Source organism: Triticum aestivum, chromosome 7D (genome assembly GCF_018294505.1).
Source record: "Triticum aestivum cultivar Chinese Spring chromosome 7D, IWGSC CS RefSeq v2.1, whole genome shotgun sequence".
NCBI lineage: Eukaryota > Viridiplantae > Streptophyta > Magnoliopsida > Poales > Poaceae > Triticum > Triticum aestivum.
In genome coordinates this window covers 298,176,285-298,248,373 of record NC_057814.1, presented here as the reverse complement: position 1 = coordinate 298,248,373, position 72,089 = coordinate 298,176,285, and positions in this window count along the sequence as shown.

Here is a 72,089-nt window from a genome sequence, read left to right as displayed (position 1 = left end):
CATGAAACTGATATGGGAACAGGAGGACAAAGAAGCAGTAGCGGCGGGTGGGAATCCGGCCTTTAGTGAAATCAGGGGCGAACGCGCCAGAGACTACTTGCGGGCACGTGCAAAAAGGCGTGATGACGGAACTTATTACTTTGAAAACACACGTGACGCCAAACTGTATGAAGTGATGTTAGAGGCTTCCAAGATCCCTGGAAGGTTCTACAGGAACTCAGGGCCATGTGACATTCTGTCCATTGCTCTAGAAACAAAAGAGCCCCCTGGCCATGGAAGGGGTATAGGTGTTAATATCCCGCACAAGAGGGCTTTCACACTCAGCAAACAAGAGAGGCCCAGCATGAAAAAGGCGAAGAGTGAAATGAAGTAGAATGCATTGTATGAAAGGTTGAAGAAGGAGATTTATCCGGCTGTTCGAAAGGATGTTGAGGAGTCAATGATGATGCAGAACACTCTAACACTAACAGATAGCCAGCAGATGGGAGGGGAGGCGGGCATGGAGGATGCTGCTTATTGTGCGACGACACTAGACAAGAGTAGCTGTGCATCAGCTGACCCCAGCGACACTAAGATTGCAGCTGCTCGTGATGATGCTATATCTGATCTATCTGGAATGAAAGATATACTGAAGGGCGTGCTTACACATTATGAAGGTACATTAAAATGAGCAACAGCCTGGGTTTGCCCACCCTTCTTGGAAGATGACCTCTTCTTGGACAATGTGCCATTGAAGCCGGGCTCTGTGAAGTGCTACGTAACTGAAGTAAAGCCTGGATTCGATGAATTTGCCCTGAAGAATGTCCTAGGAGACTTCGATGAGCAAAGGACCTTGGGAGAAACACTGTTACATCACATCCAGTGGCTACGAAAGGAAATAGAGTTCATCGATGAGATCCCTGAAGCCCCGCCAAGAGCAACCACGGTGGCCCCTAAACCGGTGACGCTATCCTTGCCACAGCAGCTCTCACGGGCTGATGCATCAACCTGTGATCAGCCAGCCCAACTTTGTGGTGTATAGGCCATGTCATCCTCCGCCCCAAAGCAGCTAGTGGCAAGGCCTACAACTGCTGAAGACGCACCACCGGTTCAGATGCCGGCCGCTAAAGCAGCGGGGGGAGACCCAGCTGCAGCACATGCTCAGCAGACCAACCTGGTGGAACAGACTGCTAAGCAGTCTGATGCTTCAGAACCGCCTGCTAAGCAGTCTGTAGGTCCAGAATCGACTGCTCATCTGTCTATCGGTCCGCAGTCACGTGATCAGAATACCAATGCGTCAGCACTTCCTGCTCAGCAAAGCAACACGTTGGCACGACCTCCTCAGCAAACCGACAAGTTGGCACCACCTACGTAGAAACCCGACATAGCTTCAATGCATGGTCAGCAGTCCGATGCTTCTGCTCGTACAACCCAGCATTCCGTCACAGCAGCACCCCCAGCTCAGCGGTCCGGCATAGATAAACCATCTGCTAAGCAGACCGTCCAAGCTTCACCGTTTGCTCGGCAGTCTACCTTGCAGGCAACCAGACGTTCTGCCAGAAATGCTTCAAGTACCAAGAAGGAAGTGGCCAAAAGGCTACACCCACGACCACGAGGAAGCACAACGGGAGAGTGAAGAGGAAAGATGTAACATCCCAAAAGTCTAAATTTTGGAATGTTATAATAAATAAATAGATTTGATTGACTGTTTGATTGTGGTGTGGTTGCTTGTGTGAAATTGAGCGAAACTCAAAACTTTTTGAAAGTTAAATGAGAGGGAATAAAAGGACTTTCCCAAACTTTCATTTTGCATTTATGATCTCCGTGAATTCAAATTATTTTCATCACAAAACCCTGGAGAGAAGATGACATGACTTCTTCCATTTAATTAAATGAAAAGGGTTTTGAAAAGATTTGAATTCCATTTGGAAATATTTCAAATTAAGAAACTTTAAGCATCTCAATGATTTTCACGAGAGAAGATAAAATGACTTCTTCAAAACATATGAAATATGAGTTGGAAGTTTAAAAGAATCAAATTTAAAGTCCCTTTGAAAATTATTTTCAATTAGGAGTTATTTGGGTTTTATTCAAATTATTTTTTCTCCAAAAATAAAATACATGGAAAATAGGGTAAAATGATTCCCTACATCAGAAAATTGGAGAGAAATAAAATTGAAATCATTTTGATATTTTTAAAATGATTTTTATTGGATTTTTATTAGAGCTGTAGCACTCTTTGCTTTATTTAAATTTTTTGGATTTTATTTGATGTTAGAAAAATGTCCATGTTGTAGAAAATCTTTTTCTAAAATTTTTGATATATTATATGCCTATATAATATTTTTATTTATTTTTTATTTTATTATTTTTCATTTGCCTGTGTTTAAAAAAAAATGTTTTCCACCGACTAGGCCGGCCCAGCTCCCAGGCCAGGCCACGGCCCAGCCCACGTCGCCCGTCGCCACCGTCCCCGAGTAGGACTCCGCTCGGGAGTCCGCCGCCGCCATGGACGCCGTCCTCGCCGCGGACTCCTCGCGCCGCCTCTCCCTTGCCCCTCTCACACGCCGCCCGCGCCTGGATCCCCCGCTGCTGCCTTTTGCCACGCTGCCGCAAGCGCGCCGCCGCCGCCTAGCCGTCACGCCGGAGCCCGCGCCGCCGCCGGAGTCTGCCGCCGCACCACCCACTCCGCGAAACCGCAGCCGCCGGTTTTTCTCACTGAACCGGCCGAACCGGTAAAACCGTCAACCCGACCCGATGTTTGCTTCAGTTTTCTTTTTAAATCGGTTTATTTCTTTAGGTTGGTTTAAATAGCGAACGTCCACTGTTTAGATCGGATTAGCGAGCGTTCGCTCGATAGTTGTTTCTTTTTCTTTTTATTTCCGGCCAGGGACGTATCTGTGAATTCTTTTCTTACAGTTTAGTCCCTGATTTTCAAACGACTACTACCTTTTGCTCGTTTATCCAAATCCAACAAAACCAACACCCACTTCTTCGTCATGATCCCCTCTATCCAGTAAAACAACTTAAACATGCTTTTGAAAATTTTCAAATTTGAATTCGAACAGATTTGTAATTGAACTTCGTTTGATCGTAACTCGAGTTTTATAACTCCGTTTGAGTTGATTCTTTTTGCAAATCGAAGCTATTGACCTAAAATTTCTGATAAGTTAAAATTCACTTAATTTTGGTACTGTTAGAAATTGTTTTCTATTGCAAGAGTTATTTGCTTGTTTTTGAAGTTTTCCGAGATCTTTTCTTCAATTCTTTTGCATGATTGCTTATGTATGCTTACTATTGCTTGCTTACGATAGATTGATCGGAGTGTGACGAGTAGATCTGTCAGGAGTTATGAGTGCGAATCATCTTCATCAACAGTACAGGCAAGTTCACACTTTGATCATTCCCCTTTCATACCCAGTTTTTATGCATTAGTTTCAACCCTCAAACATTGCATGGTTAGGATTTGATAACATGTGGGTATTGCGAAGTAGTTGATGAGGTAGGAACCTATTGTTCTGCATTCAAACCTTGGGAGTTACTACTACGTTATGCTTATACTGCTATGCTATGCTCGTAGACATGGATTGGTTTGAGAGAATTCATGAAAGATGTGAGAGATTATTGTTAACTAAGGTTTAACTTAAGGTGGATACTTTAATACACATCTGGGTGGATTGGTAGGGGCACCCTGGGGATATACTAGTGTTGTCCTAGGAGATCCCGGGGAAACCGTCTGATCATCCTATGGTCTGCCACCCAGGCTCAAAGGGATCATAAGATTATTCATGCTAGAAACTTCCGTCTGCAGCCACAAGATATTATGGGCTCTAGCATAGTTGAGTATGTTGCGTGACCTCTTCCAGTGGTAGGCTAGCAGATGTAGGGGATGTAGGTTGGTACTGTCTACCCGGGGTTAGAGTTAATGCTTCCAAAAGACTGTGTTTCGGTCATCCGTTTCTCAAACACCATGAAGTGCGAGAAGTCCAACGGAGGAGATCGTGTCTTGTGGGGAAAACTGCGCAAACCTCTGCAGAGTGTACAAACTAAACATGATTAGCCGTGTCCCCAGTTATGGACATCTTGAGTATCTGGTTCTTGGATTATCATGTTGATCTCATCACTCTAAATTAATTTGTTGGGCTTGTTAATTACCTTTTTATTGAGATTGAGTTGGGGATATACCTTCTCAATATTTTGAACCAACATTGTAGTCAAACAAAAATATATTCCTTTGATGTAGGGAAAAAATGGCTTTTCGCATAAACATGTTAACCATAGAGCCTTCACCGGCCATAGATGCATGTAGTGATAGTTATTGTTCATCATTATCCTATGGTGTGAATTTGCCAGTACATTCAATGTACTGACCCTTTGTGGCTGCAACGTCTCATGTTGCAGGAATCTTACGACGAGTAAGTGATACGTTAGGGTTATGATTTCTGCACTCAACCTTGCCCTTGGTGTTGATGGGAATCCACAACCTTGTTGTTCCTTCCGCTATTTGGATTGAGGTAATAGTATTTACGTTACTTTATACATGTGATTTACCTCTGTTATAAATCCTCGAGTACTGTGTGTGTCAGCATACCGATCCAGGGATGACACTTAAGCATAGAGACTTGACCGTCTGAGGCCGGGTCGCTACAAGATGGTATCAGAGCACATGTTGACTGTAGGACGTGACCCCTAGAAACTGGCAAGCCCATAGGAAAGATTTTTCTCTACAACTTCATTTTCAAAAGGATCTTTTACCTCTCTTCTTTTCTGAGCTTCATCAAAATATTCCCTTTTAGTTAGACCATACCCCTTTCCCCTTTGACCACACGAAGATTCGGCTGATGAGACCACTCCGAGAAGGACGAGATATCGGATAACTAAGACCACTTTGGACTGAAGAGGATTTTACCGAGCATTATAAAAATGGAACGGTTGAAGACTCCGTAGACTAGGAGAATTTGAAGGCTCTGAAGAATTTCTACATTGGTATGACCTATGAAGGCTACCCTTATGGAATTTGTCAGACTATTGAAGTGGCCAATACCCGAGATCAAGGTGTGTCGGAGAAAGACCAGAACATGGAGCATTAGAACTCAAAGTTTTGTCAAGAAAACCCTAAGGTAGGAGATATCAATTATGGAATGGTAGCTCATGGCAATGACAAGGGCAGAAACACGGTTATCCGTGATGTCATCGCCATTGATGCTATGGTCACCGTGCTGAGTTAAACATGCATTTCTTCGAAATGATTGGATGGTAGAAGGATAATGGGGCATCTGTGAGGAAAGGATGCAGTTTTAACCTTAGCTGGTGTATTGCCAGGATTTGGAGTAGTACATCAAGAATTTTAAGATGGACTTGTAGGAAGCCGTATTTGACATGGAAGCATTTCGTGAAAAACTTAGGACCCAGAAGCTGAAAGTAGCCAAGCTGGAGGAGCAAAATCCTCGAGATACAGGAGATTCGTCAGGAACTGAAGGACAGTAGGACCATGGTTCATGCCAAGGATGTCGAAACCCAGAAGTTTGGAATACAACTCCAGAATTATTAAAGGACGTCACTAGAGACTTTGCGTCAACAAAGATGATCTGGTAAAAGAACTTGAGAAGGACAAGCACGATCGGAAGTAGCCATCGGAGACATGAACAAGACTTGAGGAGTTTGATGACTTTGAAGATTATTGACCTTTAGAAGACCAAACCCCTATGATATACCTACGTTAGATGCGACGTTTGTGAGCTGTCATTTGTTTGATGTTTTTCCGACAGCCACAAATAAAATATGTCTTTTCAAAACTTTTGTTTGCATTGTGTGCATCCCTCTCTATCTCTCTTATCCCACCCCAAAACCCCTAGACCCAATAGAGGATGAATGGAGATGAGCTTGTATTTTATGGACCGATGAGTCAATTGGAGACAGACCGATGGATTCAGAACATGGAGAATAACACTATAGCCGTAAAGGATATGGCCCAGCATGCTCTTCAGTGCTTTGAAAGAGGTGCTGCTACTTGGTGGAGGATGTACCAAACCATCAGTTGATGGCAAGGAGTAACCACTTGGAAAGAATTTAAGTTGACTCTGCTAAAGTCTCGTTTTGTGTCCCAGAAATTGAAGCCTTATGGAAAGGATATGAAGAAACCCTGTACATGCAAGCTTTGTGGAGAAATGGGACACAACCATAAAGAAAACAAGGATGAATGCCCTAATTGTGAAGAAAGTCACCCAGCTGAAGAATGCCCAACTAGGTAGATTACTTATTTCTTTTGTGAAGGGACTACCCACTACCCTACTCAGTGTCACATTTACCCTATGGTACAAAGAACCACCCAGCAGAAGAAAGAAGTAATGAAAGGAGCCCTCATGGAAATTTTAGAAGAACATGTGATGAAGGAAGAGGTGGAGGACACACCCGAAGAAGACCCAATTAAACCCTGCACCAAGTCATGCTATGCATGTGGAGAAGAAGGACACATCTCCCAGAATTGTATGAATGGGGATCTAGTAGAATTCCAGACAGAGGGAGTAGAGTATGACCCACGGGAAATAGAAGCCCTGATTGGAACAGAAAAGTCCAGGAAGAGAAATAGATTGGATTCCAGGAAGGACCTGAGTTATATCACCTATTTTAGGTGCAAAGATTCAGGGCACTACTTCAGCGGTTGCCCAAAAAGGAAGCCAAGGGCCCAAGGAGGCTATGTAATCACAAGGAAACCACGAGACTTGTCAGAAGTAGTATGTTTCAGCTGTAATGAAGCAGGGCACTTTGCCAGAGGTTGTCCCAAGGAGAAGGAGACTTGTGATAATTAGTTGTGCACTACAGGAAACAGCTACTTTGCCGTCTGCCATGGCGGACGGCAAAGGCTCGAAAGGCGGACGGCAAAGACCTTTGCCGTCAGCCGCGGACGGCAAAAGGCTCCGGCAAAGAAGGCTACGGTAAACAGCTTCTTTGCCGTCTGCTTCCTGGCGGCGGACGGCAAAGGATCTTTGCCGTCTGTGGCGGACGGCAAAGAGGGCGGACGGCAATATTTGCGCTGTCAGTCCGTTAAGTGGCTAACGGCAGACCTTTGCCGTCCGCCGCAGACGGCAAAGAGCCTTTGGTCTTTGCCGTCCGCCTTATGATGTCATCTACACGTCACTAGATGCCAGGTTCTTTGCCGTCTGCCACTGTAGGCAAACTGACCAAATGGGTCAGCTCCCAGGAAGCACAGTTGGCTGCCACGTGGCTTCTTTGCCGTCTGCGGCGGACGGCAAAGAGCTCTTTGCCGTCGGTGGCAGACGGCAAAGAGCCTGCATATTGTCTGTTTTTTCTGTTTTTTGTTAAATCCCACAATTTGCACAGAAAATATATATGACATATAGATATATTTCACAGGCATTCATCACATAAACAAGTTCATACATCATTTCATACACAAACAAGGTCCATCCATCATTTCATACATAAACAAGTTCCATCCATCATTTCATACATAAAGAAGTTCCATCCATACATAAAGTAGCACTCCATAGCTAAGGTGACTAGAATGAGAAGACAAGAATGAGAAGACAAGAAGAAGAAGAGTAGAACAAGCACTCCATCCAGCACATAATGAAATCTGCAAAATGGCAAAATAAGAAAGTTAGAAATGGATCGTTTTTGAGCTAACTTAGTTGAAATGGATCGTTTTTGAGCTAACTTAGTTGAAATGGATCGTTTTTGAGGTAACTAAGGTGAAATGGGTCGTTTTTTAGCTCACTTAGGTCAAAAGGATCGTTTTTGAGCTAACTTAGTTGAAATGGATCGTTTATGAGCTAACTTTGTTGAAATGGATCGTTTATGAGATAACCTAGGTAAGATGGGTCATTTTGGAGTTAACGTAGGTGAAATGGGCCATTTTAAAGCTAACGTAGGTAAAATGGATCATTTAGGAGCTAATCTAGGTGAAATGGGTCATTTTTGAGCTAACTTGGATGAACTGCATCATTTATAAGTTAACCTAGGTAAAATGGGTCATTTTGGAGGAAAATAAGCTAACTCTAGGTCATTATGGTAAGCATATTGGAGGAAATAAAGCTAAGTCTAGGTCTTTATGCATTTGTTAAGCAAAACACTAGAGAAACTTACCGTGATCAGGGAGGTGTAGGACCGGGGTGGCTAGTGCCGCTACCTGGAGAAGGATCGTGCGATGCGTTTCTGGAGTTAAGCTGCAACAAAGATCATTTTCAATGTCTCGTTAGCATTACGACACTCAAATGTTGAGACTACCAACTAATGTCCATTCAAACTAAACTCACCGTGCTCCCAGGAGCAATCACTGGCATCGGCGGAGCGGGCTGACCGGACTTCTCGCACACAGACTGCACATTTGGTTTTCAGAACAGAGTCATACTAGTTAGTAATGAGACTTAAATGTTAAGACTAGCAAGTAATCTGCAGAAGAAACTTACCACAAGGAGCTCGTACATGGCCCTTGCCTGCATGTCATTCCGTGCCCTCTCCTCCTCCATCATCTTTCTCGTCCTCTCCTCCATCTCCCGCTGCCTCTCCGCCGCCTCTGCCAGAAGTTTCTCCGTTCTATCTCTCTCAGTCTGTATAGCAGCCTGCAACACCACTCACATGACCATTTGTAATCATTGATGGAAGCGCACACAATGTAATGGAGACAGATAACTGAGTACGTATCACTAACCTTGATGGCGAGTTGCACTGGCCGTTCACGAGGCCTTATCTCAGGAGCGGAGCTCGACTGGCGCGCCTTGATCTCCGGGAGAGTGCTAGGACAACGGATAAGTCCATCTCCAATGGCTATGGAGCCATGGGACCTCCCGCCACCAGATATCATCACCAGCTCTGGATCAATGGGACCCTGGCTCGGGTTAAAGTCCTCCCCTTTCCTCGCCTTCCCCTCATCTCTATATCTCACGAGCTTGTTGTGGGAGGAGATGTTGGTGAAGTTGTTTGCATCATCGAGGTCAGACTGAGAGAAAGCCTTGACTTTCTTGTAAGAGCCAGTGTGGGCCATGGCATACAGGTCGTACACCTCTGGCACCTTATCCGCCTTATTGTGGCGTGCCTGAAAGAGAGAAGCAATGAAAGTTAGTAATTAAAGGGCTCAAGCTAGCATGATGAATGAATTGCATGAATCATGAAGCAAACCACATACCCAGTTGCGCCCGAACTGATATAAGTTGGAGCTGCCTTGATGGTGTGGCACACCTTCCATTTGGGCACGTTTGTCCTTGGCCTGGTTGTGGAGGGCTAGCCATTCTTGTGAGCACCACTCATCGACCAACACCTCCCAACAATCCATCCGATCCGCACACCATCTCGGAGGCGCCTAAGTTAGCAAATAGAAACTTGAGCGCTACGGCTAAGAATTACTAAATGAAGGAACTTAAGTAGAAGGCCTTAAGAATTACCTTCATGTACTGCTCCTTACTCAGGAACTTATCGCGGCACGCCGGCTTGGTCTTCTTGATACCACGCAAGGCGTAGTAGTCTCGAACAGCCTGCACCCGAGCCTCGTGCCGTAAGTTCTGGAGTAGGCGCTTGCAGACGTTCTCGATAACATTTGCGCACTCCTCCTCGTATCCCTCCTCACACCTGTAGAATGTCTGCAATCAAATGAGACAATATTGATTAGTACAATTAATAACTAGCTAGTTGAAGATTTTGAAATGTGTAAAGGAGAAATTACCCAGAACGTCCTGATCACCATGTCTGCCCTCGTGTCGCACACGACACCGTCGATAATGACATCCGGCGGGGCCGGGGCAGCCACGTAGTGCTCCCAGCTCAACCCAAGCTCTGGAAGCCGACCCTCACCAGGCAACGTGACAAACCCCGGGAAGTTTTGCCGGCAAAGAACTCCAAGGACGGAGTTGGGCCGGCGGACACTATGATGGTGGTCCCAACCCCTGCAGCATGACAAGGCCAACGCATTAGTTATTTGAAGAAACGTGAATGCAGAAGGTACAAAAATTTTAAATGCACTTACGTACCTCTCCCCATCAGGGAAGATCAACCACCTCTGCTCGCGGGTCGCCGGCACGGACGGGAGCCGTGTAGCACCACGCTGGTAGACGGTGCCACCCTCCTCCTCAAGATCAGTCGGCTCCCCGCCATCATCAGCATGGCCACTCGGCTCCTCGGGCTGATCCGGCCAGGTACCCCATCCGGACGTGTGCTCCTCCGGGGTCTCGTGGGCCGAACTCTCGTGGGCCGAAGGCCAGTCGACCCGAGGCTCGTGGGCCCAAGACCCGTGGACCGGAGGCTCGTGGACCGGAGTCCGTGTAGCCTCCTCCTCGGACGAGTCCACCCTAGCAGTCACGTGCTCGGGTGAAACAGCTGGGGGTGGCGGCGAGGAAGGCGCCCTAGCAGTCACCCTACCTCCTCTCCCGCGACCACGTGCCCCACCTCCTCTCTTCCTACCTCGTCCCCTGCTGGGCACCGCGGTGGACGAAGAAGGGCCCGGCGGTGTGGACATACTGTCCAGCAACGCTCGGCGAAGAGGTACGTCTGGAATCGAAGACCTCAGACCACGCGCCGAGGAAGAAGGAGCCTTGGCGCGCTCCCGACCAGCGCCCACCATCTTTCAACACCTGCCATGACAAACAGTAAACGAAATTAGTACAACATAAAAAAAAGACCGACATGAATAATAATATGTGTATCACTTGAGTGTATCATCATCAAGTACAACATTAAAAAATTTAATACCTGACACTACTAATAATCTCGATCAGTATCATCAATAAATGCATAATCATCATCATCACTATAATCAATGACGGGCTCATAGGGTTCAGTGGCATCAACATGTGCAAGGCCACCTTGACGTAATCGGTCAAGCAATGACAGGTCATCCGCAGCAGTAACCTCTTCTTGTTCCGGCTCTTCTTGTTCCTCCTCTGGGGTGATGTCGGATTCACTGTCACTGTCTACTTCAATGTTTTGGGGTGAAGTATAGCGGTTCTTGAAACGCTTTTTGGAAAGACGTGTCTCTTGGAAGAATTCTCCTTCATATGTGTCTGGGTTAATGTGAGGTTCATAATCCTCTTCCTTTGGGGGAGATAGTCTAGCACGTGGCGGCACTTCATAAACGACATCCCAACCTTTCAGATTTGGATTAGTTTGGCAGGCCCACGGTAGATAGAATACTTGGGTTGCCTGTTGAGCCGTAATATAGACATCAGGAACATCTAAATGGGTGCTTTGGTTGATTTCAACTAGCCCTATATGTTCATGAGTTCTTCTAGTCTCCTTCGGCTGAAACCAATAACATTTGAAGACTACGACATTCGGTGGGTTTTCACCATAGAATAGAAGTTCATAAATTGCTTCAACTCTCCCATAATACTCGGTACCTCCTTCGCCGATAGCAGATACACAACAATTTGTAGACTTTCGGTCGGCCATAGATACCTCTTTGCCATAGGTACGAAAGCGATACCCGTTGATGTCGTATTTGTCAAATGAACGGACCTTATAGTCAAAACCATTAGCGACTTGTCTCAATTCGGCATCCATAGACTCTGAATTAGCCTACAAGTTTAATATGAAAGGATTGTTGCATTACGCACAAATTAGCGAATGAAACCGGGATAGCCGCCTACAAATTAGCCTACAAGTCTAATAGAAATTACCGTTTGTTTGAACCAAGAGATGAAACCGGGATAGCCGCCACCTTGCTTTGCGAGAAGCTCATACTCTTCGACAGAATCCTTTTGGATCACCGCTCCATACGAGAATAAGGCGACGTATCGACTGTATGAAATATCCAGGAATAAGAGCAGTTCAAAGGAAATAGAAGTTGCGAAACTATGTACCGAGAACTTACTCGATGTACGGCCGCACTTCTATCAGGTTGTTGAAGATATACAACGAAATGGTCCGCCATTGTTCGTTATCCAAAGATACTGGATTTGAAACACTGGCTGGTGCGAGATTCCCTTTGAATAGGCTGAGGTTGGATCCACCCTTTTTAGGGTCGTCAGCATTGTACCGAGGCTTCGGATTATGCAAATGACGATTTTTGGCTTCGTAGTGTGCTGTCACGAAGTTTGCCGCCTCCTCAGTGATGAATGCCTCAGCCATCGATGCTTCAATTCTACGTTTATTTTTACATTTTTGTCGAAGCGTCTTCTGCATCCTCTCAGTTGGGTAGCACCAACGATTTTGCACGGGCCCCCCCAATCTTGCCTCGGTCGGGAGATGCAAAATCAAATGTTGCATTGGATTAAAGAAGCCCGGTGGAAAGATCTTCTCTAACTTGCAGATCAACTCCGGCGCCAACTCTTCCATTTCTTCTAGCACGCTAGGCGATAGTTCTTTCGCACAAAGAACACGGAAGAAATAGCTGAGTTCTGCCAGTACTAGCCATTCATCCTCAGGGATGAAGCCACGCAACATCACCGGCATTACCCGCTCAATCCATATGTGCCAATCATGACTCTTGAGACCAAATATCTTCAATTTGTCAAGACTGGCTCCCCTCTGTAGATTCGCTGCATACCCATCGGGGAACATCAACTGCATTTTCACCCACAAGATAATTTCCCTCATAGCCGGCCTTCCAAGATTGAACCATGCCTTTGGCTTCGTCCAGTTCTGCTTTCCTTTCGGTTCTTTCATGTTTTGTAACGGCCTATCACATAGCGCCTCCAGATCGACTCTAGCCTTAGTATTATCCTTTGACTTCCCATCTATGCCGAACAATGTACCAAAAAGTGCCTCGGCGATATTCTTCTCAGTGTGCATCACGTCGATGTTGTGTGGGCAAAGGAGGTCTTTGAAGTAAGGCAGATCCCATAAGCATGTTTTGTGAGTCCAGGCGTGCTTAGAATTATACCCCTTGAAGTACCCTGGACGCTCGGGATCTGGCTCGAGAGCGTTTAACTGATCCAGGGTCTGTTGGCCTGTCAATGCATGTGGTGCAGAGTTTTTGACAACTCTACCTCTGATGAAGTTCTTCTTGTCTTTCCTGAACTTATGGCGAGGATTCAGGAACTCTCTATGCATGTCGAAGCAAGAAAACTTGCGACCGGCCTGAAGCCAACGAAACTCAAGAGCTCCCTTGCATGTGGGGCACGGGAACCTTCCATGCACACACCAGCCAACGAATAGCGCATACGCCGGCAAGTCATGCGTCGAGTACATGTACCAGACACGCATTATGAAGTTCCGTTTGCTATAGGCATCGTATGTCTTGAACCCATTATCCCAGGCTTCTTGCAATTCGTCCTTAAGCGGTTGCATGTACACATTCATATTTTTCCCCGGATAGTTGGGCCCTGGAATTATCAACGTCAGGAAAATGTTCTTTCTTTTCATAATCTGTCCGGGGGGGAGATTGAGTGGAAAGACAAATACGGGCCAACAACTGTATTGGGCTGCCGTCATACCAAACACACTGAACCCATCCGTGCTGATGCCGACTCGAGGATGCCTCGGATCTGCCGCTTTGTCACCATGTAATTCATCAAACTTTTTCCACGCAACACCATCCGATGTGTGTACAATCATCAGATTCCCATCTGCATCTAGTTCGGTTCTTTTGCCCGTTTTGTGCCATGTCATCTGTCTGGCCGTCTCTTCGACCATGAAAAGACGTTGAAGTCTTGGTACGATTGGCATATACCGAAGAACACTAACGGGGATTTTGGTCTGTGTCTTCTCACCCATACCGTTGTCTACCACAACATACCTGGAAGACTTGCAAATGGGACAACAGTTCAAGTCCGCATAGTCAAGCCTAAACAAGACACATCCTTTCTCACAGGCATGTATCTTATCATAGGGCATCTTCAGTGCACGGAGGATTTTGTCCGACTGGTACAGGTTTGCAGGCATTACATGGACTTTGGGTAGAAAGCGTCCAAATACTGTCATCATTGCATCATAGCATTCTCTGCCCAAGTTGAACTGAGCCTTCAGAGCCATTACTTGTGAGATGGCATCCAACTGACAAAGCTCAGTGTGCTCATGGAGCGGACGTTTTGCAGACTCCAACATTTCATTGAAGGCCTTTGCAGATTCCTCCATCTCCTCGTCCGAATCCCGAGCATCATCAAAGTCTTGCACCATGTTTTCCATACCGGTACCATGCTCGTCGGTGCGACGACGATCCACCTCGGCTCGGTCACGTTGGGCAGACTCACCATGAAATGTCCACACCGTATAATCGGGCGTAAAACCACTCTTCTGCAGGTGTTTGCCCATTTCAGCCTCTGTCCTCTTTTCCCAATTGCCGCACCGTAAACAGGGGCACCAGGTTTTCCTCTGGCCATTTGCAAATGCGGCTCGCACAAACCCCTTGGTTTTTGTGAACCATTCAGTGCTCCATTTGTTCTGACCAGTGTGACCGGTGTACATCCACGCACGATCACTCATCTTGACTTTCAGAGCTACTAGACACACAACAAATATATATATATATAATTCACCATGTATGTATTCATCAGTTGATCTACTTTGTCAATTTTATTACGTCCATGCAACCTACACTCTAATAGGTAATGATAGGTCCTAATCCCACCCGAGTATGTTTAGATTGGGTTCATTTTCCCATGCTATGCCCCGGATCCTACGCAAAATTTCGGCAGCACCTCCCCGCTGTTCTCCTGATACACGTCTCTGCAATAAACAGAGAGGATGTGTACCCGGAGAACAACAGGGGAGGCACTGACGAAATTTATGCGTCGGATCCGGAGCAAAGCATATGGGAAAACGAACCCAATCTAAACATACTCGGGCTGTCCATGGATAGCGTTGGACAATTCGAAAGAATCAAGGTTATAAATATGCAAATGCATGCATATTTATAACTATGACGCTTTCGAACGGGAGACACATATTGGTTACGCATACTGATAATTCAAGACACATATATATCTAGCTATCAAGTTTCATCGGAATAGATCAAATAATTAATGGGGGAGGAGGACATGTCATTTGTGCTCACCCACGAACGAAGGGGCAGAGCTCGTCAAACGCACGGCCAGGTCGTCGAACACCAAACCTCGCAGCGATGAAACAACTGCACATTTAAAACTACCCGATCAACACAATTATATATGATGTTTTTCATAACAAAATCGAAAGATATATGACCTAACTAATAATTCACAAATATATGACCCCGTCGGCTTCTGGAAGGCCAAAGAACACCTTTTCGGGACGTGTCGGGGGTCGGGGTGTCGTGTCGGTCTCGGGGTGCCGTGTCGGGGTCGGGGTTGGGGTCTCGGGGTCGGGGTGTCGGGTCGGGTCGGGGTGTCGGGTCGGGGTGCCGGGTCGGGGTCGGTGTGCCTTGTCGGTGTCGGGGTCGGGGTGTCGGGTCAGGCTCGGGGTCGGGGTGTCGGGGTCGGGGTCCGGGTCGGGGTATCGTGCTCGGGGTCTCGGGGTCGGGGTGCCGGGTCGGGGTCGGGGTGCCGTGTCGGTGTCGGGGTCGGGGTGTCGGGTCAGGCTCGGGGTCGGGGTCTCGGGGTCGGGGTGTCGGGTCGGGGTGCCGGGTCGGGGTGTCGGGTCGGGGTGTCGGGTCGGGGTGCCGTCTCGGGGTCGGGGTGCCGGGTCGGGGTCGGGGTGTCGGGGTGTCGGGTCAGGCTCGGGGTCGGGGTGTCGGGGTCGGGGTCGGGATGTCGGGGTCGGGGTGCCGTGTCGGTGTCGGGGTCGGGGTGTCGGGTCAGGCTCGGGGTCGGGGTGTCGGGGTCGGGGTCTAGGGGTCGTGGTGTCGTGTCGGGGTGCCGCGTCGGGGTCGGGGTGCCGTGTCGGGTCGGGGTTTTTTCCTCTTTTTTCCTTTTCTTCTTCTTCCTATTCTTCCTTTTCTTCCTCTTCTTCTTTTTTCTTCTCCTCCTCCTCTTCTTCTTCTTCCTTTCCTTTTTCCTCTTCTTCTTCTCCTCCTCTCCTCTTTTTTCTTCTTCTTCTTCTTCCTCTTCTTCTTTTTTCTTCTCCTCCTCCTCTTCTTCTTCTTCCTCTTCTTCTTTTTTCTTCTCCTCCTCCTCTTCTTCTTCTTCCTTTCCTTTTTCCTCTTCTTCTTCTCCTCCTCTCCTCTTTTTTCTTCTTCTTCTTCCTCTTCTTCTTTTTTCTTCTCCTCCTCCTCTTCTTCTTCTTCCTTTCCTTTTTCCTCTTCTTCTTCTCCTCCTCTCCTCTTTTTCTCTTCTTCTTCTTCTTCCTCTTCTTCTTTTTTCTTCTACAACCTAAACCTAAAACTAAACCTAAACCTAAAACTACAACTAAAACTAAATCTAAACTAAAACTAAAACTAAAAAGGAAAAAAAAGAAAAAAACAGAAAAAAACTGAAAAATGGGGGCTCACCTGGGGGGTGGAGGAGGCCGGTGGAGGAGGGGGCGGGGCGGTGGAGGAGGCGGCCTGGGGGCGGCGGCGAGCCGGGGAGGCGGGGGCGACGGGGCGGCGGGGGGCGGGGGGCGCGGGGGCGGCGGGGGGCCGGGGGCGGCGGGGGGCCGGGCGGTGAGGGCGACGGTGCCCCGGGGCGGCGGCGAGCCGGGGTGGCGGGGGCGACGGGGCGGCGGGGGCGACGGGGCGGCGGGGGGCGCGGGGCGCGGGGCGCGGGGGGCGCGGGGCGGCGGGGGGCCGGGGCGGTGAGGGCGACGGGGCCCCGGGGCGGCGGCGAGCCGGGGCGGCGGGGGCGACGGGGCGGCGGCGGCGCGCGGCGGGCGGCGGCGTGGGAGGAGAGAAACGGCGGCGTGGGAGGGAGAGGGAAGAAGCGAGTAACGGGCGGGGGTACGGGCCGTTAGGTAGTAGGCTCTTTGCCGTCCGCCCCCCTTTGCCGTCCGCTTTTTTGCCTCTTTGCCGTCTGCTAGCGGACGGCAAAGAGGTGGCCCGTTAAGTTTTTCAAAAACGGGCGGGGGGTGGGGGCCACCTCACTCTTTGCCGTCCGCCAGCGGACGGCAAAGATTCTTTGCCGTCAGCTGGCCGACGGCAAAGAGCTGGCAGACGGCAAAGAGCTTCTTTGCCGTCTGCTTTTGGGTAGCTGATGGCAAAGAGCTGGCAGACGGCAAAGAGCTTCTTTGCTGTCAGCTAGCAGACGGCAAAGAGCTGGCAGATGGCAAATTAGCTGATTCCAGTAGTGGTGTCTATAAGAAGTATAGTAGTAGTGGGAACATTTCTTTTATATGGAGGTGTTGAGTTAAGACATGTAATGGAAATGCAAGAGATTGTAATCATTGGAGAATCAATAAAGTTAGCACCGTTGGTACTGATTTGGATTTTTATGAGTTGTTACTCTATGAAGAAAGATTTTGACCATTTTCGAGGATATGAGAAATATGGTCTATGGATGAATTTGTGCATTTCAAGGGTTGTAGTACCCTGTGAGGACACTTGACCCCTGGAAAGGATAAGGATGTTCCACGGAGTGGACTCCATAAGCATAAGTTTTATCTCGATATGCGGGACACCCGAAGAATATGAAGGGATGAAGTACTATTGGATATAAAGGAGGTATAATGTTGGTAATATGGAGCAATATTAACACCATGATCAGTCTGAGTAATCACGTCTTAGTTTGGTACCAATAGAAGGAAGGAAGACAGTACATTGGATGGATTTAAGAATGCTAGGAAGCTGGATGTTGGAATAATGATCAGTTGCCCCCGAAGAAGAGTTCAAGGTTTACAAGTGATGAGGTGGGCCATAACCCACAGGCCCCAGGGCCTGCCAAGAAGCAAGCACACTCTTGCTGAAGGAAAAACCCTGGAAGAGGATATGCCTTTATCAACAGACGATCTATTAGGAGTAACGTAAAACCTGAGAGTTGGGATGGAACGATAGAAGCTTGTTTGGCTTGCAGAATCCATGGATTTTTTTGAACTTAGTTCGTCGACAAGAGAAATTCTTCAATGCTTGTGAGGATGACCGAGTGTTAGAATGCGAGATTTGCTAAACCGTATACAAGGTAATGATTTGGGTGCGGGATGGATTGATCACCATACCGACTTACTCTTATTATTCTCCTTGCTATACGAGATGGTAAATCTGAGTGACTTACCTATAGTAGAGAGACGACGATCAAAACCTTGTTTAAACCTTAGAATGGTAGGACAATTTTTCCCCTTGTATAAGGCAGCTGCTGCCAATCATAGGATATACGGTGAGGTTCGACCCAGACCCAGTTCCTGCAGGAGAAACCACAAATTGTTGACCACCATATCGATATTTGGTTAGTATTGGCGCCAGACCCGTCATCTAAGAAGACCCAGTCTCGGAATAACCTTACCAAGATGAAAGGACACAGAATTGAGGAAAAAGGTTATGTCACTATCGGAAGAGCCCAGAGAAGGAATTTTCCCGAGAATTTGAGAAGACCGACCCTGTCAGCAACAAGGATGGAGTGTATGAATTTAGATGGAACCGTAACAATCCTTCTAAGGGTGTAGCACCCGAGACCCCGGAGATGATCGATGGATTTTGAGAAGACCCCCAAACCTAACCTATTTCTTTCTAGCCTCTCTGAATCTCGAGGACGAGATTCATTTTAAGGGTGGTAGGTTTGTAACATCCCAACATTCTAAATTTTGGAATGTTATAATAAATAAATAGATATGATTGACTGTTTGATTGTGGTGTGGTTGCTTGTTTGAAATTGAGTGAAATTCAAAACTATTTGAAAGTTAAATGAGAGGGAATAAAAGGACTTTCCCAAACTTCCATTTTGCATTTATGATCTCCGTGAATTCAAATTCTTTTCATCACAAAACCCTGGAGAGAAGATGACATGACTTCTTCCATTTAATTAAATGAAAAGGGTTTTCAAAAGATTTGAATTCCATTTGGAAATATTTCAAATTCAGAAACTTTAAGCAACTCAATGATTTTCATGAGAGAAGATAAAATGACTTCTTCAAAACATATGAAATATGAGTTGGAAGTTTAAAAGAATCAAATTTAAAGTCCCTTTGAAAATTATTTTCAATCTGGAGTTATTTGGGTTTTATTCAAATTATTTTTTCTCCAAAAATAAATACATGGAAAATAGGGTAAAATGATTCCCTACATCCGAAAATTGGAGAGAAATAAAATTGAAATCATTTGATATTTTTAAAATGATTTTTATTGTTTATTAGAGCTCTAGCACTCTTTGCTTTATTTAAATTTGTGTGGATTTTATTTGACGTTCGAAAAATGTCCATGTTGTAGAAAATCTTTTGCTGAAAATTTTGATATATTATATGCCTATATAATATTTTTATTTATTTTTGCTTTTATTATTTTTCGTTTGCCTGTGTTTCAAAAAAAACTTTTCCACCGACTAGGCCGGCCCAGCTCCGAGGCCATGGCGACGGCCCAGCCCACGTCGCCCGTTGCCACCGTCCCCGAGCGAGACTCCGCTTGGGAGTCCGCCGCCGCCATGGACGCCGTCCTCGCCGCGGACTTCTCTCGCCGCCTCTCCCTTGCCCCTCTCCCACGCCTCCGACGCCGCCCCCTCCAAAAATAGCCCACGCCGGCCTCCCTCCTCTCCCCTCGCCTCGCCTCGCCTTGCCTCACATCTCGCGCCTCGCCGCCGCCGGCGAGATCTGCCGCAACCGCTGCCATCGCCGCTTCTCACCGCTGCCGCCCCGCACTCGCCGGAGCACGCCGCCTGCGCGTGGATCCGCCGCTGCTGCCTGCTGCCACGCCGCCGCAAGCACGCTGCCGCCGCCTAGCTGTCACGCGGGAGCCCGCGCCGCCGTCGGAGTCTGCTGCCGCACCACCCACTCCGCGAAACCGCCGCCGCCGGCACTGTACCGGCCGAACCTATAAAACCGTCGCCCCGACCCGGTCTTTTCTTCGGCTTTCTTTTTAATCCGGTTTATTTCTTTAGGTTGGTTTAAATGGCGAATGTCCACCGTTTAGATTGGTTTAGTGAGCGTTCGCTCGATAGTTGTTTCTTTTTCTTTTTATTTTCGGCCAGGGACCTATCTGTGAATTCTTTTCTTATAGTTTAGTCCCTGATTTTCAAACGACTACTACCTTTTGCTCGTTTATCCAAATCCAACGAAACCAATGCCCAATTCTTCGTTATGATCCCCTCTATCCAGTAAAATAACATAAACATGTTTTTGCAAATTTTAAAATTTGAATTCAAACAAATTTGTAATTGAACTTCGTTTGATCGTAACTCGAGTTTTATAACTCCGTTTGAGTTGATTCTTTTTGCAAATCGAAGCTCTTGACCTAAACTTTCTGATAAGGCCAAATTCACTTAATTTTGGTACTGTTAGAATTTTTTCTGTTGCAAGAGTTGTTTGCTTGTTTTTGAAGTTTTCCGAGATCTTTTCTTCGATTCTTTTGCATGATTGCTTATGTATGGTTACTATTGCTTGCTTACGATAGATTGATTGGAGTGTAATGAGTAGATCTATCAGGAGTTATGAGTGTGAATCATCTTCATCAACAGTACAGGCAAGTTCACACTTTGATCATTCCCCTTTCATACCCAGTTTTTATGCATTAGTTTCAACCCTCAAACATTGCATGGTTAGGATTTGATAACATGTGGGTATTGGGAAGTACTTGATGAGGTAGGAACCTATTGTCCTGCATTCAAACCTTGGGAGTTACTACTACGTTATGCTTATACTTTTATGCTCTGCTCGTAGACTAGGATTGGTTTGGGAGAATTCATGAAAGATGTGAGAGATTATTGTTAACTCAGGTTAACTTAAGGTGGATACTTTAATACACATCTCGGTGGATTGGTAGGGGCACCCTGGGGATATACCAGTGGACTTGCCTAGACAACTGGGGATATACCAGTGTTGTCCTAGGAGATCCCAGGGAACCCGTGTGATCATCCTATGGTCCGCCACCCAGGCTCAAAGGGATCATACGATTATTCATGCTAGAAACTTCCGTGTGCAGCCACAAGCTATTATGGGCTCTAGCATAGTTGAGTATGTTGTCTGACCTCTTCCAGTGGTAGGCTAGCAGATGTAGGGGATGTAGGTTGGTACTGTCTACCCGAGGTTAGAGTTAATGCTTCTGAAAGACTGTGTCTCGGTCATCTGTTTCTCAAACACCATGAAGTGCGAGAAATCCAACGGAGGAGATCGAGTCTTGTGGGGAAAAGTGTGCAAACCTCTGCAGAGTGTACAAACTAATCATGATTAGCCGTGTCCCCGGTTATGGACATCTTGAGTATCTGGTTCTTGGATTATCATGTTGATGTCATCACTCTAAATTAATTTGTTGGGTTTGTTAATTACCTTTTAATTGGGATTGAGTTGGGGATATACCTTCTCAATATTTTTAACCAATTTTGTAGTTAAACAAAAATATATTCCTTTGATGTAGGAAAAAATTGGCTTTTCACACAAACATGTTAACCATAGAGCCTCCACCAGCCATATATGCATGTAGTGATAGTTATTGTTCATCATTATCCTATGGTGTGAATTTGCCAGTACATTCAATGTACTGACCCTTTGGGGCTGCAACGTCTCATGTTGCAAGAATCTTACGACGAGTAAGTGATACGTTAGGGTTACGATTTCTACACTCAACCTTGCCGTTGGTGTTGATGGGAATCCACAACCTTGTTGTTACTTCCGCTATTTGGATTGAGGTAATAGTATTTACGTTACTTTATACATGTGATTTACCTCTGTTATAAATCCTCGAGTACTGTGTGTGTCAGCATACCGATCCAGGGATGACACTTAAGCACAGAGACTTGGCCGTCTGAGGTCGGGTCGCTACAAAAGACAACGATTGCCTCTTACTTAAAGCACTCATCACCCAGAACCAAATTAACAGCAGCTTGTTCGAATCAGGGAGTAATATTATTTCTGACGCCATGGATGATGAAGAAGTACATTTGTTGCTTGCTAAAAGTAAAGCAGACGTACTTGAAGCACGTAATTACGTCCATGGCCAACCATTTCTTGTTGGCGAATACTTTGCTGAGTGCAGCTCCAGTTGCCGCGAGTTACATGAATATTGCATGGATCAAATGGCAGCAGGTCATCATGCTTTGCTAGTCCACTACAATAGAGATCATTTCCAACACGATGCTGGTTCCATCAATGTGAGTTTCGAGGACTTACATCTCTTCTTCAACTTCAATGTGCTCGATGCCACCCTTGTTAGATGCCTGATTTTGTAAGTACTTAACAAACTCTGATCAACTTCTCCATACAAGGCTGTAAATGATAAAGAGCTAACTACATTTTATTCCTCTCAGGGGATTGAACGCGAGAAGAAAATGAGAGGGTGTATATTTCATAGATCCTGAAGTAGCAAATGGCACAACAATACATGCTAAGGACCTATGGGACTGGGCCGTTAACACGGTCGTCCGTCTCTTCGAAAACACGTCCCATGCAAAATCATTTCTCTGGCCATATCATGAACGGTAAGTCAAGTAAACAACCACGCATACACTTATTGTCTTTCAGATTTCGACATAATTCGTAAGTTCATCGCTTTCTTAATATGTAGCGATCACTGGATATTGGTATTCATTGTTCCAAACAAGAACACAGTTTACTACATCGATTCTCTCAGAGAGTCAACAAACGCTCAGGATCTGATGCATCTTCAGCAATTCATGAATAGGTATTAAATTCTATGATGTTGAAATTAATTTGCATTCATATCTGGTGCAATAATTGATGTTGTCAAAATTCATCATCATTTGCAGTGTGCTCGCATTGTGGAAAATTAAACCAGGGAACCTGTTCAAGAGGGAACTACCTCTGCAGCACGAGATCGTTTCTCCAGTAACACACCGGAATCCGTTATTTTTGGAAAATTTATCCAACAGTCTTCAAATACTTTTCCTTACGCTAGTCAAATGTTCAAGCTTCTAAATAAATTTCTTTCTATTTTGTCCAAATAAAAAAATACATCTAACACCGGATAGGTTGTTCCTAACAGGACAAATACATGACTAATTTTGTACAAAAAATTTCAGTGTCCTCAGCAAGAAGCAGGGACCAACCTTTGTGGATACTATGTTTGCAGATACGTGATCTCCATCTGCAAATCTGCTGATAGTTGTGACGATCCTCGCAAATTAGTACCAGTAAGTCTATCTTAATTAATATCTTCTACTCCACTCATATGGCACATTCTGATCTTAAAAATACTGCAACTCATCTTAAAACCGAGGACCCCTAAACCGCTCCCGGCTAGTGAATTGCTGATGGTTGAGAGATTTATCAGCGAGTTCTTCCTGGATCACTACATCTATCCGCACACGGTTCAACTAAATGTGTGTGTGCGATCCACATCGGAAAGCATACGTCAATCATAGCGGAACCGCCGGTTATACACAGCAGATCGCAAACGATTTGCAGCGCTACTACATGTGCGTAGGGTCTCCGGAACCGTTTGTGATATCGCGTTATCGCACACGAGAACTGGGAGTAAACCATGCCCAATGCAAAATACAATCCCAGTCGTAATTTTTTCAGGAAACGTGTGGGATCCCAAATGAAAAGCACACGTCACTCTTGCGGCAACCGTCGGTGATACCCAACAAATCACAAATGGTCTGCAACACTTGTATGTTTGCGAAGGGGCTCCTGAACCATTTGTGATAGAACATTATCACAGACGGTAATTGTTGGCAAACATGTGCGATGGAGTCTAGCACGGAAGACAGGTTACGCAGAAAACTCGTGTGCGATGGGGCACAAATCGCACACAATTCATATGTTGGCCCGTGTGCCTTACATACTGTTTCCCAAACGGTTCATTACGACAGACTGTATGGTTTCACTACGTCATTAGAAATGCTTAATCACCGATACCACACGTGCGAAAGAATTTAGTGTGTGCTGTGTCACACACGATTACATTTTGGAAGGCCTCTAGATCACTGCTCCATATCCCCGACGGTTTCTGGGTCGTGTGGGAAGGACACCCTATGACACACACTCACTTGGCGACGGTCCCAAATGCCATCGCGGAAAGGGGTTAAAAACCATTTGTATAGCACCGACGCGTACCAGTGGATAACCACGCGAGGGAGTGTACCGTTCGAAGGCAACCACTTCATGCATATGTATGGAGGTGATGCGTGCATGCATGTTTGAATACCATTTCAGAACATTGATGTGGCGCGTGCGTAAAAAATCGTACACTAGCTCCCCACACAGAGCGAGATCGGTTCATCACGTGCCGTTGTACTAGCCACTTCAACTCGATGGGAGTGATTCATGCGTACACATGCATGTGTGCGTGCTCAAACTGTATCATGCATGTCATCCCAGAGCATGACCTATATATATACCATATTACAAGCAAAAATAATAATCCCCTCCTAAGTCAAATTAACCTCTCTTGTTGTCAGGCAAAAAATAGTGATGGACCAAGCGGGCCCACATATGGAAAGCATCGATATTGCTGATAACCGCTTAAGTGGGTGCGAGAGGACAACCACCACCGCTTTGCATGTGAGCCAACACATATATATGCTGAATACCCAAAATGCACAACTTTGATGTGCCACATGCCTCAAAAATCGTAAACCATGCACCCACACAGAGCGAGGTTCATGAAGCGTACTACATATGATGGTCCCCTTCCCCCTCTTCACAACATACTATATGCTCCTGGCGTAATATGTACAACCCAAAAGAATCCTCATCGATGGTGAAATTAATTAACCTCTCCCGATGTAGGTCAAAGTGATGCATGCATGCATCGATGATGGCCTCGTGGGCCCACAGATGGAAGCGTCACACATGAGTGCCCTAGCTAGGATAACCACCGCGTGCATGCATGTGGCCCAAAAAGGTGTTGTGTGATGTTTGAATAGCCAATTTCACAATTTTGATGTGGCACGTGCCTAACAAGCCAAAAAGTCCCGACACTGAGTGAGGTGTACTTGTTCAGGGACGCATACGTATAGTATATATGCTAGTCCCCTCCCACCTCTTCGATGCGTACTATATATCACCATAACACAAACAAAAAAGATTCTACCTTGCTGGTCAAATTAACCTCACTGCCGGCTGTTCATCAAAGTGATGGACGATGACCTCATGGGCCCACAGAAAGCGTCACACACGAGTATTGAGTGTCGTGTAGGACTACCATCGACTGCATGTGGCGAAACACATGTATGTATGAAAGGGTTGTGTAATGCTTTAAATAACGATTTTCACAACTCTGATGTGGCACCGGCCTGCCTAGCAAAACTGCCAACCCACACAGTGGCTCACAACTCGTAGTGTACTGCGAGCCACCCGCCACCCCCAGACGCACACACCCACACGCACACCGCGAATCCACCGCAACTACGATGCATGTTAAATTAATTATCCTGCGGTGAACATATGTTACCAAAGGAGGGACATTTTAATTTCAAAAAAATCATAGAGATCATTAAGACATTTTAGTACATTAATTGATTGATTTTCTACGGGTATAATGTGCAAAAATCAAATTTGAGCTACATGCACACGTGACAGTGTACCTAAATGGATTGCAAAAACACATGTGTCTCACTGGGTGCATGTTTACTCCCCGTGCAACAAATTTCAAACGCTGAGAATCTTGATTTTTAAATTCTAGTACATCCAAAACTTATTTGAAGTTCATCAAACTTATCGTGTTGTCATATGGACACCAATACAAAGTGGCATTGTACTTTTTTTTGTCAAATTTGAGACCAATTTTGATGTAATCTTTATCTAATTACAAATGAGAGATTATTAATAATTGGGAACCAATATCCCAAATGGATTATTTATTCAAACCGTGAGCGTTAGACCAACAATGCATGCGTGCCATGCTTCGGTTAAGCAATAAAGCGGCAGCATTAATCATCCAAATAGAAAATAATATACGTGCCGCCGCGCGACCCGTGTGCCGTGCGAGCAGGCGTGAGTTGACGGGACGCATGCGAGCAGTCCGCCGTGCAGGCAGACGGGGAAGCGTGCATGGATGTGTGTGAATTGACGGAGGCGTGCTTGCTGTGCAGTGTCGTCGGGAGGCATGCGAGTAGCTGTGTGAAACTTCGGTAGGCATGCCAGTAGTCCGGTGCGCAAGCTCACCGGGAGGCGAGCCATCGGTTTGATCGCCGCCCGCTTCTCTCCCACCACTCCCACTACTCTATATTAATGGTGCGCCCGAGCGGCCGCACCCCCCATCATCGGCACGCACACAATCCTCTCTCTCCACTTGCATCCTCGACGCCGCTCTCAGTCCTCAAAGCTGTCAGTGTATGAGGATGCCGCCGAAGCGCCCCATCGGAGGGAGTGGCGACGCCGGGGCTGCTAAAGCGCCGAAGCACGATGTGGAGATGGAGAGAGAGGTTGCCGTCACCGCCGGCGAGTTATCGCTGCACCCTGACATCGTCGACGACGTCGAGCTTCCACAACCGGAGGCGGAGTTCCACACCGACTCTAGTTACAACCCCGGCGACGACTCCGACGACCAGTCCGGCGACGACTCCGATGACGAGGACAACTAGTTAGTCATCTATACCCATTTATGTGTCAAATAGATCATAGGGTTTCTCCGATTACTCCTGCCTCCCCCCTTTTGGAATAGAAATCCTATGGTTATGTTCTCCCAATCCATGAAATCTGAGTAAGTTTCATTAGATCCGTGTAGTGTATTGATTGTTTGAATGGTAGAAGTGATAAGTGATTAGTTGTTTCGTCTGTGCAAATGATTTCTGCTAGTAATCCGACTAGGGTTAGTGTTCATGCTAATAATTCCTAGCCAGGACTTGACAATTGATTTTGAATGACCTACATATGTTTGTGCCATTATTTTCTTGAAGATTGGTCTGTACATAGACGACTGTGCTTAAAAATCGAACCATAATCTCTGGATATGTATAAATAAATAGCCATAAATTCCTAATCCTACTTCACGGCATGTAATCATTGATTTGATGCCAAATTTGTTTTACTATTTGTATAGGTGATGTCTGACGATGTGGACAACGAGGATGAAGCTGGCCAGAGGAGGTACAAGAGGCAAATCCTGGAGGAGCTTCATGCGGGAATGCATAACAGGCGTATTAGGACCTGGATGGCGGCTATCGATGCCCATTTTGCAACCACAAGCTTCATGAGGCGTATCTAAGTGTTCTGGCGCATGCAAGAGGATGGGCCGTTGGCTCCTTCAAGCAGAAGTATTCTCGTAGGGTGGCGCACGGTGCGTACGCTAGAGAAGCTTCAGGATCGTGCCGGCATGTGAGATGAGATGTGGGATGGATCGAACTATGTACGCTGGAGTATGCTTAATGACGGTTGAACTATGTACTTATGGTTGAACTATGCTTATGTATGTGTACGCTTATTATCTATGTCTGAGTATGTTAAATATTTGGTCAAAATTTGGTAAAAGTTACAAAGGGGCACCAATAAAGAGGTAGTATGTCAATCACACACGGTTCCCAAAATTGGAACCGTGTGCAATGACTTTTATTTTGCCTGTTGCGTCAATCACACACGGTTCGCTCTAGCAAACCGTCGCCCCCAAAATTCTTTGTTGGACAGAAAATCCTCACCATCCCCACGTCACAAAAACCCTCACCCCGCCCGCCACCCCCTCCGGTACGGTCCCCATTCACACCTGCACAAGCTCCTCTGCGTCTATGTGTAACATCCCAATTTTCAATTTGGATGTTATTCATTAGGTCACCAGATGCATCCATGATTCATGCATTTTTGAATTGGTTTGATTTGGAGTTTTGATCCTAGAAACCTTAAGCAACTCAAGGACCAATTGAGAGAGTTGGAGGTTTTCACAAAAATCCATTTTTGAATTTTGAAAAATTGGTAAATTGGATCAAAGTGTTTTATTCGAAATTATTTTCCCAATTATTTCAATTTAAATAATGAGAGAAGATAATATGAATTCTTCAAAACAGCTAAGAAATAATGGACATTTAGTTTTGGATAAAATATATTTTATTTGAACTTTTATTCGGTTAAATTAGGGAAAAATATGCATTTTTAAAAATTGCATTTAGTCCAGAAAAATGTTCACTTTGTCCTAAATTTTAGGAGAGGACGGTGAAAATTATTTCTGGAATTTCAGGATTTTTATTTTAATTTATTTTGGATTTATCTCTGCGGCGATTTTTTTAAAGTTCTGGACCGAACTGGGCCGAAGGCCTAGCCGGCCCGTCAGCGCCGCCGCCTCCCAGCGCGTGGCCGAGCCAGACTCCGCCGGAGTCCGAGCCGCCGCCCCGCCCCCACCCCTTTATAAGCCCCCCGGCCCCTCTCCTCCCCATCGAGCCGCCGCCGCCACCCAAGCAGTAGCCGCAGCAGCCAGCCGCCGCCGCAAGCGCAGCCGCCTGCCGCGCCGCTCGCCGCCGCCCCGCGCCGCGCCACTCCGCCGCCCGAGCCACACCGCCCTGGAGCCGCGCCGCCCTCACCGGAGTTCATCGCCGCCGCTGCCGGTTTATTTCACGAACCGGTATAACCGTCGAAAACCCGCCCGGTTTTTTTAGTTTCGTTTTTTTTCATTTTAGATCGGTTTATTTTATTAGGTTCGATTAATTAGCGAACGTTCGTTCATTTAGATATGTTAGTGAACGTTTTCGTTCTTTAGTTTCTGTTAGCGAACGTTCGTTCGTTAGATTTTTCTTTTTAGTTTTATTTTTGGCTAGGGACCTATCCGCGATAAGTTTTCTTACACATTAGTCCCTGATCTTTAAACCCTCACAACTTTTTGCTCGTTTATCCAAATCCAACGAAACCAACGCCAAATTCTTCGTCTTGATCCCCTCTTTTCAGCTAAACAACTTGAACATGATTTTGAAAATTTAAAATTTGGTTTCAAGAAAATATGATTTCGAACTTTTTTTGATCGTAGGTTGAGTTTCGTATTTCCGATTTGATCGGTTCTTTTTGCAAATCGAAGTTCTTCAGTTGTACTTTCTGTTTAGATCTTTTATTTTGGTTTTAAATTTGCATCTTATGCTTGAGTGCTTATGTATGCTATTGTTTGTTCACGATAGAGTTTCCGGAGTGCGAGGCTTGCTACTACGAATCATATCCCTTTATTACCCAGTTTTTGTGCATTAGTTTCAACCCTCAAACATTGTATGAGTAGGATTTGATAACATGTGGGTTTGGGAAGTAGTCGATGAGGTAGGAACCTATTGTCTTTTATCAAACCCCGGGTATCACACGTTATGCTTATACTACTTTGCTATGCTCGTAGACGTGGATTGGTATGTGAGATTCAGGCAAGATGTGAGAGATTTTAATTAAGGGAAACTTAAGGTGGCTACTTTAATACACATCTGGGTGGATTGGTTGCAGACACCTGGAGCAATCCAGTGTTGTCCTAGGATATCCCGGAGTACCCGTGTGATCATCCTATGGTTCTCCACCCAGGCTCAAAGGGATCATAAGATTATTCATGCTAGAAACTTCCATGTGCAGCCAAAAGCCATTATGGGCTCTGGCATAGTTGAGTATGTTGTGTGACCTTTTTCAGTGGTAGGCTAGCAGATGCAGGGGAAGTAGGTGGTACTGTCTACCCAGAGTAAAGAGTTAATGCTTCGGAAAGACAGTGTCTCGGTCATCCGTTTCTCAAACACCATGTAGTGCAAGAAATTCAATGGAGGAGATCGAGTCTTGTGGGGAAAAGTGCGCAAACCTCTACAGAGCGTACAAACTAATCATGATTAGCCGTGTCCCCGGTTATGGACATCTTGAGCATCTGGTATTTGAATTATTGGTTGATCTCATCACGTTACTTAATTAAGGTATTGGGTTATTAATTATACTTAACTTGGGATTGAGTTGGAGGAACCTTCTCAATAATGGCATCAACTTGGTAGTGAATAAAATCTATTCCTTTGTTGTAGGGAAAAATTGGCTTTATGAAAATGTTAACCTTAAAGCCTCCACCAGCCATATATGCATGTAGTGATAGCTGTTATTTGTTCATTGCTCTATATGTTATCTTGCCAGCATATTCCATGTGCTGACCTACACGGCTGCAACGTATCATGTTGCAGAATTTTTAGACGAAGAGTAAGGTGCGCTAGGTCGTTGTCATGCACTCAGTATTGCCATGGAGTTGGATGGACTCATTTATCTTTGATGCTTCCGCAGTTATCTTATTTTAGATGGCCTTCAACCATATTATTGTAATAAGTTCTCCTTATGAGACACTTGATGTAATAAGTGTGTGATTGAACTCTGTTATAAATCCTCGAGTACTGTGTGTGTCAGCAATACAGATCCAGGGATGACACTTAAGCACAGAGACTTGACCGTCTGAGGTCGGGTCTCTAAAAGATGGTATCAGAGCACACGCTGACTGTAGGATGCGACCAGTAGGACAAGCCACATGATACTCTTCTCTACTCATTTCTGACTCTTCTCCATTTCCACTCTATAGATGGCGGCCCCAAGGAACAAGTTCACACAATCGGATGACGACACCCCTTTCGGATGACACTTGAAGGAAGTCACTAGGTACCTGAACACCGGCATACCAAGCTTCACCGGAACTTTCACGGCAACCTTACCGGAAGAGAAGCACTTGACGATTCAAGTTCGCGTTCCAGGAAGGACTTTTGCACCAATTACCGAGCCCATCGAGTTTTCCTTTGATCCACCAACCTGGAGTTTAGGAAAGAGCATGGCCGCCCACATCGCCATTGGACGCATATGTGAGGTGTACAACAAGGATCTTAAGGACACCATCTACCAGATATGTGGACGTCGAGATGAGCAATGGGAGATGATTTGCACCAGGAAGGATAAATCAATTGCAGCCTACATACATGAGTTGAATCAGCACATTTGTCGTTATGAGAACCAGATGTGCGCCAACATGATAGACACGAAGACGGTGATGACCCAGAACATGGAACTAGAGGAAGAACTCAAAGCTACACACGATGGATAGGAAGAGAAAATTGTTGTACTACTGGAGAAGAATGAAGACCTACAGAACAAGCTAGGAATATTCATGGGTGATCCCAAACCTGAAGAGGACATCCGTTCTGAAGACTACATCATAATAGACAACATTGACTCTGACCCCGATAGGGATTATGAAGATGGTGATGATTATGAAGACGAAGCTCGACAAATATTATGGACACTTCCACCAATCAAAATTTCTAGTCGACCACCATATCACCCTTAGAATTCTTCCATGTATATAAATAGTCCGTGAGATTTTGTAACAGTAGATTAGATCGATTTTATGCTTCTTGTTTGAAATTGAGTGGTGTGGAATGATTATGTTTGTCTCATGTGCATATGGGTAGTGATTTCTCTCTAGACCTTATTCTATTCTGATATCACCCCTCTAAACCTATCATATGCCTCCGAGACATGACCCCGGATTCATTTTCTCGCCGGAGCTCACTCAGTTGATCCAACAGCAGAATGCCTTGATGCAGTTGCTAGTCCAGAACCAAGGCAACAACAACAACAACAACCCACCACCACCACCCCCAGTTGACAACTTAGCCCCTTTTCTAAGGTTGAATCCGCCGGTGTTCTCTAGTAGCATCGAGCCGATTGTTGCTGATGACTGGCTCCGCAAGATTGGAAGGGAGCTGACCATCGCAGGTTGCACAGATGCTGAGAAGGTGCACTTTGCCGCACACCAACTGGATGGACCCGCAGCCTGATGGTGGGAGAACTACACCGTCACTTTCCCCGTGGCCAATGTTACTTGGGATCAGTTTCAGTAGGCCTTCCGCACTGCACACGTCTCAACTGGAGCTATGAGCATGAAGAAGCGTGAGTTCCGAAACTTACGCCAAGGGAATCGTACCGTGGCATAGTACGTGGATGAGTTCAGCAAGTTAGCACGCTATGCCCCAGATGATGTGGCCACAGATGGCGCGAAGCAGGAAAAGTTTCTTGAGGGACTGAATGATGAGCTGAGTATGCAGTTGATGGTGGCAACATTCACCAACTATCAGGAGCTAGTAGACAGGGCCCTCATGATTGAAAGCAAATAGCAGCTGATAGAGAGCCGCAAACGGAAGTATGGACAGGGGAAGTACAACTCTGGAGCTCAGCAGAAGCCTCGCTATACCCCGTACTCGGGAGGATACACTCATAACCATGGAGGCCATTCCCAAAATTGAGGAAATTCACACAACCACAGTGGCCCTAAGAATGGCAATGGGAGTGGAGGAAACAACAGTCAGAACCGTCCCAACCCCGCTACACCCGCTAAGAAGGATCTGAGTCACATTACTTGTTTCAAATGCGGGAAGACTGGACACTATGCCACCGAGTGTCCTGAAGCAAAGAATGGTAATGGTAATGGAAGCTTAGGAAAGAAGCCAAACCCCTTTACCAGAGGTCAGGTGAACCACATCAATGTGGAGGAAGTTGAAAAGCAACCTGACGCAATTATTAGTAAGTTTTTGATTAAGTCATTTACAGCCCTTGTTCTTTTTGACACTGGTGCATCACATTCATACATATCAAGGGAATTTGTGGATAAGTTTGAGTTGGAAACATTATCCCTTAGGTCACCCATGTTAGTGAGCTCACCAGGAGCGGAGTATAAGGCTAGCCGATGGTGTTGTTAGTTGCCATTAACCATAGGTAAGCACATTTTCCCCTCAGACCTCATTATTTTGGAATCACAAGGATTGGATATAATACTAGGCATGGATTGGCTATCGAAGTATGGAGGAAACATCGATTTTGCTAGTAAGTCAATTCTTCTCACCACCCCAGAGGGAAAAAGGATCAAGTATGTGTCTAGGCATGCGCCAAGGAGGACTCAAGTAAATTCACTCTCTGGAGTTATTCAGGAGGAAGTGCCAGTTGTGAAGGATTATCCTGATGTATTCCTAGAAGAATTACCAGGCATGCCACCGGACCGTGACTAGAGTTTTTGATCGAATTGTTGCCAGGCACCGGACCAATATCTAAGAGACCGTATCGGATGCCCGCAAATGATCTGGAAGAGATTAAGAAGCAGATTAATGAGTTACTGGAGAAAGGTTATATTCGACCAAGTTCATCACCTGGGGAGCCCCAGTGCTCTTAGTCGAGAAGAAGGATGGATCCTTGAGAATGATTTTTGATTATCGTGCATTGAATGAGGTGACGATCAACAACAAATACCCCTACCGATGATCAATGATTTGTTTGACCAGCTGCAGGGAGCTAAAGTATTCTCCAAGATCATTCTTCGATCGGGATATCATGAGCTGAAGATCCGAGAACATGATATACCCAAGACAACTTTTACCACAAGGTATGGGCTATATGAGTACACGGTCATGTCTTTTGGATTGACTAACGCCCCTGCCTACTTTATGAGTATGATGAATAAGGTGTTCATGCAGTTCTTGGATAAATTTGTTGTGGAGTTCATCGATGATATATTGGTGTACTCGAAGAATGAAGAATACAAGGAACATTTGCGCTTAGTTCTCGAAAAGCTCAGGGAACATCAGCTATATGCCAAGTTCAGGAAATGTGAGTTTCCTTGAAGGAAGTTGGATTTCTTGGACATATTATATCTAGAGAAGGTATAGCAGTAGACTCTACTAAGGTTTAGTCTGTCACAGAGTGGTTGGGACCCACCTCAGTTGGAGAGATACGCAGTTTCCTTGGACTCGCAGGATATTATAGGAGATTTATTGAGAATTTTTCCAAGATTTGCAAAGCCCATGACGAAGTTATTGAAGAAGGACACCAAGTTTAAATGGACCGAGGAGTGTGTCAGCGTTCTGGGAACGGGGGTCCCCAGACTTGCCTGCCTGCGGCCCGCGGCGTGGCTTTGCTAGCAGGCCTGTACGGCCCATCTTCATCAACGAGGCATTCAAGACCCTCACGAGGGGCCAAGCCTCGCGAGGCGGACGACGCAAGACCTCCTCAGGAGCGGCCTCACCAGGCTTCCTCGCGAGGAGCGGAGAAATCAAGGCGGGGCAAACCTCGCGAGGCTCTCGTGACATGAGCCATGACGATCAAGATCAGGCAGGCGCCAGGCGGGCGCCAGCGTGCGCAGCGTCCTTGTTTCCCCTTTGGTGCTAAAGAGCCAAGCGCAGGCGCGGAGTACCAAGGCCTCAAGCAAAGGTTTCCATATCAGTGCAAAGAGACCATGACCAGCAGGCCAACAGGATGGAGGTCACCATGGAGCCCAAGACGGCGTCATCACCAGAGCCCTTTGCAGGCGAAGACCGCTTTTGTCAGGATAGCTTGTACTAGCTGTTCCCTTTCAAATTGGCCGCCGTTGTTGGCTCCCTTCCCACTCGACATTTGGGAAGAGGACGAGGGCCTATATAAGTAGAACTAGCCACCACAGTAGAGGCATCTAGCCTTGAGCCAATCCTTAGCCACACACCGAACACAAGAATACCTCAACCTCAGGAGGCTGTTCTTCCCCTTTACTGTTCATCATCAGCCCAAGAGGCAATCCACCACCACCACACTGGAGTAGGGTATTACACCACAACGGTGGCCCGAACCAGTATAAATCTTGTGTCTTTGTGTTGCGAGTTCGTCCGTGAGATCCTAGTGAGTTAGGTCGTAGATTGGTACGGAGGAAATCTTCGCGCGCACCCTAGTGTTCGAACCTTAAGGGTTTTGCCGGAACCCGTGAGCCGACATTTGGCGTGCCAGGTAGGGGTGCGCCGGAGCTTCCTTTCCGTCATTCGCGTCTAGTTGCTCCATCGTCTTCATGGCGGACGCTCGCCGTGCTCGTGCCGAGCGTCGGGCTGCCCTGGCCACCCGCGTCGCTCGGACGGCTCCCGTCGATTGGCCACCTCGTCGTTCTCCGTCTCCTGCCGCCAACGCTGTCACCGGACCGATAGGGAACGAGCAGCAAGCGTCCTCGCTGCATCCCTCGGTGCGGCAGGACGGCCGCACCGCCACTCTGTCGCTGACTCCCGCTGGTTCGTCGTCCCATGCTGTCGGCGTTCTGGGAACGGGGGTCCACAGACATGCCTGCCTACGGCCCACGGTGAGGCTTTGCTAGCGGGCTGTACGGCCCATCTTCATCAACAAGGAAATCAAGACCTTCGCAAGGGGCCAAGCCTCGCAAGGCGGATGACGCAAGGCCTCCTTAGGAGTGGCCTAGCCAGGCAGGCTCACGAGGAGCGGAGATATCAAGGCGGGGCAAACCTCACGAGGCTCTCATGACATGAGCCATGACGATCGACCCGAGGCGGGCGCCAGGACGCGCAGCGTCCTTGTTTCCTCTTTGGTGCTAAAGAGGCGGGCGCAGGCACGGAGTACCGAGGCGTATAGCAAAGGTTTCCATAACAGTGCAACCAGACCAAGACCAGCAGGCCAGCAGGATGGAGGTCACCGTGGAGCCCAAGACGACATCATCGCCGGAGCCTTTAGCAGGCGAAGACCACTTTTGTCAGGATAGCTTGTACTAGCTGTCCCCTTTCAAATTTGCCCGCCGTTGTTGGCTCCCTTCCCGCTCAATATTTGGGGAGAGGCCCAACGCCTATATAAGTAGAGATAGCCACCACAGTAGAGGCATCTGATCCAGAGGAATCGAGACCCACACTAGTTCACCAAGCACAAGAACCCCTCAACCTCAGGAGGCTGTTCTTCCCCTTGTACTGTTCATCATCAGCACAAGAGGCAATCCACCACCACACACACTGCAGTAGGGTATTACACCACAACGGTGGCCCGAACCAGTATAAATCTCATGTCTTTATGTGTTGCGAGTGCGTTGAGTTCGTCCGCGAGATCTTAGTGAACTAGGGCGTGGATCGGTAGGAGGGGAAAATCTTCGCGCGCACCCCAGAGTTCGAACCTTAAGGGTTTTGCCGGAACCCGAGATCCAACGTTTGGCGCGCCAGGTAGGGTGTGCACCGTAGCTCCTCTCCATCGGCCTACACCCCGCGCCATCACACTTCGCTCCCATGGTAGGCGCCACGCCATCCGCTCCCGCGGCCAGCATCGACGACGGGGCCGCGGGGTTTCGAGCCTTGGCCCCCACGCTGCGGCGGGTGCGGTGGCCGACCAAGTTCAGGCCGGAGATGCCGCCCCGCTACGACGGCGCAGAGGACCCAACGGCTTTCCTGCTAGCGTATGAGGAAGCCGTCCTCGACGCTGGGGGCGACGACAAGATCATGGCCAACTGGTTTCCCATGGCCCTCGCGGGCGAGCCGTGCGCCTGGCTGCTCAACCTCCCTGGATCAATGGTGGCGTCCTGGGGGGAACTCCGCGACCTCTTCACTGCTCGCTAGGCGGTGCCAGCGCACCACACAGTCGCGGCCCTGCTGGGCGGCTCACAGGCACCACCTTCATATTGCCACGCCAAGCCGTTCCTCCGTCAGATTGGGGCCACTTCCAAGCGCCCGGGGGCTCCGCTGGGTTGGGCTACGCCAGAGGCCGACCTCACCTTCGGCCCAGAAGACCACCCGACTCCACCACCGGCTCGGGCATGCTCCCAATGCTCTGCACGCCTACCATCTGCAATGTGGCTGTTACCAAGACCCTCGTCGACGGTGGTGCTGGCCTCAACTTGCTCTCCGTGGAGGCCTTCAGCCTTCTTCACGTGCCACTCGAGCGGCTCAGTCACATCAAGCCCTTCTCAGGAGTTGGTGGCGGCGCTGCTCGCTCTCTGGGGCAGATCCGCCTCCCAGTCACCTTCGGCACACGTGACAACTACCGCACGGAGCTGGTCGATTTCGACGTCGCCCACATCAGTCTCCCGTACAATGCCATCCTTGGGTACTCGGCTCTCGCCCAATTCATGGCGGAGACTCACCCGTCCGACAACCTCATGAAGATGCCTGGGAGCAAAGGCGTCCTCATCATCAAGGGGGGCACCAAGGAGGCCATGACGGCGCTTAAGCTTGCCTTCAAGACCGCAGCGGAGGCGCAGCCCGCCAGCGCCGGTACCCCCGAAGCCAAGGAGGCCGCGCCTACCAAGAAGCAGCAGCTGTTCACTCAAGACAAGGCAGAAACCAAGCAGGCGCCGGTCGATGAGGACGGGTCCTCAGGGGCCACCTTCACCATAGGCGCCGGTCTCGATTCCGTCCAAGAAGAGGCGTTGGTGAAGTTCTTGCGCGCGAACAAGGATATATTCGCATGGGAGCCCGATCAGCTAGTGGGGCTTCCAAGAGAGGTGATTCAGCATCACCTAAAGGTATGCCCCAACATGCGCCCTGTCAAGCAACGAGCGAGGCGGCAATCCATGGAGAAGCAAGCCTTCATCGTCCAGGAGACCCGCAAGCTGGAGGCGGCGGGTGCCATTCGCGAGGTTCGGTACCCCACATGGCTGGCAAACCACGTCGTAGTGCCGAAGAAGGGCGGGAAGGAACGGATGTGCGTTGACTTCACCAACCTTAATAGAGCTTGCCCTCAAGATCCGTTCCCACTCCCACACATTGATCAGATCGTCGACTCCACCACCAAGTGCGACCTGTTGTGCTTCCTGGACGTGTTCTTAGGATATCACCAGATAAAGATGGCGGTGGAAGATGTGGAGAACATAGCCTTCCTGACCCCGTGTGGGGTGTACTGCTACACTTGCATGCCCTTCGGGCTGTGCAACGCGGGCGCAAGCTTTCAGCGGCTGATGCACATCGCCTTGGGGCGACATCTTGGGAGAAATACAGAGGCTTACATCGACGACATAGTGGTGAAGTCTCGGGAGGCGAGAACCTTGATTCATGACTTGGAGGAGACCTTCGAGAGCCTGCGCCAGGTGAACCTGCGGCTTAACCCGGAGAAGTGTGTGTTCGGTGTCCCTTCCGGCAAGCTGCTGGGATTCCTCGTGTCCCACAAAGGGATCGAGGCGAACCCAGAGAAGATCAAGGCCATCGAAGACATGAGCCCACTACAAACCCTCAAGGAGATCCAGAAGCTGGCTGGACGGGTGACTGCGTTGGGGCATTTCATCTCCAAGCTGGGGGAGCATGCCTTACCCTTCTCCAAGCTCATGAAGAAGAAGGGCCCGTTCGAGTGGAGCCCGAAGGCCGACTGAGCCTTCCAAGACCTCAAGAAATACCTGACCAGCCCTCCGGTGATGGTGGCACCACGACCTCTCGGGCCCCTAGTGCTCTACCTTGCCGCCACCCCGTACTCCGCCAGCGCAGCACTGGTTGCGGTTCGGGAGTAGCACCAAGCCAAAGGCGCTGCTAAAGCTTCAGCAGCAGAAGACGAAGCTCGGCAGGACAATGTCGCCGAAACTCCCGAAGGCAGTCAGGTCTCAAGAGCCCCTCCATCTCAGGAGGCGCCCCAACCTTCGCAAGACCCGAGCCTCAACAGTGCACCAGCCCTCGTCGAACACCCGGTGTACTTCGTCAGCACCGTGTTGCGGGACGCGAGGGCACGATAAGCTATGCCTCAAAAGCTCCTGCTCGCGCTCTTGGTAGCCTCATGCAAGCCGCGACACTATTTCCAGGGCCACCCCATCAAGGTCGTCTCGGCCTACCCATTGCAGAGGGTGCTCAGAAGCCCAAATTCAGCTGGAAGGGTCGCTGAGTGGAACATCGAGCTGCAAGCATTCTAGCTGGAGTTCAGCACTACCACAGTCATCAAGGGGGCCGCGCTCGCTGATTTTGTGGCGGAATGGACGGATGCCCCGACACTTGAAGAAGGCGAAGACCGATCCACCACGCTAGGAAGTGAGGCACCGGACGGTTGGTTCATGTACTTCGACGGCGCCTTCACGCACCATGGCGCGGGGGCTGGAGCAGTGCTCATCTCGCCCACTCAGGACAAGCTCTACTACGCCGTGCAGCTCTACTTTCAGCATGGTGAGAAGGTCCCCAACAACATCACAGAATACGAAGGCCTCATAGCTGGCCTGAAGGCAGCGGTAGCTCTGGGGGTGAAGCGCCTTACCGTCAAAGGCGACTCGCAGCTCCTCGTCAACTTCTCCAACAAAGTATACGAGCCAAAGTACGAGCATATGGAGGCATACCTCGCGGAGGTGCGCAAAATGGAGAAGCAGTATGTGGGCCTGGAGCTGCAGCACGTGCCCCGGGGCACCAACAAGGAAGCTGACGACATCGCCAGGAGAGCATCCAAGCGGCAGCCGCAAGAGCCCGACGTCTTTGAGGAACGGCTCTTCAAGCCGTCAACGACACCACCACTTTGAAGCATGGCTCAGCCTCGGGAAGAGCTCCCACAGCTTCCTAACACGGGAGCCCCAGCCTGTGGCCCGACCTCAGGAGCTTGCCTGCTCTTGGCACTTGAGCCCCAGGAGGTATGCTGGACCAAGGAATTCAAGGAGTACATGATGCAAGGGACGCTGCCGGAGAAGGAACAAGATGCAGAGCGCGTGGCCCGGCAGGCCACGGCATACTGTATCCAAGATGGTAAGTTGTACAGGAAGCGGCCGAACGATGTCACGCTGCGCTGCATCTCCAGTGACCAAGGAAAGGAGTTGCTGATCGACATTCACCGTGGGGACTGCGGGCACCACTCATCGTCACGAACTCTCGTTGGCAAGGTGTTCCGCAGTGGATTCTACTGGCCCACAGCGCTCAATGATGCGGCCGAACTGGTGAAGTCCTGCGAAGCTTGCCAGTTCCACGCCAAGCAAATTCATCAGCCGGCTCACGGCCTACAGACCATCCCGCTCACGTGGCCGTTCACGGTCTGGGGGCTGGACATCTTGGGCCCGTTCCCTCAAGCGCCAGGGGCTACCGCTACCTCTATGTCGCTATCGACAAGTTCACCAATTGGGCGGAAGTGGAAGCCGTCCGTACCATCCCGGCCGGCTCTGCTGTCAAGTTCATCAAGGGCCTCGTGAGCCGCTTCGGGGTCCCCAACCGCATCATCATAGATAACGGCTCGCAGTTTACTAGTAACCTCTTCAAAACCTACTGTGCTAACCTTGGAACGCAGATCTGCTACGCTTCGGTGGCGCATCCTAGCAGCAACGGCCAGGCCGAACGCGCCAACGCGGAGGTCCTGAGGGGCCTCAAGACCAGGACCTTCAAGAAGAAGCTCGAGGCCTGCGGCAGGGGCTGGCACGACGAGCTTCAGTCCGTGCTGTGGTCCATCCGCACCACCGCCACCAAGCCAACGGGTGAGACCCCATTCTTCCTTGTCTACGGAGCTGAAGCAGTCCTCCCTCAAGAGGTCAAGCATCGCTCCGCACGGGTCCTGCCGTTCGACGAAACGCAGCAGGAGGCCACGCGGGGGATGGATCTCGTGCTGGGGGAGGAACAACGTCGCGAAGCCGCACTGAGGGCGGCAAGGTACCAGCAAGCGCTGCGGCGATACCACTACCGCAACATCCGCTCCAGGACTCTTGAGGTAGGTGACCTCGTCCTGAGGCGGGTCCTCTCTAGGGAAGGGTTGCACAAGCTTTCATACATGTGGGAGGGCCCGTTCAGGGTCGTCCACGTCTCCAGGCCCGGCGCCACGCACCTGGAGACGCAGGACGGGATACTTATCCAGAATGCCGGGAACATCCAGCACCTCCAGAAGTTCTACCCATGAAGCAAGGCCCAGAGCCTGTGAAGAAAGGCCCAGAGCCTGTGAAGAAGGCCCGGTGCCTGTGAAGAATCGCCGCCCGTGACACTCTCACGTAATAATGAGTGGGGCTGTACACGCCCCAGAGTCTCAGGAGCGACGGCCTCAGGCCCTGGGGCTCCCACCCATGCTTAGTGGCAGCACTTAGCTCCGCGCTGGTGAGAAGACTTGAAGACTAGACTAGGTGCCGGACGCGGATTTTTCGTTTGCTTTCCGTAGTTGGCTCGCTTTCCCTTAATTGAAATTTGCTTTTGGTGTTCCTTGCTGATTTGATTCCCTCGCCTCTTACCGCGTTTTCCGGCTTTGGTTCGCTCGTATTCTCTCTCTCGCATACCTCACGAGGGGGCTAGGCAGGTGCCCTCGCGAGCATTTTTCTCCTCTCTGCCTTCTCGCGAGCTACCCTTGTTCGAGCCCAAAAACTGGCGCATCTCTCATAGTCTGTGCCCCCTCGGGTACCGCGATGCAAAGCACCAGGTCAAGGCTTGGGTGAACGGCCAAGCTCCCAGCACACCACCTAACGAATTTATGCAGTTCCTGAGAAGACAGGTCAAGATGGACACGAGGAAGCAAACACCTCGCGAGGAAGAAGGCGTCCCAAATGCACCAGGTTAAGTTATCTTTTCGCAAAATAACAACGCAGCACGGAAACAACACACATAGCGCAATAACCAAGGAACCTCAGTTCGATACACGCCCCACTGGGCCCATACTGGTCTCATTTTTGATGCAGGAAAAAGAGCAAAGCAAAAGCGACGTTGCAGCGATCCGCGGAGGCAGGCCCCTAGCGACATCCTGAGCCTAGCCAGACCCCTCCTCGTGCTTCACGGAGGTGCCGCGACGAGACGACCCGCTGCCGCCTTCAAAGAGGGTGCAACGGCGCGTCGAACTCACCGCTGCTGGAGCTGTCGCCGGAGGAAGAGCTGCCGTAGCTGGATGAGACACGATCACCGCCGAGGGCGGGCTCGCCCCCATCCTCGTCGCGGCCGTCGCCAAGGCCGAGCACCTCCTCGCCGTCGTTCGCCTCGGGGCAACACCCAGCGCGGCGACCATCTTCCCCAAACACCCTCACATAGAGGGTCGCCCACCATCATACTTGAAGTGGAGGGTGCACCGCCTGCCCTAGCCGCGCGGTCGGGTGAACGTCTGCCAGCCGCGGGCCAGGGCTATGTTGCCCGCGGTGGAAGTCTCGACTGCGACCAAGAGGCCTTGCTACAGCAACCATCCGCTAGCAACCAGAGGCCGACAGCTCGTCGACGAAGAAGCGCGGAAGCTGGAGCCAGTTGCCGGCCGTGTTCTCCGACCAGACAACGAACTCTGGGGACACTTCCACCGAGTGAAAGTGCGGACGGGGAGGCCGCGCCACCATGGCGCACCTCCCTTCGTCAACTAGACCGCCATGGCTGGGGCGATCCCCTCCGCGTGCCGCGCCGCCATGACAGCGGGCCACGGCGGGGGTCGTGGCGTGCTTGCGCGGACGGCCGCGTCCGCGCTTGGGCACCGGGGAGCCTTCCCCTTCTCGGCGGCAAAGAACTTCCTTCATGGAGCCATTAGTGGCGCTGCCAGTGGTGGAGCAAGGAAAAAGAAGCAAGTGAACCGGGAAGATATGGGCGATGGGGGATCCGCCCCCTCCCCATTTATAGCGGAAGAAGGCCAACCGGCGCCTCCCACGAACATAGGTAATGATGGTTTTCCTTGCATGTCACAGGGACTTGTCAAATCGAGCAGTTGCCGAGGCAGCGTGGGGAAGCGGAGACGCCCACGTCCAATCAACCGCCATGCGTCAACCGAGGCCGTAGGCTTTTGGGGCCCGCGGCGCTCCGTACTTGACCCTTGCCTTCACCTTGAAGCCAAGCCCGAGCGCGCCTTGGGCCCGGGGGCTAATGTCGGTGTTCTGGGAACGGGGGTCCCCAGACTTGCCTGCCTGCGGCCCACGGCGAGGCTTTGCTTGCGGGCCGTACGGCCCATCTTCATCAACAAGGCAATAAATACCTTCGCGAGGGGCCAAGCCTCGCAAGGCGGACGACGCAAGGCCTCCTCAGGAGTGGCCTAGCCAGGCACGCTCATGAGGAGCGGAGATATCAAGGCGGGGCTAACCTCACGAGGCTCTCGTGACGTGAGCCATGACGATCGACCCCAGGCGGGCGCCAGTGTCAGGACCCCGATTCCAAGTCACATCGATCTAGCCGGTAACACCTCATATCGCTTTGTGGCCTCACGCACGGTATTCCCACGGGTGTCGCCTTACAATGGCCCGGGACCGTTTGCGCCTTTTGGCTCACGTATATGATAGTGTCGCTAGCATCCATATGACAGAGAACCCGGGCCGACATGACTAGTCATGAACCCAAAGTGGCACTAACTTACGGGGACAGGCATACATGAATCAACATCGAGCATGTCGGTCAGCAGCGTGTGAATCCGGGCTGTAGCACTGGGCTAGCAAGACTCCGGGAACCCGGGCTGTAGCAGGCTAGGCAGGACTCCGGATGTCACCGCGTGACATTTCCCCGAAGGGACAGACACAGGAACGATATGAAACACATGCCGGCCAGTCAAGTGTCCAGAGCAGTAGTGCTGGGCTAGCAGGACTCCGGTGAACCGGGCTGTAGCGGACTACTATGGCTCAAGGAGGCACTAGACTACATTTCCCCATAAGAGAGGCTGCTAAGGATAGACAACTAGATTGTCGGATCCCACACATACCAAGCATTTCAATCATACACACAATATGCTCGATATGTGCAAATACAACATGGCATCACAACAAGACTCTACGACTTAGAGTATTTATTCATTAGGCTCCGAGGAGCGAGATAATACAAACATGGGTCTCATGACCCAACATTCAGAGCATACAAGTCAAAGCACATGCAGAAGCTTAACATGTCTGAGTACAGACATCTATAAATGAAAAAGGCTGAGAAGCCTGACTATCTACCAGATCCTGCCGATCGCACAAGATCGTAGCTGAGGTATCAAGCTAAACGTCGAAGTCCACACGGAACTACTAGCGAGACTGACGTCTCTCTGCAAAACATAAAATAAGCAAACGTGAGTACAAATGTACCCAGCAAGACTTACATCAGAACTATCTACATATGCATCGGTATCAACAAAAGGGGTGGTGGAGTTTAACTGCAGCAAGCCAGCTTTGACTCAGTGGCTAACCTGAACTACGACAGCAAGCAACTCTTTTGAGGTGGCGCACACGAGTCCACATATTCACCATATCAATACTCCACTATGGATCCGCTCCCGTCTCCCTACGAGAATGCTATCCATAGCACTCACGCTTATCTTGCGCATTTTAGAGTATCCACTTTCACTTGTCTATGAACTGTACAGGTAACCCAGAAGTCCTTTACCACGGACACGGCTATTCGAATAGATGATGTTAACCCTGCAGGGGTGTACTTCGTCACACACGCTCTCGCCACTTACCACCATGTACACGTCGTGTACCTCGGCAACCTTCAAGCGGAAGCCTGGCGAGGGAGTCGGCCACGACCTGACTAACCACACAAGTCTCTAGTCCAGGTTTATCGCCTATTCGGGTTCCATCCGCAAGGAGATCCGGCCGGGGTGTCGCTCACGGCCCCAAACGATGTGAACAGGGTTCCCAAGCCCACCTCGACGGATGGATCTACGCTTGGTACACCGTGCCACGGTGCCTAGTCTGTCCCAAGCCCACCTGTACCGGGTACCACTTGGTAGACTACTAACACAACCTACAAACACCAGAAACTAGTTGCAACTCCTGGACAGAGATCGAGGCGGTTAATGAGCCGAGAGGGGTCGAGTTACCGGAACCCAATGTGTGGTAGTAACTGTTCATGGATCACAAACACAGAACTCAGTTCCTGAGGACGGTTTCAATGAGACAACCCACCATGTAGTCCTACATGGCCTCTCACCGCTACCTTTACCAAATCGTGTTCACACCCTTAGCTCTCACATAGTAGGACATGTTCACCACTTTCCAATTCATTCCCGATGAATCAGACCTGACACAACTCTAAGCAATAGCAGGCATGACAAACAAGCATGAATGAGTAGGCACATCAGGGCTCAAACAACTCCTACTCATGCTAGTGGGTTTCATCTATTTACTGTGGCAATGACAGGTCATGCAGAGGATAAAGGGGTTCAGCTACCGCAGCAAGTAACAGATGAATCGTTGTTGTCCTAATGCAGTAAAAGAGGGCAGGAGCGAGAGAGTGGGATTGTATCGGAATGAGCAAGGGGGTTTTGCTTGCCTGACACTTCCGAAGATAGTATAGCTCTTCATCGGTGTCATCGATCGCATCGTCGAAGCAACGTCTACTAAGAGGGGACAACACCGGCAAACAGAGAAGAAACACGATCAATGCAATGCACAATATGATGCATGCTATGACATGGCAATATGAATGTGTTTTGAGCTAATGCAACTAGCAAAATATTAAATGGAGTTGGTTAGAACCTTAGGTTCAAATTCAAACTCCATATGTGAGGGTTTAAATGCCATTTACATGATTTGGCCTAAACAGCAGCCATAAGTTGTTCTAACATGCATGAAAATGGTACAGATGGATAGATTGGATTTTTCTGATCATTTATCATATATAAATATTTTCATTTGGAGTTACGGTTTATTTTCTATGAATTTTAGAAGTTTAGGGCATTTTTTGGAATTTCCTGATTAAAAATAAATGCAGAAATTGTAATACTGCGTCAGCATGACATCATGCTGACATCAGCAGGTCAACAGGGGCCGGTCCAGGTCAAACCTAACACCGGGGCCCACATGTCAGTGTCTCATCTGGTTAACAGGGTAATTAGCACTAATATTTTGACTAACCTAAAATTAAAATAGGGCGGGGCCCACGTGTCATTGGCTCAGAGGAGGTCAAACCCGGTGGGTTTGGGTCAAACCCACCGGCAGTTAGCCACCGGTGACCAAAAGCCAGGGCGGAGGGCTTCGGGAATCATCGTGTGGCGTCGGATCGACGCGCGGAAAGGTGCTTTCGAAGGCTGGGAGTGTGCCGCGTCCGTTGGTACCAGTGGTTAGTCATGGGGGCACCGGAGCTGACGGCGGGGAGCACATTCGCGGTGGCCGGAACTCGGCTGTGCTCGGCGAGGTGCTACGGCTTGCGGGCGAGCGAACTGGAGCGCTGGGTAAGATCTACGAGACGTCAGGAGCTCGTCCAAGTGCTTGGCTTGGTTAGCAGGAGTGACTAGCAACAGCGAGCTTCGTGGCGGCGGAGGCGAGTGCCCGGCCATGGCGGGGCTGCTGTTAGAGGACGGGAACAGAGGGGGCGGCCACGGGAGGAGGTGTAGGAGCTCACAGGGATGCGGTAGAGAAGGTCAACGTGCTCGGGGAAGCGTCGGAGGCGACGGATTGACGACGGCGATCTCGGGCGCCCGTCGGTGTAGATGATGATGATGGCGTCACTGCAGTGCTTCCCGGCTTGCTTGGCTCAGTAGAGGTGACGAGGACGACGGCACGGAGCTCATGGGCACGTCGGAGGGGCGAGGGGGTGGCTGTGGCCGCGGCGGTGCACGGCGGCGCTCTCTGACGCGTTTGGGTGTGAGGTGGGGAGAGAGCAGAGAAGGGGAAGGAAGCTGATGGAGAGTGAGAGAGCGGTCGGGGGCTGCGTGGCGACTCCAGGGTCCTCCAGGCCGCCGAGGGGGCACGCAGGCAAGGTGGATGTGGCACGGGCGCGTGCCGGCGCACGGTGGCCACACGCCCGGCGTCCTTCTGTCGCGAGGAAGACGACGGGGGGGAGGCAAGTGGGCTGGGCCGGCTTCGCCCAGTTGGGCTGCTACAGGAGCAGGCCAGGTAGGTGCGGGTAGGTTTCTGTCCTTTTTCTTTTATTTCTGTTTTCTAATTCTGTAATTGTGTTCTGGGCTTTATTAAAAATGCCAGGGCATTTCCAAAAATCATGAAACTAATCAGGGCTACTGTTTAGAATATATCCAACAGTAAACATTTTAGTTTACGATTATTTGAGCATTTAAATTATTTAATAGCATTTAAATGCCCAAATGCAAATACTATATGATTTAATTCAGAGCCCAAATATGTCATGGAAAAATGTGCAACACCTCTGGTTATTGTTTCCAACATTTTTCCATAAATGATGAACATTTTTTAAAAGCCATTTGGAAACACCGAGAATATTTTAGTTGAACCTAGTGAATTCCTTTGATGCTAGGGTTTAGGCAATCCCCATTTCAATTTTCTGCAAAATTCAAACATGATGCACACATGAGGCTAGCCTAGTGCATTACCAGAAGCTAGGGATGTGACAACTAACCCCTACTAAACAAGAATCTCCTCCCGAGATTCAAGACGTGAGGTAAGATGAAAGGGGAACGCAAAGTAACATAATCTTCACGATCCAATTGTTCTTCTCGAAGATGTTGATTCATTGCATCATCTTGATCTTGACATCTTTTCTTTCGAGAGCTTCATCCAACTATGATGATGGAAGAGAGGGAAACTCTACAGGATTGATCTTCTCGAAGATCGAGCTATACAAGATCAACTCGCGGAATGAGATGTTGAAACATCTCGAGTTGAGACACAAAACACATCGAGAGGGATGGAAGAACAAACGATGAGATTTGATTTGGTGGCAAAAATCCCACGCTTAGATAATATGGTGCATGGGTTCCAAAGCAGCGAGGAGTTAATTGCCATGATTCCATAACGTGGCACCTTAGGGAAGGTGGCTCATAGAAATATCCCTTAAGTGGCAGAAAGAATTACTTTTGATACAAAGATCATTGAAACTCTTTATACCAGCGTAAGGCAATTTACAAATGATCGTTTGAAAGAATTCAAAAGAATAGCACACTCAATTTGGAAAGGAAACTATGGTTATAGAACAAATCGGCAAATGGAAGGCACATTCTAGTTGATACCAAGGATATAACCTAGTGACTGAGCGTGCTTTCAAGAACTTGAGCATTTCCATGTTCATCAAGGTTTTACCAACATCCGTGCTGAGGATCCTGGCAACACATCATACTACCATGATGAACGGTGATGGAGGATGCAGGTGCAAAGGAGGACATCACTTTCTCAGATTTTTGCTTAGCAATGCCAAAGAAGCAAATCTGGATGATCGACCGAGAGACATTTAGCACTCCGCTTGTAATGTTCTCCTTGATGCACTAGCATACCCCGTTCATAGATATGGTTTGATATCTAGAACATCAAGTAAAAGGTCGGACTTCGGAAATATAAAAATCCATAAGGAACAACTAGGGAGCAAATCCTACGAAATCCTTATGGGGAGGTGGCCAACTTCCTCAATCAAGTTACTACAATAATAGGTCTTCCGGCTGGGTGTGTTGGCCACGGCATCCACTTACCGGGTTACGAAGACCAATATTATAGCTATTGGGAGATGTTCCAACCATCATATCTGCCTGAGATTCAGATCTGGTTGGTAACAGGATATTTCAGACAGCATGTCCGGAAAAGGAAAGTTTGCAACACAAACTGACGAGATGACGTTGCGAGATTCTCGGGAAATGAACTACGATAGCAAGCTCCAAAACATGAGCTGGTTCTGCTACAAACATGTGAACACGTTGTCCCAGACAAGCATTTACCACGTAGTAGTCTTATAATAAAATACTACCGAGTTCGGGTGGGGAGTCCATCAACGAGGATATCGAAGCCTTGTGCATGAACTAGTATTCGCACAGCAACTCCTTTTCCTTGAACAAATCAATCAGTGGCTTGGTGTGCTAGGAACACATATGGAATGGAGGTAATTAATCTACCAAACCATAGAATACTTCGCACGAATGCATCACTGACTTGGGATGATTCCAAAGGAAGCAAAAACAAGCTCCCTCGAATTCACGGCGGCAACTTGCATCGATTGCACGCGAATTTAGAGGAAGTCACTACTTTCATCCAAACATATACTTCATGAACGGAGCATGAAGAAAATGCTTACACAAGTTTCCAACACTAGCTGGATGTTCAACATGAATCATGGAGGAGACAAGATGCTGCTGATGGGCTCAACAGCAACTCATCGGAATTTCCATATCACTCGACTTCCACCATCATGTGAACACGGTGATAGCATTGGCCAGATCCAAAAGATATAATGGTGTATGCTCGAGGGATCAACCATGAGTAAGACAACATTACGAACACCATTGGTCCTGATTTGATTTGACGATAGCCCATACTCAAATCAAAGTTTGGACAAGACAATAGATCCAACAATTGATCACGAGGATCAATCAATGAATATAACATCTTTCTTCAACACACATACAAGATATCCCTTAAGATGAACTAAGCCAGGCAAGCTTTTATCTTCCAACTCTCCAAGTTGTTGTTTAGCTTGACCAACTAGCTCAGGGTTATCCAACACAGATTCTTGGAGAATGGGTGGTTTGGAGGAAAACCAACATGATCACGAACTCAACATAGCGGTCAGGTGACAACCTGGTAATACATCCGAGAAGATATTTGGAACATCACGAACCACCGATATGTTACTAAGCTCGAGAACGATCTTGCTTTTCAGGGCAAGACGATGTGATCAAGAGAGTAAGGGTTTGACAAAATCCTAACTCGTTGATCGAAGAGTGCACCAGAAGTAAGGACTAGGTAGCACGATCAATCCTAGAATAGTGATTCGATAACCAACACGCTAAGAATGATATTAATGTCCATAAACTACCAAGCAACACGGTTGCTAGGTGTCTTGATTTCACACATCACAGTTCACTTGTCAGCATTCCGGTTACAACCAACACGGAGACCGAGAGATGAATAATGATGGCGAGAAGTATCACTACATCAAGAATTCATGAGAGATTGTGCAATTCTCACGTCATTCTTGATATGAAAGAGGGTGACATTCCAAGGTAGAACAGATCAAAGGCTAGATTGGCAATTTGATTTGCGGAATACAACTACTTTGACCCAATCCTCGAAATGGATGAGGTACTGGAGTTTGTTTCTCCTAGTCATTCCGGAATAGAATGGCTTGACGGACCACAAGAATAATAGGCATCGATAACACAGATGCACAACTAGTCCTGACTATCAATTGATAGACAGAGGTCAGAATGCAACTAAAGAGAACAACTCAAAGGAACATATAATTTTCTGAGTTGTGGACGCATAGGTTAGTATGTCGAACAAGTTCAACATATTTCTTCCGGATAACCCACGCTGAAAGGAAGGACTGGCAGATTCACAATGTAGAATGGAGAACTCATCAAGAGCACTCTTATTGTGATCTTTTGGTTCAAGAACTTCTACCATAAGCAGTTCATGGTATTTGGAAGAAGGATATACCACAGACCTCGAGGACTATCGCAAAGGTTACTAATATCCTAAGGGAACTAGCAAACACTACCTACACGGATTAAGTAGAGTGAATCTTGGGTCAAGAACCCAAGAGTAGGATACCTACGACTAAATGGCATCACGGGATGCTTTCGAGAATGGTGGCTAGAATCATCACACTGGGGATGCAAGCATTGCTAGATTACTAAGTGGTCCTCTAAGACACCTAGGGTCATAATAATAACTCCAACATATATGTCAAGGCAACAGAGTACCTCAACTCAACGATTAGTGTGCTTAATCTGGCCCAAAGGAACATCGAGAACGGAAAGAAGGGATTTGCAAATGCATCAGATTATTTAGAAGCCTGGGATGATTCGGACAGCATAACGACTGTAAATGCTCAAAGGATTTGAGACATCCTGCAAAAATGTTGGCATAACCACTTAGAAGCACAATATCAAGGTTCCGAGACCAACTATGAACACACAGAAGTAGTAGAAACTGAACTGGGGCTTGTAACCAACAGTCCTATAAGTTACTACGGATTAGTAACACGTGATCCTGATAGAAGATGAGAAACCTAGTTCTTAATCCCCGTAGAAGAGAAGAGGGTGACTCAGATCAGAAGGGCATAAGGTATAAGGAGTAAAAAGAGCCTTACGTTCCCTTCCACAATCAATTCCCTTATATAACTAAAGCATTTCTAGACTCGACTTCGACCAGTTTGGCTTGGTAATCCTACAGGCAGTCAGGCTCTAATACCAAAGTTGTCGGGACCCCGATTCCAGGTCACATCGATCTAGCCGGTAACACCTCATATCGCTTTGTGGCCTCACGCACGGTATTCCCACGGGTGTCGCCTTACCATGGCCCGGGACCGTTTGCGCCTTTTGGCTCACGTATATGATAGTGTCGCTAGCATCCATATGACAGAGAACCCGGGCCGACATGACTAGTCATGAACCCAAAGTGGCACTAACTTACGGGGACAGGCATACATGAATCAACATCGAGCATGTCGGTCAGCAGCGTGTGAATCCGGGCTGTAGCACTCGGCTAGCAGGACTCCGGGAACCCGGGCTGTAGCAGGCTAGGCAGGACTCCGAATGTCACCGCGTGACATTTCCCCGAAGGGACAGACACAGGAACGATATGAAACACATGCCGGCCAGTCAAGTGTCCAGAGCAGTAGTGCTGGGCTAGCAGGACTCCGGTGAACCGGGCTGTAGTGGACTACTATGGCTTAAGGAGGCACTAGACTACATTTCCCCATAAGAGAGGCTGCTAAGGATAGACAACTAGATTGTCGGATCCCACACATACCAAGCATTTCAATCATACACACAATATGCTCGATATGTGCAAATACAACATGGCATCACAACAAGACTCTACGACTTAGAGTATTTATTCATTAGGCTCCGAGGAGCGAGATAATACAAACATGGGTCTCATGACCCAACATTCAGAGCATACAAGTCAAAGCACATGCGGAAGCTTAACATGTCTGAGTACAGACATCTATAAATGAAAAAGGCTGAGAAGCCTGACTATCTACCAGATCCTGCCGAGGGCACAAGATCGTAGCTGAGGTATCAAGCTAAACGTCGAAGTCCACACGGAACTACTAGCGAGACTGACGTCTCTCTGCAAAACATAAAATAAGCAAACGTGAGTACAAATGTACCCAGCAAGACTTACATCAGAACTATCTACATATGCATCGGTATCAACAAAAGGGGTGGTGGAGTTTAACTGCAGCAAGCCAGCTTTGACTCAGTGGCTAACCTGAACTACGACAGCAAGCAACTCTTTTGAGGTGGCGCACACGAGTCCACATATTCACCATATCAATACTCCACTATGGATCCGCTCCCGTCTCCCTACGAGAATGCTATCCATAGCACTCACGTTTATCTTGCGCATTTTAGAGTATCCACTTTCACTTGTCTATGAACTGTACAGGTAACCCAGAAGTCCTTTACCGCGGACACGGCTATTCGAATAGATGATGTTAACCCTGCAGGGGTGTACTTCGTCACACACGCTCTCGCCACTTACCACCATGTACACGTCGTGTACCTCGGCAACCTTCAAGCGGAAGCCTGGCGAGGGAGTCGACCACGACCTGACTAACCAAACAAGTCTCTAGTCCAGGTTTATCGCCTATTCGGGTTCCATCCGCAAGGAGATCCGGCAGGGGTGTCGCTCAAGGCCCCAAACGATGTGAACAGGGTTCCCAAGCCCACCTCGACGGATGGATCTACGCTTGGTACACCGTGCCACGGTGCCTAGTCTGTCCTAAGCCCACCTGTACCGGGTACCACTTGGTAGACTACTAACACAAGCTACAAACACCAGAAACTAGTTGCAACTCCTGGACAGAGATCGAGGCGGTTAATAAGCCGAGAGGGGTCGAGTTACCGGAACCCAATGTGTGGTAGTAACTGTTCATGGATCACAAACACAGAACTCAGTTCCTGAGGACGGTTTCAATGAGACAACCCACCATGTACTCCTACATGGCCTCTCACCGCTACCTTTACCAAATCGTGTTCACACCCTTAGCTCTCACACAGTAGGACATGTTCACCACTTTCCAATTCATTCCTGATGAATTAGACCTGACACAACTCTAAGCAATAGCAGGCATGACAAACAAGCATGAATGAGTAGGCACATCAGGGCTCAAACAACTCCTACTCATGCTAGTGGGTTTCATCTATTTACTGTGGCAATGACAGGTCATGCAGAGGATAAAGGGGTTCAGCTACCGCATCAAGTAACAGATGAATCGTTGTTGTCCTAATGCAGTAAAAGAGGGCAGGAGCGAGAGAGTGCGATTGTATCGGAATGAGCAAGGGGGTTTTGCTTGCCTGACACTTCCGAAGATAGTATAGCTCTTCATCGGTGTCATCGATCGCATCGTCGAAGCAACGTCTACTGAGAGGGGACCACACCGGCAAACAGAGAAGAAACACGATCAATGCAATGCACAATATGATGCATGCTATGACATGGCAATATGAATGTGTTTTGAGCTAATGCAACTAGCAACATATTAAATGGAGTTGGTTAGAACCTTAGGTTCAAATTCAAACTCCATATGTGAGGGTTTAAATGCCATTTATATGATTTGGCCTAAACAGCAGCCATAAGTTGTTCTAACATGCATGAAAATGGTACAGATGGATAGATTGGATTTTTCTGATCATTTTTCATATATAAATCTTTTCATTTGGAGTTACGGTTTATTTTCTATGAATTTTAGAAGTTTAGGGCATTTTCTGGAATTTCCTGATTAAAAATAAATCCAGAAAATGTAATACTGCATCAGCATGACATCATGCTGACATTAGCAGGTCAACAGGGGCCGGTCCAGGTCAAACCTAAGACCGGGGCCCACATGTCAGTGTCTCATCTGGTTAACAGGGTAATTAGCACTAATATTTTGACTAACCTAAAATTAAAATAGGGCGGGGCCCACGTGTCATTGGCTCAGAGGAGGTCAAACCCGGTGGGTTTGGGTCAAACCCACCGGCGGTTAGCCGCCGGTGACCAAAAGCCAGGGCGGAGGGCTTCGGGAATCATCGTGTGGCGTCGGATCGACGCGCGGAAAGGTGCTTTCGAAGGCTGGGAGTGTGCCGCGTCCGTTGGTACCAGTGGTTAGTCACGGGGGCACCGGAGCTGACGGCGGCGAGCTCATTCGCGGTGGCCGGAGCTCGGCTGTGCTCGGTGAGGTGCTACGGCTTGCGGGCGAGCGAACTGGAGCACTGGGTAAGATCTACGGGACGTCGGGAGCTCGTCCAAGTGCTTGGCTTGGTTAGCAGGAGTGACTAGCAACGGCGAGCTTCGTGGCGGCGGAGGCGAGTGCTCGGCCATGGCGGGGCTGCTGTTAGAGGACGGGAACAGAGGGGGCGGCCACGGGAGGAGGTGTAGGAGCTCACAGGGATGCGGTAGAGAAGGTCAACGTGCTCGGGGAAGCGTCGGAGGCGACGGATTGACGACGGCGATCTCGGGCGCCCGTCGGTGTAGATGATGATGATGGCGTCACTGCAGTGCTTCCCGGCTTGCTTGGCTCGGTAGAGGTGACGAGGACGACGGCACGGAGCTCATGGGCACGTCGGAGGGGCGAGGGGGTGGCTGTGGCCGCGGCGGTGCACGGCGGCGCTCTCTGACGCGTTTGGGTGCGAGGTGGGGAGAGAGCAGAGAAGAGGAAGGAAGCCGAGGGAGAGTGAGAGAGCGGTCGGGGGCTGCGTGGCGACTCCAGGGTCGTCCAGGCCGCCGAGGGGGCACCCAGGCAAGGTGGAGGTGGCACGGGCGCGTGCCGGCGCACGGTGGCCACACGCCCGGCGTCCTTCTGTCGCGAGGAAGACGACAGGGGGAAGGCCAGTGGGCTGGGCCGGTTTCGCCCAGTTGGGCTGCTACAGGAGCAGGCCAGGTAGGTGCGGGTAGGTTTCTGTCCTTTTTCTTTTATTTCTGTTTTCTAATTCTGTAATTGTGTTCTGGGCTTTATTAAAAATGCCAGGGCATTTCCAAAAATCATGAAACTAATCAGGGCTACTATTTAGAATATATCCAACAATAAACATTTTAGTTTATGATTATTTGAGCATTTAAATGCCCAAATGCAAATACTATATGATTTAATTCAGAGCCCAAATATGTCATGGAAAAATGTGCAACACCTCTGGTTATTGTTTCCAACATTTTTCCAGAAATGATGAACATTTTTTAAAAGCCATTTGGAAACACCGAGAATATTTTAGTTGAACCTAGTGAATTCCTTTGATGCTAGGGTTTAGGCAATCCCCATTTCAATTTTCTGCAAAATTCAAACATGATGCACACATGAGGCTAGCCTAGTGCATTACCAGAATCTAGGGATGTGACAGCCAGGACGCGCAGCGTCCATGTTTCCTCTTTGGTGCTAAAGAGGCAGGCGCAGGCGCAGAGTACCGAGGCGTATAGCAAAGGTTTCCATAACAGTGCAACAAGACCAAGACGAGCAGGCCAGCAGGACGGAGGTCACCGTGGAGCCCAAGACGGCGTCATCACCACAGCCTTTAGCAGGCGAAGACCACTTTTGTCAGGATATCTTGTACTAGCTATCCCCTTTCAAATTTGCCCACCGTTGTTGGCTCCCTTCCCGCTCAATATTTGGGGAGAGGACCAGGGCCTATATAAGTAGAGCTAGCCACCACAGTAGAGGCATCTGATCCAGAGGAATCGAGACCCATGCTAGTTCCCAAGCACAAGAACACCTCAACCTCAGGAGGCTGTTCTTCCCCTTGTACTGTTCATCATCTGCCCAAGAGGCAATCCACCACCACACACGCTGGAGTAGGGTATTACACCACAACGGTGGCTCGAACCAGTATAAATCTCGTGTCTTTCTGTGTTGCGAGTGCGTCGAGTTCGTTCGCGAGATCTTATTGAGCTAGGGCGTGGATCGGTAGGAGGGGAAGATCTTCACGCGCACCCCAGAGTTCGAACCTTAAGGGTTTTAGCGGAACCCGAGATCCGACACACGCTCGTCGCGCTCCCATGGACGCACGGGCCACGCTCCTCATGGCGCACGAGCTTCTACACTACCGCCCGGTCGACAACCTCTACGAGGACTGGCTCGACCGCATCGCCGAGCTTGTCCGCGCGGCAGGGGGCTCCCCTGTGCCGTCCCTCTCTCCGCCGGGCCCACCTCCAGCTTCAGGCGACGCAGATCGCGGAGCGCCTCCACCACCTCTGCCCCAAGATGGCGCCTTGGCGCCAAGGCGTGCGGCTCCGCGACGCGATCCGCCGCGTGCGGCGCCCGCGCGTGAAGAAGGAAGCTGCCAAGAAGTTCCTTGACTGCAAGAGAACGCCCCGCCACTCCTCACACCACCGCACCAGGATCGTATGTCGCGGCAGGCCCCCGCGCTACTCGCCGTGGCAGCGCATGGGCACCAAGACCAAGCTCCGCCTCCAAGACGGGCCCAGACGACCACGGCCGGCTGCCGCACCTTCACCCCCGAGCTGCGTAGTGTCGCCTGGCCTGGCAAGTTCAAGCCAGATCTGCCTCCATGCTACGACGACACCCTCAACCCCGAGGAGTTCCTGCAGCTCTACGAGCTGAGCATCGAGGCGTCCAACGGTGACGATAAAGTCATGGCGAACTGGTTCCCTATGGCACTCAAAGATGGCGCCCATTCGTGGCTCCTGAACCTGCCACAAGGCTCGATGTCCTCCTGGGACGAGATGCGCGACCGCTTCGTTGCCAACTTCCACGGCACTCGCGACCGCCCGCCAGCCACGGGTGACCTGCGCTGCATCAAGCAACAACCAGGAGAGACCCTCTAGAAGTACATCCAGCACTTCAACAACACTCGCCTCAAGATCCCCAAGGTGATGGATGAGGCCATCATCTCCGCGTTCTCTGACGGCGTCCGCGACATCAAGATGAAGGAAGAGCTCGCTATCCACGAGGAGCTGTGAACATCTCAGGAGCTGTTCAACTTGGCGACCAAGTGCGCAAGAGCTGAGGAAGGGCGCCTCTCCCTCCTCGAGCTGCCAGCCGCAGGCCCAGAGGAGAAGAAGGCCAAGGCCAAGGACCTGAAACGCAAGGAAGCAGCCGTGCTCGCAACGGAGCCAGACACCAAGCGAGGCAGAGATCAGCCAGAGTCATCCAAGAGCAGCCGACCGTTCTGCGCCTTCCACAACCTGAACACCGACAACACCAGTGACTGTCAAGAGCTCAGAGCCATTCGAGAAGGACGTTTCAGTCAACGCCCTGAGCGCAGCGACCGGGGCTACGGCCGAGGAGGAGGACGTGGAGGCGGACGCTGGGATGACCTTGGCCCGCGCCAGGAGTGTCGCGACCGGCCTCGTGAGGACCGCTGGCAGGATCATCCTCGCGAGGGCGCCTGGAGGGACCAGCCTCGCGAGGACCGTCCTCAGGGCAACGCCGGTCTTCCCCCGCTACCGCCGCCACCGAGAAGGAATGACGACCACCATCAGGACGAGGGGGCTGGGGGCTTCCAGGAGCCGCGCGCTATCGCCTGCATCTTGGGCGGAGCCCAGGCCCCAGCCTCGAAGCGCATCTTCAAACAGTTTGCTCGTGAAGTAAATGCAGTCCTCCCCAAGCTTGAAGCCACGTGCCCGCTCAGGTGGTCCCAGTGCGCCATCACCTTCAACTCGGCAGATCAGCTCAAGTGCGCAGCAACCGCTGGCGCCCTCCCGATGCTTTGCTCACCAGTCATCAGCAACGTGCAAATTACCAAGACCCTCATCGACGGCGGCGCAGGGCTCAACGTCCTGTCCGTCACCACGTTCGGCAACCTCCAAGTGCCATATGACCAGCTTCAGCCTACCAAGCCTCTCTCAGGAGTGACCGACGGTTTCACCACACCGATAGGGTAGGTCCGCCTCCCTGTGACCTTCGGAGAACGTAAGAACTACCGCACCGAGCTCATCGACTTCGACGTCGCGCACATCCGTCTGCCATACAACGCCATCCTTGGGTATCCAGTCCCGGCCAAGTTCATGGTGGTCACACACCACGGCTACCACGTCCTCATGATGCCAAGAAGCGTCAGAATCATCACGGCCTGGTGTGAAGAAAGAGACGCGGTGTGCTCCCTCGAGCGTGCTTTTCAAGCTGCAGCAATCGACGACCCCGAAAACAAAGGCGAGGGCCCTCCTGAGGCCCTCCCCAAGAAGAAGAAGCAGCTGCGCCGTGCAGGATCTCAGGAGGATGGTGTCATAGCTGGAACCTCGTCAGGATCAGCGCCTGCTCCTGGGGCGCCTCCCTCTGTCACATAGGAAGGCGCGCCCAGCGCCCTCCTCGGGCAGGGCCCGGGGGCTCTCTTCCGGAGGGCCTCAGACCTTGCTAACATCACGAGGGAGGCACTTGGGCACCACTTGGAGGCGTGCTTTGCGGCATGTTTCCCTCAGGAGAACACAGGGCAAGGAGCGCCCACCACTCAGGAGTTCATCACCGAGACCAGTCAGGAACTACAAGACGCAAGGGCCATGTGCGGCGACCGCCGCTCACGAGGCGCAGCTCCCCATCCAGGCGAGGATGCTGGGCTGCGCGTCTGCATCAATGTCCCAGGGCTAAACAGGGCCGCCTCTCAGGAGCTTTTCTGGCCTTCGCGCGTGGGCCGTTGCGAGGGTCCACCACACAGCTACGTTCGCATGCCTTTCGGCCTGCCGAGCGTGTCGTCAGCCTATCAGCGCAAGCTGCGGTGTGTCCTGGCAGCTCGGGAGGCCAGGCACCACGCCGTCCTGGCAGAGATGGAGACGGTCCTCAGGGAACAACCTGAGCCCCCAGAGCCTCCCCTACCTGGCGCGCCAAATGTCGGATCACGGGTTCTAGCAAAACCCTTAAGGTTCAAACACTGGGGTGCGCGCGAAGATTTCCTCCCAACCGATCTACGCCCTAACTCACTAGGATCTCGCGGACGAACTCAATGAACTAGCAACACAAAGACACAAGATTTATACTGCTTCGGGCCACCGTTGTGGTGTAATACCCTACTCCAGTGTGGTGGTGGTGGATTGCCTCTTGGGTTGATGATGAACAATACAAGGGGGAGAACAGCCTCCTGAGGTTGAGGTGTTCTTGTGTGGCTAAGGATTGGCTCAAGGCTAGGTGCCTCTACTGTGGTGGCTAGTTCTACTTATATAGGCCCTGGTCCTCGTCCCAAATATCGAGCAGGAAGGGAGCCAACTGTAACACCCACGATGCGGCTATATCTCCCATGTGTCGAGGCACAACTTAGAGGCATAACCGCATTGTGGTATTGTCGCAAGAAGGGTTATCTTCACACAATCCCATGTAATGAACAAGAATGGGATAACGAGAGTTGGCTTACAATCGCCACTTCACACAATACATAAATATAATACATACATCATCCAAAATCCACACATAGACTGACTACGGTCAAATCCAAATGAAAATAAGATAACCCCAAATGCTAAACCCCCGATCGTCCCAACTGGGCTCCACTACTGATCATCAGGAAAAGAAACATAATAACGCCCACGTTCCTCATCGAACTCCCACTTGAGCTCGGTTGCGTCATCTGCACTGGCATCGTCGGCACCTGCAACTGTTTTGGTAGAATCTGTGAGTCACGAGGACTCAACAATTTCACACCCGCGAGATCAAGACTATTTAAGCTTATAGGAAAGGATGGTGTAATGAGGTGGAGCTGCAGCAAGCACTAAGCATATATGGTGGCTAACATACGCAAGAGAGAGCGAGAAGAGAAGCAACGCAACGATCGCGAAGCTAGAAGTGATCCAGATGTGATCCTGAAACTACTTACGTTCATGCATAACTCAAACCGTGTTCACTTCCCGGACTCCGCCGAGAAGAGACCATCACGGCTACACACACGGTTGATGTATTTTAATTGGGTCAAGTGACAAGTTCTCTACAACCGGACATTAACAAATTCCCATCTGCCTCATAACCGCGGGCACGGCTTTCGAAAGATATTACCCTGTAGGGGTGTCCCAACTTAGCCCATTATAAGCTCTCACGGTCAACGAAGGATAAACCTTCTCCCAGGAAGACCCGATCAGTCTCGGAATCCCGGTTTACAAGACATTTTGACAATGTTAAACAAGACCAGCAAAGCTGTTGAGGATATAGACCTTAGAGTCACCCGCCAGGAGGGGCCAGGTTACTCATATGGTCACTGTCAGAAGGCCGGCGCCAAGCTTAAAGACGGTGGGCCAAAGATGGGCTTAAGACCCGGATATGGCTTAAGGCCCGTAGTTGCAATCATTATTATGGTAGAACTTGTAGTGTAAGGCAAGAATAGTTGAGAGTCCGAGCCGGACACTCTTATGAGCCGGCCGGGAGTCTGAGAGCTGCTGGGCGTCAGCCTCCCTATATAAAGGGACGACCCGGCAGCGGTTTAGGGAGAAGAACAATCTCATCGAGAGCCGGGCATAGCAGTTTAGCTCCCTGGTGATCGTAACCCTAATCAATATCACCTCAAACTGGACGTAGGCTTTTACCTTCACCGTAAGGGGCCGAACCAGTATAAACCCTCGTGTTCCTTGTCCCGCATTAACCCCTTCAAGCTTCCTAGCTGCGATGGCTCCATGACTAAGTCCTAGCTCGAGGACATCTGCCGTGACAATTCCACGACAGTTGGCGCCCACCGTGGGGCCAACGCACGGTGGATTTGAGTTCTTGAAGGGCAGCTTCGAAGGGCTCAAGGGATACGCTCTGGGCCGGATGACCAAGAGTCATCACGGCAAGCTCTACATCGACGATGCAAACTGGGGCCCCGACGCCGGCTCAATTGAGTACGGGTACCGGGTCCCCCTCGGCGGAATTCATGTTTTCATTGGCAAGATTGGTGAGCCGGGCCCTGAGCCGGATCTCTACGCCGATCTCATCGAGACGGCTCAGCGTGGACGACCTGCCCGGACCCAGCCTACCTTAAGGCGCGCGTTTGTGGGATGTATCCATGGAGGGCCCTCTGATCTATCTGGGGCTGGTGATGAGGCGGCCGCCGGCTCTGACGGCGAGTCGGCCACCGATGAGTCAAACTCGTTGTATCAACTTCAAGATGGCAGGCTCATGGGTTGTTCCGATGGTGACAGTATTCCGGACCCGTTTGAGCCGCCAAGTCAGGTTGGAGTCTTTATGGCTGGCGCGCAGCCTGTTCAGAACCCCGCTGCTAGAGCGGGAAACCCGGTGCCTTCTTTGGCTCAGGTACTGATGGATCTCACGGATAAGATGATGGCCCTGTTAACCGCCACGGTTGACCCGGCGGATCAAGCTCAGCATGATGCGGAGGTGGCACAGTTAAAATTGGATCTAGTGAAAGCTAAGGAGGAGCTTGCAGCGGAAGGGATCAGGATGGCTGCAGAGAGGGCGGCTCTCGATGCCCAAACTCAGCTGATCCAGGCGCAGTCCTTCCAAATCACGATGGATCAGAACGCGTCCAATGAGGTCATGAGAAGGAGGCATCAAAAGACCCAATCTCGACTCCCTCCGGTTTACGATCCACGCAACCTCTTCAACACGCCAGGTGCAGGGTCTAGTAACCCGCCAGGGGTCATAGTGCCCGGGTCTGGAGCCCCTATTCAGCCACGAGTAATGGGGCCTCCCCAGGTGCCCCCTGCCCCGCCTCAGTACGTGCCAATACCCCCGCGTCATTATAATAACCCGCTGGAGAACATGGTCGCTGCGGCAGCACGGCTGGTGGCTCTCCCAGTCGACGGTGACTCTCCGACGGCTATTGAAACCCGCCGGGTCAGGGAACTCCTTCAGACAGCTCTGGCGCAGCAAGAGGCGTACTCCTACAGCCGGGACAGGATCCACTCGACCCCTCGTCCAGGCCAGAGCCCGAGTTACAGCCGGCACATGGTCTCAGCAACCGGCTCAAGTAACGTCCGACGCCATGACCCGCCCCCTGGCCACGGCCCGGCTCATAATGGAGCCTTTCACGCAGCAGACCAGGACATAGCGCGGCAAGAGGCGGAGCAAGTGCCTCAATTGACGGCTTACCAGACCCCCCCCCGGCTTATCCGACGACTTCCGTCGACGTGTGCATCCCTACCAGGACCGGGGGTGTCCCTTGTTTAGTGCCAGCTATCCGTAATGAACGTCTACCTAAGGACTTCAAGGGCCCTAGGAAGGTGCCTAATTACACAGCTGACTTACAACCCGCAGCCTGGATCGAGAGTTACGAGATGGCCATGGAGCTACTGGAGGTCAGTGAGGCGGCAATGGCCAAGTACTTCACCATGATGTTGGATGGGACTGCCCGCACTTGGTTGAAAGGGCTACCACCGAACCCCATCGGGTCTTGGGCTGAGCTGAAAGCCCGGTTCATCCAAAACTTCAAGGATACCTGCAGGCAGTCGATGTCAATTGTGGATTTGACTAACTGTAAGCAGCAGGAGGGTGAATCCACGACACATTGGGTTCGCCGGGTCAAGGAGATCATACATTCGTCAGATAAGATGGATGCCGGCTCTGCAGTCTTAATGCTGGAACAGAATTGTCGTTTCGTGCCGCTGAAGATGAAACTCGGGCGGCTTAAGCGCGACTACAGTGATATGGGTACACTAATGGCGGCTCTTGTTAAGTACGCTGATTCTGATGGTACCAAGGATCCCCCTTCAGATGATGAAAGGGCAGGGAAGGGAAAGAAGAACGGCAACGGCAAGGGTCTTCAGCATAACCCGGGGAACCAAGGAGGAGGCAAGCGCAAGGCGGACGGCAGCCTAGAATTTGTGGCCAACGCCAGCTCACAAGGGAATAACCAGCGACGTAAGGGGAGGCCCCCTCCCCGAGGCGGCGGGTCAGGTCCGACGCTGGAGCAGCTGTTGAATGAGCCTTGTCCAGGGCATGGCTCTAGAGAGAAGCCAGCGACTCATCTGTGGAAGGATTGTGCAATCATGAAGGCCTTTAAGAATTACAATGGCCCGGGCGGCGGCTCAGGCGCCGGCGGCTTTCATGGCCCGGGCGGCGGCTCAAATTCCGGTCCTCAGAACGGTCAAGGGGGTTTTAATCAACAGTCTGGCCAGGGTCATCAACAGCAGCAGGGGGTTATCAGACCAATCCAAAGCAGCTTAGCGGTGGACAGTATCATGTGTTTACCACTAGTTTGTGCAAGCGAGATCAGAAGCTTCACAAAGAGGGCTGTGAATCCTGTTGAGCCGGCGGTTCCACTCTACTTGCGGTGGTCTGAGCAGCCTATAGTGTGGAGCAGGGAGGATCACCCTCCACGGGTGGATAATCCGGGTCACTTGGCCCTGGTGGTGGCTCCTCAGGTGGGAGGATATAAGTTCACTAAGGTGCTCATGGATGGAGGCAGCAACATCAACATCCTCTATTATGAGACATTCCATCGTATGGGGTTGATTGATAAGAACCTCAGCCAGTCCAACACTATTTTCCACGGGGAGGTACCTGGTAAGTCGGCTTATCCAGTCGGCAAGATTGAGTTGGAAGTGGCCTTTGGAGATGAGAACAACTACAGGGTGGAGAAATTGACCTTTGAGGTGGTCAAGATAAGAAGTCCATACCATGCTATATTTGGACGGCCGGCTTACGCCAAGTTCATGGCACGGCCGTGTTATGTATACTTACAGCTCAAGATGCCGGGTCATAACGGGACCATTACGGTTCACGGCAGCCGGAAAGTGGCTCTGGAGTGTGAGGAAGGCGATGCAGCTTATGCAGAATCTGTTTGTGCAACAGAGGAGTTGAAGTTTTACAAAGACAATGTTGACCCAACAGATATGACCTCTCTGAAGAAGCCGACTACGGAGAATGAGCCGGCGATGAAATTTAAGTCAGCTGATGAGACTAAATTTAGCATCAGTGCCAATCTAGATCCAAAATAGGAAGGCGCGCTCATCGAGTTCATCCGTGAGAATAGGGACATCTTCGCATGGAAACCTTTTGACATGCCAGGTGTACCTAGAGAGCTCGCTGAGCACACTCTCAATGTTGATCCGAAATTTAAGCCGGTCAGGCAGTTCCTTCGGCGGTTTAATGAAGAGAGGCGGAAAGCTATTGGTGAAGAGGTGGCCCGGCTCTTGGCGGCCGGGTTTATTGTTGAAGTCTTTCACCCAGAGTGGTTGGCTAACCTGGTGCTCGTACTCAAGAAGAACGGCACCTGGCAGATGTGTGTGGACTACACGGACTTAAACAAGGCGTGTCCGGCTGATCCTTTTGCCCTCCCCGTATTGATCAAATCATTGATGCTATGGCAGGTTGTGCATGCTTAAGTTTCTTGGATGCTTATTCTGGATATCATCAGATTAAGATGGCAGTTAAGGACCAGGAGAAGACGGCGTTCATCACTCCCTTTGGAGCCTTCTGCTATGTGTCTATGCCCTTTGGACTCAAGTGTGCACAGGCGACTTACCAGCGTTGTGTACAGAACTGTCTTCATAAACAGATTGGGCGCAATGTTCACGCTTATGTGGACGATATTGTGGTTAAATCCATAAAAGAGGAAACCCTAATAGATGATTTAAGGGAGACCTTTGATAACCTCCGGGTCTACAAGATGATGCTTAACCCGACCAAGTGTGTTTTTGGTGTTCCTGCAGGCAAACTCTTGGGTTTTTTGGTTTCTGACAGAGGCATTGAAGCTAACCCGGAGAAGATCAAGGCCATCACCTCCCTGGCTAAGCCGGCGTGTATAAATGACGTTCAGCGCTTGGCGGGTCGCATCGCTGCTTTAAGCCGGTTTATAAGCCATTTGGGTGAGAAAGCCATGCCATTATATCAGTTGATGAAGAAAACTGATAACTTTGTCTGGAATGATGCGGCTAATACTGCCTTTGAGGATTTGAAAAAGCAGCTGGCAGAGCCCCCAGTCCTTGCTGCTCCGGTTGATAAGGAGCCCTTATTACTGTACGTGGCGGTGAACACACGAGCCGTCAGTGTGGCTATGGTGGTGGAGCGCAAGGAGGAGGGCAAGGAGCATCCAGTTCAGCGGCCGGTTTATTATGTCAGTGAAGTGCTCATTGAGTCCAAGCAGCGATATCCGCATTGGCAGAAGCTTGTTTATGGTGTGTTCATGGCAAGCCGGAAACTCAAGCATTATTTTCAGGGTCATCCCATCACTGTGGTCAGTTCTGCCCCTCTTGGTGACATCATTCAAAACAGGGAGGCCACAGGGAGAGTAGCTAAGTGGGCTATAGAGCTTGGACCTCATGGTCTCAAGTACGTGCCACGCACTGCTGTTAAATCTCAGGCCTTGGTGGATTTCATCAATGACTGGACAGAGTCACAAGTGCCTGAGCAGAAGCCGGATAACACATATTGGACTATCCACTTCGATGGGTCCAGGCAGTTGGAGGGCTCGGGGGCTGGAGTCGTGTTGGCTTCCCCTAAAGGTGACAAGTTCCATTATGTGCTACAGTTGCTGTTTCCTTGCACTAACAACGCGGCTGAGTACGAGGCCTTGCTCCATGGTCTTCGGATGGCTAAGGAGACGAGCTTAAGCCGGGTAAGGTGCTTCGGCGACTCAGACTTGGTGGCTCAACAAGTATCAAGAAAGTGGGATTCCAAGGACCCTCTCATGGCGGCTTATCGCCGCGAGGTTGATGCCATTGCTGGGCACTTTCAGGGTTATCAAGTGGAACACATCGATCGCAGGAAGAACGAGGCGGCGGATGCTTTAAGCCGGCTGGGCTCTCAGCGAAAACCGGTGCCGCCCAACACTTTCCTGGACGTCCTTTATAGCCCTTCTGTTAAGTTGCCTACAGAGGAAGACTTGGCTGTCCCTGACCCGGAGGCCCGACTGGTGGCGGCTCTTCATATCATACCAGACTGGACAATGCCATATCTGGCTTACATGACCCGGGGTGAGTTGCCTGAGGACGAAACTTTGTCCAGGCAAATAACCCGGCGGGCTAAGTCAATGATTGTTATCAGTGGAGAGTTGCATCACCGCAGTGTTACGGGAGCGTTTCAGCGTTGTGTTTCCCCTGAGGAAGGTCAAGAAATCTTGCGTGAGATCCATGAAGGGGATTGTGGCCATCATGCCGTCTCAAAGTCTCTTGTGGCCAAGGCTTTTCGTCATGGTTTTTATTGGTTGACGGCTCATGCTGATGCGGAGGACTTGGTCAGTAAGTGTGATGGTTGCCAGAGGTTCTCAAGACGGGCTCACGTGCCGGCTCAGGAGCTGAGGATGATCCCAATCACTTGGCCCTTTGCGGTCTGGGGGCTTGATATGGTTGGGCCTTTTAAGAGGTCCAAAGATAAGAAGACCCACCTCTTGGTGGCAGTTGACAAATTCACAAAGTGGGTGGAAGCTGAGCCAGTTAGCAAGTGCGATGCAGCCACGGCGGTTCAATTTATGAAAAAGGTGATTTTCCGCTTTGGTTTTCCGCACAGCATTATAACTGACAATGGCACCAATCTCTCCAAAGGCGCCATGGAAGAGTTCTGTCAACGAGAGCATATCTGACTTGATGTTTCCTCAGTGGCTCATCCTCAATCCAATGGTCAAGCTGAGAGAGCTAATCAGGAGATTCTGAAGGGCATCAAGCCCCGGCTTTTGGTCCCTTTGCAACGGACGCCGGGTTGTTGGGTGGAGGAGTTGCCCTCCGTGTTATGGAGCATCAACACTACTCCTAACAGGTCTACAGGTTTTACGCCTTTCTTCATGGTTTATGGAGCAGAAGCAATCCTCCCCAGTGACATCCGTCATGACTCACCTCGAGTGGCGGCTTACGTTGAGGCGGATAATGAATAGGCGCGCCAAGATGCTCTTGACTTGTTGGACAAACAGCGTGACATGGCAGCAGCCCGTTCAGCGATTTACCAACAAGACCTGCGCCGTTATCATAGCCGCCGGGTTAAATCCCGGGTCTTCCAGGAAGGCGATCTTGTGCTCCGGCTCATCCAGGATCAAACAGATGCACACAAGTTATCCCCGCCTTGGGAAGGGCCCTTTGTGGTCAGCAAGAACTTGCACAATGCGTCATATTACCTCATTGACATTCGGGAGCACAAAGATTCACGTAAGTCGGAGGAAGAGACCCGTCGGCCATGGAACATAGCTCAGCTTCGGCCTTACTACACTTGAGCCACCGGCTCTCGTGGTGTACATATTTCTCTCAGCCATGTATATATTATGATAAGCAATAAAGTAGGACCGCTGTCCTTTTTTCTCCTCCAAATATGCACGTGTTGATTTCATTACAAGATTACATGATGACTTAAAGGAGGATCCGGCTTATGATCGTATTCGAATCTAGCCGTAAGCAATAAGGTCACTTGGGGGCTTCCTGTTCAAACATGGGTCGTATTCGAACCAAAGAGAACATAGCTGTCGATACCCATTTGATTGGCAAAGTGCTGAGCTCATTGGGAGGTTACCTTTGGTCATATTTGAATCATAGTTTAACCCCTCTGAGAACCGACGTGGATTGTATTCGAATCAGCGTCGTTAAACAATTCTTAAAATCACTTGGGGGCTTCCTGTTCAAACATGGGTCGTATTCGAACCAAAGAGAACATAGCTGTCGGTACCCTCTTGATTGGCATCGCCACACCCACTGGGGGCTATATGATCGTATCCGAATCTTAGCTTAACCTCTTTGGGCCGGGTCTCTGGTTGTATTCGAACCGGAAGCCCCTAAGTTCTTCTGCTTTATCACAAGTTTTCTCTGATTATGTCAAGGTGTGTACAGTCGGGTCTCACTTTGCCGGCTTAACTTTGGTTTACAGTATTGCTGAATGCAATGGGTGTTATAAGACAGGTAAACCGGAGTTGCGGTACCAACTTTCTCATCCGGGTTATCTAAACCGGAAGTATGCTTGCCGGCCGTTAAGTATGTTCTTACGGCCGTATTCAGGATATAATTGAAGACAAGTCCTTTTTGATTCTCAGGGTGGTAAGCCGCCTCGAGACTTGTGATTTGCCATTCTATGCAGGATAATTAAAGGCACCTCTTTTGAGGTTAAGAAAAACAAAGGATTGATTATGACCCGGAGAAACATCAAAGAGACAACTTCAAAAGACTTCAGCATTCAATATGTGCACGATGGCACGGCAGAGATAAATTGTTGCACCTATTCTATTACAAGACTCGCTAAGTCCAAAGGGTGAGGCATTGTTTGGTAAACCGCCAGCTGAGTTACGACGCTGGCTGAGTTGAAGTCTCCGGCTCGTCCCTATCTTCTCCTCCGGCTGATCCCAAGACCTGGAAAGTTGATGACTTCCAGTCGATGCCGCTGAGAGCTTCGAATTGGGCTTCCTCGTCAATTAACCCGGCCGGGTCAATCTCCGGAGTGAAAGTGTGCTGACGAGCCGGCGGGATCAAGTTGAGGGCTTCATAGCGAGGGGTTGGGATCCTCTGATTCTCCGCATTGTAACCCGGCTGGTACTTGGTTAGATCTGTATCGTTGCCAATGAGAGTAGCCACCGGGCGTACAGCCTTCACGCAAGCTGCGAAGTCCTTCTGATCAAAGGCGGTGTCGTCTTCCTTCAGGCTTGGGTAGCCGAGGGCGATGTCCACCGGGTCTAGCTCTGGCAAGAACGCCTTGGCCCGGCTCAGCGCGACGATTGCTCCGGCTCTTGTAGAGGCCTGTCGCAGCTCTTGGATCCGTTGAGGAAGAACGGCGAGTCGGCGAAGGACTTCCGCCAGGTGAGTCGGCACCTCGTCGGAGAGGGCCACCACAGCCAAGGCACGTTGTGACCCGGTGTAGAGTTGCTCACCAGGGTGTATACGGCCTTCAGCTTGGTCACCACACTCTGATTCAGGTTGGCACTTCTGGGACCTGTTTAACAAAGACAGATAAGCCGCCGACAAGGATGAAAATATGAGATATACACATTCTAAAAACTTGATGAAAGCCGGCGAGACGACTTACCGAAGATTGCGGCCACCATTTGGGACACTTGGCGCTTTAGGCCGGAGAGCTCAGCGGTCTTCTCGGAGAGAGTCTTCTCCGCCTATTCAGCCCGGGTCACCAATGCGGCCTTTTCTTCGGCCCATGCCTTCCGCTCAGCATCGAACTCCGTCTTCAGCTTCTCTTGCGCGGCGATGCTGGACACGAACTTGGCGTTTGCCTTCCAGGTCTCCATCTCTTGCATCTTCAGTTGGCTCATGAGATCAGCAAGGTCAGTCTCCAGCTTCTTGCCAGCAGCCTGTATAAGTTTCCGGGTTATGGCATGAACAATTACTCTACAAATTTAAAGTCCCAACCGTTTTCCAAGCAAAGACACTTGGCACTTGGGGGCTAATGCATATTGAACGTTTTCTATCTACATATTGCCGGTTCAAATGGAGTAAGCCGGAACCTAAGTCTACAACGTACTCAGTCATAAGTCGCGACTTGGGGGCTAGCATGCTACAGGTAACTAAGCAGTAAATAAGAGGACAAAAGGATGTTACCTCAGACTTCTGCTGGATCTGGGTCACCATGGCAACATCGGCGTCCCGGCTCTTGTGCACTTGGCTGATGTAGCCAGAGACGAGCTCTCCAAGGCTCAGGTTGGTGTAGTCGGAGAGGTCCAGGTTCACCCGGTGGGGCTGCAGCAACTCCCCCTTAGCGGAGCACTTGGCCAGCACGGTAGGTCTCCCCGGTTCAACGAACTCCGTCCGGGTGATTACCACGTCTGGGTCATTTGTTGGTTGGGCCGAGGCTGAGGCCTCCGGGTCAGCAGAAGCTTCTACAGGTGCCGTGTCCATTGGAGTGGTGGCTTCGGGGGCGGAGGCAGCTGGCGGTTCTTGGATCGTCACCTCCGGCTCAGGCAAATCCGGCACTCCGGCTGACTTGGTTTTCTTCACCCTCTTGGTGAGCTTTGCCTGGGCACTGAAAGAACAACAAAGGTTAGTACAAAAAATATGAGTAAAGATCAGAACAACATGAGATGATTATCGTTACCCGGGCGCGGTCTTGAAAGCCGGCAGATTCGACTGCATAGAGTCGCCGGAAGAGGGGGAAGTCTCCTGATAATTTGAGTCAGAAGAATTAAGCGGTTGGCATATAACACCCGCAAAAGGATGAAAAGGGTACAATTTTGCGATCACCTCGGTCCGGCGTTTCCTTGATGCATCAGGTAACCCGGAGGAGAGGTCAGTGTCCTTGCTGGTCCGGGTGTGCCGCCGGCTCTCATGAACCTGTCGCTTCAAAATAAATTGAGGATCTTGGTAAGCTAAAGGATGGGAAAAGCTTACTTTCCGGGTTACTCTTCGGGTTTTCAGCATTGGCAAGGGCTCCGAGTCGGAGGAAAGTATTGTTACCTCTTCAACCACCGGGTTACTGGCTCCGGTGTCCTCCTATTGATAAACAGCATTGATAAGGCGGACAGAAATAAACGACAAGTATAACACGAGCTTACAGGTTTAGGAATTACCTCAGACTCGGAGCTGTCACTTAGCTGCAACAGCTCCGAAGCAGTGGGCCTACTTCCCTTCTTACGGGGAGCGGCTTTCTTGGCGGCTTTCTTCACCTCTCTGGCCTTCTTGGCCGCCTCATGGTCATATTTGACCCGCCAGAACTTGTCGTCAGCCTGAAAAATACAATGATGATTTCTTCAAACGATTCAGATGAAGGTTATATACAGAAGAAGATAGGATGATCAGATTGGCGGCTTACCGCTGGGGCTGGGTTGGTCTTGCAGAAGGGGGCTAACCCGGTCCTTCCACAGTCTGCCAGGCTCTCGTTCAAGAGAGCCTTGGTCATCTCCTCTGCAACGTCTTCAGGAAGATCATTGCGGCTGTGTCTCTGAGGGTCATCTTTTCGGCCCGTGTACTCACACATTAAGCCGGGGTGGCGGCTCAATGGGATCACCTGCCATGAGATCCAGACCCGGACCAGATCGATTCCATTTAGACCATTGCCTAGGAGAGCCTTGATCTTGTTGATGGTGGGAAGCAGAGGCTGGCGCTCCGCCGGAGTCAGTTTGTCTGACAATGGGTGTGTTGACTCCAGACGTGATGGGCGAAAGCCGGGCAGCGGACTTTCATCAGCCGGTGATGTATCTTGGCAATAGAACCAAGTCATGTTCCAGTCCTTTGGGTGGCTCGTCGGTTATGCATAAGGGAAAAGGCACTCCCTACGCCGCTGGATGGAGATGCCACCTAGCTCCAGACTTGGCCCATTGGCGCACTCATTCTGACGGTTCAAATAAAAAAGCTCTCTGAAGAGCAGCAGACTAGGTTCTTCTCCAAGGTAAACCTCGCAGAAGACTTGGAAATTGCAGATGTTGGACACTGAGTTGGGTCCTATATCTTGAGGCCGCAAGTCGAAGAAGTTTAGAACGTCCCTAAAAAACTTTGAGCCGGGCGGTGCGAAGCCCCGGCTCATGTGATCCGCAAAAATCACTACCTCCCCATCCTTTGGTTGTGGCCTCTCTTCTGACGGGTCAGGGGCACGGTAGGACATGATGTCTTTCTTGGGCAGATATCCTGACTTGACAAAATCTGCTAGGGTCTCATTGGTGACATTGGACCTCATCCAGTTGCAAGTAATGGGAGCTTTGGGAGGCATGGTGAAAGTCGGCGGTCTAGGATAAAAGGAAAAACGTCCGGGTTAATTCTGAGCCGGAGGATATCTACAGTTCAATGTCAAGGTGGCGTCTTATGAAGGGGACTAATGGTATACACTTAAGTGCATCGGGCTATTTAAGCCGCCGAGGGATTGAGAGTAATTTGATCGTCTACAGGCCTTATTACAGCTAAGCCGGAAATTTTTATGGCGCATGGCTTTCTTTAAGCCGGACGGTTCTACGGCGCGTGGTTTCTTTACACCGAAACTATAAACCGCCGGGGTTCAATGATTGCAGTTTTTTACAAAGTGTGGTAAAACAGGTTTCACACATTGCAGTAACATTTTTGGATCAAAATGGTCGGGCAAAAGAAAAATTTCTAGACCTAGAAACAGAAGCGAGGGAGTTCTTGGGCTCGAACAAAGTTCCTATGCAGTAAAGAGAGAGCTGCTTGCGTGTAAAATGGGTGCTAAACAGTCACCGCAATAGTTCTATGCAGATCTAAGATCAAAAGGAGCAGTAAGAAAGAAAACTACCGGAGTTTGTGGCAATGGTGATGAACTACGAAGAACACGGACGAACTACTCGAGCCCTAGTACGGATCTGCCCTGTGGAGTAGCGGAGACTCACCAGAGCTGGAGAGGAGCGGAGGTTGCCGCCGTTTGTCTGGTCCGAGTCAGGGTGATGTAGTGGCCAAGGTTGACGAAGACCGGGGGCGCGACGGCGGTGGCAGTAGCAGAGCTTGGGCAGAGGAGCAATGGCACGAGGAAGAAGATGGAGAGAGAAGTGGCTGAGAGCCCGTCGGGCCGGCCTATTTATAAGGCAAGTTCATAAGTGGGCGCGAGATTCAAGGAGACCACGGCGTGGTTATCTCCCCACGAAACGCCTCGATTTTCGTGATGACAGTAAAGAAAAAGATCCGTTGCGGATCTGGCGGAGTAAAAAACGGACTTAATGGAAGATGACGTCACGGCAGATTATCCGGAGTCCAGAAGATGACGTCACGCTGGGTTATGGCCTTCACACAATCGTAAGCCGGAGGTTTTCTGTCGAAGGAATGGAAGATTGATATGAGCCGGCTCAAATCAATCTGGGGCCTAATGTTGAGGATATAGACCTTAGAGTCACCCGCCAGGAGGGGCCGGGTTACTCATATGGTCACTGCCAGAAGCCCGGCGCCAAGCTTAAAGACGGTGGGCCAAAGATGGGCTTAAGCCCCGGATATGGTTTAAGGCCCGTAGTTGCAACCATTATTATGGTAGAACTTGTAGTGTAAGGCAAGAATAGTTGAGAGTCCGAGCCGGACACTCTTATGAGCCGGCCGGGACTCTAAGAGCTGCTGGGCGTCAGCCTCCCTATATAAAGGGATGACCCGGCAGCGGTTTAGGGAGAAGAACAATCTCATCGAGAGCCGGGCATAGCAGTTTAGCTCCCTGGTGATCATAACCCTAATCAAT